A 72,089-nucleotide genomic window follows, 5' to 3' on the forward strand; every position below is an offset into this window, starting at 1 on the left:
TCCAAATCCTTCCCATTCCAATCCTGAGACCCTTCCTATAACATGAGATGTGATATCCAACTCCTTCCAATTCCAACCTGAGACACTTCCTATAGCATGAGAAGGGATATCCAACTCCTTCCCAATCCAATCCTGAGACCCTTCCGATAGCAGAGATGTGATATCTCAATGCTTATACCAAACCTGAGACCCTTCCTATGGCATGAGATGTGATATCCAACTCCTTGCCATTCAAATCCTGAGACCCTTCCTATAGCATGAGAAGGGATATCCAACTCCTTCCCAATCCAATCCTGAGACCCTTCCGATAGCAGAGACGTGATATTTCAATGCTTCTACCAAACCTGAGACCCTTCCTTTAGCATGAAATGTAATATCCAAATCCTTCACATTCCAATCCTGAGACCCTTCCTATAGCATGAGATGTGATAACTCAATACTTCTAATACCAAACCTGAGATCCTTCCTATAACATGAGATGTGATATCCAATTCCTTCCCATTCCAAACCTGAGACCCTTCCTATTGGATGAGATGTGATATCCAACTCCTTCCCATTCCAACCCTGAGACCCTTCCTATAGCATGAGATGTGATGTCTCAATGCTTCTAATACCAAACCTGAGATCATTCCTATAACATGAGATGTGATATCCAACTCCTTCCATTCCAATCCTGAGACCCGTCCTATAGCATGAGATGTGATATCTCAATGCTTATACCAAACCTGAGACCCTTCCTATAGCATGAGATGTGATATCCAACTACTTCCCATTCCAATCCTGAGACCCTTCCTATAGCATGAGATGTGATATCTCAATGCTTCTAATACCAAACCTGAGATCCTTCCTCTAACATGAAATGTGATATCCAACTCCTTCCCTTTCCAAACCTAAGAGCCTATCTATAGCATGAGATGTGATATCCAAGTCCTTCCCATTCCAACCCTTAGACCCTTCCTACAGCATGCAATATGATATCTCAATGATTCTAATAACAAACCTGAGACCCGTCCTATAACATGAGATGGGATATCCAACTCCTTCCCATTCCAATCCTGAGACACTTCCGATAGCAGAGATGTGATATCTCAATGCTTATACCAAACCTGAGACCCTTCCTATAACATGAGATGTGATATCCAAATCCTTCCCGTTCCAAACCTGAGACCCTTCCTTTAGCATGAGATGTGATATCCAGCTCCTTCCCATTCCAATCCTGAGACACTTCCGATAGCATGAGATGTGATATCTCAATGCTTCTAATATCAAAACTGAGACCCTCCCTATAGCATGATATGTGATATCTAAGTCCTTCCCATTCCAATCCTGAGACACTCCCTATCGCATGAGATGTGATATCCAACTCTTTCCCATTCCAATCCTGAGACCCTTCCTATAGCATGAGATATGATATCTCAATACTTCTAATACCAAACGTGAGATCCTTCCGATAACATGAGATGTGATATCCAAATCCTTCCCCTTCCAAACCTGAGACCCTCCCTTTAGCATGAGATGTGATATCCAACTCCTTCCCATTCCAATCCTTAGACCCTTCTGATAGCATGAGATGTGATATCTCAATGCTTCTAATACCAAACCTGAGATCCTTCCGATAGCATGAGATGTGATATCTCAATGCTTCTAATACCAAACCTGAGATCCTTCCTATAACATGAGATGTGATATCCAAATCCTTCCCCTTCCAAACCTGAGACCCTCCCTTTAGCATGAGATGTGATATCCAACTCCTTCCCATTCCATTCCTGAGACCCTTCTGATAGCATGAGATGTGATATCTCAATGCCTCTAATACCAAACCTGAGATCCTACCTCTAATATGAAATGTGATATCCAACTCTTTCCCCTTCCAAACCTGAGAGCCTTCCTATAGCATGAAATGTGATATCCAAGTCCTTCCCATTCCAATCCTGAGACCCTTCCTATAGCTTGAGATGTGATATCCAACTCCTTCCCATTCCAATTCTGAGACCCTTCCTATACTCTGAGACTTGATATCTCAATGCTTCTAATACCAAACCTGAGACCCGTAATATACCATGAGATGTGATATCCAAATCCTTCCCCTTCCAAACCTTAGACCCTTCCTTTATCATGAGATGTGATATCCAACTCCTTCCCATTCCAATCCTGAGACCCTTCCGATATCATGAGATGTGATATCTCAAAGCTTCTAATATCAATCTTGAGACCCTCCCTATAGCATGAGATGTGATATCCAAGTCCTTCCCATTCCAATCCTGAGGCCCTTCCTATAGCATGAGATGTGATATCTCAATGCTTCTAATACCAAACCTGAGACCCTTCCTATAACATGAGATGGGAATATCCAACTCCTTCCCATTCCAATCCTGAGACCCTTCCGATAGCAGAGATGTGATATCTCAATGCTTATACCAAACCTGAGACCCTTCCTATGGCATGAGATGTGATATCCAACTCCTTGCCATTCAAATCCTGAGACCCTTCCTATAGCATAAGAAGGGATATCCAACTCCTTCCCAATCCAATCCTGAGACCCTTCCGATAGCAGAGACGTGATATCTCAATGCTTCTACCAAACCTGAGACCCTTCCTTTAGCATGAGATGTGATATCCAAATCCTTCACATTCCAATCCTGAGACCCTTCCTATAGCATGAGATGTGATATCTCAATGCTTCTAATACCAAACCTGAGATCCTTCCTATAACATGAGATGTGATATCCAATTCCTTCCCATTCCAAACCTGAGACCCTTCCTATTGGATGAGATGTGATATCCAACTCCTTCCCATTCCAACCCTGAGACCCTTCCTATAGCATGAGATGTGATGTCTCAATGCTTCTAACACCAAACCTGAGATCCTTCCTATAACATGAGATGTGATATCTCAATGCTTATACCAAACCTGAGACCCTTCCTATAGCATGAGATGTGATATCCAACTACTTCCCATTCCAATCCTGAGACCCTTCCTATAGCATGAGATGTGATATCTCAATGCTTCTAATACCAAACCTGAGATCCTTCCTCTAACATGAAATGTGATATCCAACTCCTTCCCTTTCCAAACCTAAGAGCCTATCTATAGCATGAGATGTGATATCCAAGTCCTTCCCATTCCAATCCTTAGACCCTTCCTACAGCATGCAATATGATATCTCAATGATTCTAATAACAAACCTGAGACCCGTCCAATAGCATGAGATATGATATCCAAGTCCTTCCCATTCCAATCCTGAGACCCTTCCTATAACATGAAATGTGATATCCAACTCCTTCCCATTCCAACCTGAGACCCTTCCTATAGCATGAGATGGGATATCCAACTTCTTCCAAATCCAATACTGATACCCTTCCGATAGCATGAGATGTGATATCCCAATGCTTCTACCAAACCTGAGACCCATACTATGGCATGAGATGTGATATCAAACTCCTTCCCATTCCAATCCTGAGACCCTTCCTATAGCTTGAGGTGTGATATCCAAATTCTTCCCATTCCAATTCTGAGACCCTTCTTATACCATGAGACTTGATATCTCAATGCTTCTAATACCAAACCTGAGACCCGTCCTATAACATGAGATGTGATATCCAAATCCTTCCCCTTCCAAACCTTAGACCCTTCCTTTATCATGAGATGTGGTATCCAACTCCTTCCCATTCCAATCCTGAGACCCTTCCGATATCATGAGATTTGTTATCTCAATGCTTCTAATATCAAACTTGAGACCCTCCCTATAGCATGAGATGTGACATCCAACTCCTTCCCATTCCAATCCTGAGACCCTTCCTTTAGCATGAGATGTGATATCTCAATGCTTATACCAAATCTGAGACCCTTCCTATAGCATGAGATGTGATATCCAAATCCTTCCCATTCCAATCCTGAGACCCTTCCTATAGCATGAGATGTGATATCTCAATGCTTATACCAAACCTGAGAGCCTACCTATAGCATGAGATATGATATCCAAGTCCATCCCATTCTAAACCTTAGACCCTTCCTACAGCATGCAATTTGATATCTCAATGATTCTAATACCAAACCAGAGACTCTTACTATAACATGAGATGGGATATCCAACTCCTTCCCATTCCAATCCTGAGCCGCTTCCGATAGCAGAGATGTGATATCTCAATGCTTATACCAAACCTGAGACCCTTCCTATAACATGAGATGTGATATCCAACTCCTTCCCATTCCAAACCTGAGACACTAACTATAGCATATGTGATATCCAACTCCTTCCCATTCCAAACATGAGACCCTTCCTATAGCAAGAAAGTAATATCCAACTCCTTCCCAATCCAATCCTGAGACCCTTCCGATAGCAGAGATGTGATATCTCAATGCTTATACCAAACCTGAGACCCTTCCTATGGCATGAGATGTGATATCCAACTCCTTGCCATTCAAATCCTGAGACCCTTCCTATAGCATGAGAAGGGATATCCAACTCCTTCCCAATCCAATCCTGAGACCCTTCCGAAAGCAGAGACGTGATATCTCAATGCTTCTACCAAACCTGAGACCCTTCCTTTAGCATGAGATGTGATATCCAAATCCTTCACATTCCAATCCTGAGACCCTTCCTATAGCATGAGATGTGATATCTCAATGCTTCTAATACCAAACCTGAGATCCTTCCTATAACATGAGATGTGATATCCAATTCCTTCCCATTCCAAACCTGAGACCCTTCCTATTGGATGAGATGTGATATCCAACTCCTTCCCATTCCAACCCTGAGACCCTTCCTATAGCATGAGATGTGATGTCTCAATGCTTCTAATACCAAACCTGAGATCTTTCCTATAACATGAGATGTGATATCCAACTCCTTCCATTCCAATCCTGAGACCCGTCCTATAGCATGAGATGTGATATCTCAATGCTTATACCAAACCTGAGACCCTTCCTATAGCATGAGATGTGATATCCAACTACTTCCCATTCCAATCCTGAAACCCTTCCTATAGCATGAGATGTGATATCTCAATGCTTCTAATACCAAACCTGAGATCCTTCCTCTAACATGAAATGTGATATCCAACTCCTTCCCTTTCCAAACCTAAGAGCCTATCTATAGCATGAGATGTGATATCCAAGTCCTTCCCATTCCAACTCTTAGACCCTTCCTACAGCATGCAATATGATATCTCAATGATTATAATAACAAACCTGAGACCCGTCCTATAACATGAGATGGGATATCCAACTCCTTCCCATTCCAATCCTGAGACACTTCCGATAGCAGAGATGTGATATCTCAATGCTTATACCAAACCTGAGACCCTTCCTATAACATGAGATGTGATATCCAAATCCTTCCCGTTCCAAACCTGAGACCCTTCCTTTAGCATGAGATGTGATATCCAGCTCCTTCCCATTCCAATCCTGAGACACTTCCGATAGCATGAGATGTGATATCTCAATGGTTCTAATATCAAAACTGAGACCCTCCCTATAGCATGATATGTGATATCTAAGTCCTTCCCATTCCAATCCTGAGACACTCCCTATAGCATGAGATGTGATATCCAACTCTTTCCCATTCCAATCCTGAGACCCTTCCTATAGCATGAGATATGATATCTCAATACTTCTAATACCAAACGTGAGATCCTTCCGATAACATGAGATGTGATATCCAAATCCTTCCCCTTCCAAACCTGAGACCCTCCCTTTAGCATGAGATGTGATATCCAACTCCTTCCCATTCCAATCCTGAGACCCTTATGATAGCATGAGATGTGATATCTCAATGCTTCTAATACCAAACCTGAGATCCTTCCGATAGCATGAGATGTGATATCTCAATGCTTCTAATACCAAACCTGAGATCCTTCCAATAACATGAGATGTGATATCCAAATCCTTCCCCTTCCAAACCTGAGACCCTCCCTTTAGCATGAGATGTGATATCCAACTCCTTCCCATTCCATTCCTGAGACCCTTCTGATAGCATGAGATGTGATATCTCAATGCCTCTAATACCAAACCTGAGATCCTACCTCTAACATGAAATGTGATATCCAACTCTTTCCCCTTCCAAACCTGAGAGCCTTCCTATAGCATGAGATGTGATATCCAAGTCCTTCCCATTCCAATCCTGAGACCCTTCCTATAGCTTGAGATGTGATAACCAACTCCTTCCCATTCCAATTCTGAGACCCTTCCTATACTCTGAGACTTGATGTCTCAATGCTTCTAATACCAAACCTGAGACCCGTAATATAACATGAGATGTGATATCCAAATCCTTCCCCTTCCAAACCTTAGACCCTTCCTGTTAAGACGGATTTCTGAACTCTGTCCTGGTGGCGCAGAAGTTCAGAAGGCCAACCTAATTACTTGGTACAGGGTAACCTCTGGACGAGCCAGACCAATCAAGGTAGCGATCGCGGCGGTCAAGACTAGGTCTCAAGAGGGGTGAGGGTGACTGAAAGCCCGCAATGAGCACACAAAGCAAGAGTGCTTACAAACTACTCCAAACAGGTGTTATATCAAAAATATAAACACATTTATTTTAAGGCCTTTAAAACAACGACCGTAGCGAGAAAATCACAATATCACAATATTAAGCCAGCACATACCATATCAACACAATATATATACAAACACGACAGTCTCAAGCATTAGAGGCACGAAATGTGTAGTCCACCTGCAAGGGAAGGAAAACAGGCAGTGCGATAATGCTTTAGACTCAGTTCGCCTTCAGAGGCACCTAACTAGATGGAAGTCCGAGCCCTGCGAAGAGTGGAGCCTTGTGCTCAAAGTACCTGCCCACGCTGGTGCCAACGGGCAAAAGGAGAAGCTCTTCGGAGGAAGTCAGGCAGTTCGGGTTAGTGCACCACAGAAGAAGAACAGGTTCCGCGACTCAAGCGCAGCCTCCACAGCGAGCAGAAGCAGAGCGCGAGTACGGACAAAAGGGTGCTGTTTTTACACAGTGGGGAAAAGCAATGGGCTACTGCAGGAGGGCGACCAGATCCTAGCTAAACTACTCACCGGTCCCCGATACAAGCAGACCCAGGCTTCTCCACGTTAGTTTCAGCAGCTGGCAGGTTCAGAAGAGTCGGGAAATGCCTCGTAGTCGTGTAGAGCAAAAAGACGTCCCAATCGAAGAAAACTGCACAGTTTTGTCACCACCGCAGGGCAACGGAGCGGCCATGTGTATCCGAGCCAAATGTACACTCCTCCCTTCAGACCTGGGAACGCCAAGTGCACGAAGCGTGGGAGAGTGACAAGGACTCGGGATACAACACAACCTGGCGGCGGTTACAGAGCAGGACTCCCTTGTAAGCTGGTCAGTCAACTGGATGGCCCAGAGACACTTCCGAAGGCTTACTTGGCAGGAGATGATGAAGTCGCCGGGAATAGCTGTTCCTGCTATTCCAAAGGTCGAAGTACCAGTACAGGCCTTCTGGTTCGATCAAAGGAGGAAAGGGTTTCACAGGACGACAGCAGTGCAAAGGAGGAGTCCTTCAGCGGGTCACCAGCGATTCCTCGGTCCAGCCTCTTGGTTGCAGGATACTTGGCTCCTGTATTCCTTCGTTCATGAGAACTCAGGAGATCGACATGGTAGTGGTGTTTCCAGCCCCCTCTTATCCACGGTTCCTTTCGCGCCAAAACAGAGGGGAGCCAATGGGAGATCCGCTCATCAACACACATACCATACGTGGACCAATCACGGACCACGGTGGTCCCAGGCATTCACACTACCCTAGACTCTCTGGCACCCAGGATGTGTATTGGGACCAGACATCCCAGCCCACACCCTGGAGGCACACAAAAGACATGTAGAAGCCTGCGAAAGCATCCGTGTTTCGCGGGAAAGTACATGCCCAAATAAGGAAGGCCCCGGGTCGCTCGACCTGGGGAAGGTGAAGGGAGCAAGACGGTCAGTGGACAGGACAAAGGAGCCTCGTGGTCTGGCCATTTTGGGAGCTAGGCCACCATTTTGGGTTCAGCGCGAAAAATGCGCTCAGAACGGCAAAAGGAGCTCAAAATACACAAAACGATCGCTGCCACCATTCCAGTCCCTGAATGACTTGCACCGATCAAATACAATCCTAAACGAGTATCTAGGGCCTGTAGAAGGCTAGAGACCCAAGAGAGCTGTAATTTAGCTTACAGTGCCCTCTTGTGTCATGTTGCACTAAAGCCGCAACACGATAAAAGAAACTACGGGAAACAGCGTTCCCCGGTACTGACTGTCTTAAGGGCATGTCAGTTTCCCCATAAGAAAAGGAGCGAAAGCCCAGAGGAGTGCAGCAGAAGGCTGCACTTCTCTGGCAAAGTCAAGAACAAGGTGAAAAACAACAGCAAAAAGTTTAGGGGTTGCCACATGGAAGGAAAATTGCCTACAATTGCGAAATCTTTCCTAACACTTCCTTTATCATGAGATGTGATATCCAACTCCTTCCCATTCCAATCCTGAGACCCTTCCGATATCATGAGATGTGATATCTCAAAGCTTCTAATATCAAACTTGAGACCCTCCCTATAGCATGAGATGTGATATCCAAGTCCTTCCCATTCCAATCCTGAGACCCTTCCTATAGCATGAGATGTGATATCTCAATGCTTCTAATACCAAACCTGAGACCCTTCCTATAACATGAGATGGGAATATCCAACTCCTTCCCATTCCAATCCTGAGACCCGTCCTATAGCATGAGATGTGATATCTCAATGCTTATACCAAACCTGAGACCCTTCCTATAGCATGAGATGTGATATCCAACTACTTCCCATTCCAATCCTGAGACCCTTCCTATAGCATGAGATGTGATATCTCAATGCTTCTAATACCAAACCTGAGATCCTTCCTCTAACATGAAATGTGATATCCAACTCCTTCCCTTTCCAAACCTAAGAGCCTATCTATAGCATGAGATGTGATATCCAAGTCCTTCCCATTCCAATCCTTAGACCCTTCCTACAGCATGCAATATGATATCTCAATGATTCTAATAACAAACCTGAGACCCGTCCTATAGCATGAGATATGATATCCAAGTCCTTCCCATTCCAATCCTGAGACCCTTCCTATAACATGAAATGTGATATCCAACTCCTTCCTATTCCAACCTGAGACCCTTCCTATAGCATGAGATGGGATATCCAACTTCTTCCAAATCCAATACTGATACCCTTCCGATAGCATGAGATGTGATATCCCAATGCTTCTACCAAACCTGAGACCCATACTATGGCATGAGATGTGATATCAAACCCCTTCACATTCCAATCCTGAGACCCTTCCTATAGCTTGAGGTGTGATATCCAACTCCTTCCCATTCCAATTCTGAGACCCTTCTTATACCATGAGACTTGATATCTCAATGCTTCTAATACCAAACCTGAGACCCGTCCTATAACATGAGATGTGATATCCAAATCCTTCCCCTTCCAAACCTTAGACCCTTCCTTTATCATGAGATGTGGTATCCAACTCCTTCCCATTCCAATCCTGAGACCCTTCCGATATCATGAGATTTGTTATCTCAATGCTTCTAATATCAAACTTGAGACCCTCCCTATAGCATGAGATGTGACATCCAAGTCCTTCCCATTCCAATCCTGAGACCCTTCCTATAGCATGAGATGTGATATCTCTATGCTTCTAATACCAAACCTGAGACCCTTCCTATAACATGAGATGGGATATCCAACTCCTTCCCATTCCAATCCTGAGACCCTTCCGATAGCAGAGATGTGATATCTCAATGCTTATACCAAACCTGAGACCCTTCCTATGGCCTGAGATGTCATGTACAACTCCTTCCCATTCCAATCCTGAGACCCTTCCTTTAGCATGAGATGTGATATCTCAATGCTTATACCAAATCTGAGACCCTTCCTACAGCATGAGATGTGATATCCAAATCCTTCCCATTCCAATCCTGAGACCCTTCCTATAGCATGAGATGTGATATCTCAATGCTTATACCAAACCTGAGAGCCTACCTATAGCATGAGATGTGATATCCAAGTCCATCCCATTCCAATCCTTAGACCCTTCCTACAGCATGCGATGTGATATCTCAATGATTCTAATACCAAACCAGAGACTCTTACTATAACATGAGATGCGATATCCAACTCCTTCCTGTTCCAAACCTGAGACACTAACTATAGCATATGTGATATCCAACTCCTTCCCATTCCAAACATGAGACCCTTCCTATAGCAAGAAAGTAATATCCAACTCCTACCCATTCCAATCCTGAGACCCTTCCTATAGCAAGAGATGTGATATCCAAATCCTTCCCATTCCAATCCTGAGACCCTTCCTATAACATGAGATGTGATATCCAACTCCTTCCCATTCCAACCTGAGACACTTCCTATAGCATGAGAAGGGATATCCAACTCCTCTCAATCCAATCCTGAGACCCTTCCGATAGCAGAGATGTGATATCTCAATGCTTATACCAAACCTGAGACCCTTCCTATGGCATGAGATGTGATATCCAACTCCTTGCCATTCAAATCCTGAGACCCTTCCTATAGCATGAGAAGGGATATCCAACTCCTTCCCAATCCAATCCTGAGACCCTTCCGATAGCAGAGACGTGATATCTCAATGCTTCTACCAAACCTGAGACTCTTCCTTTAGCATGAGATGTGATATCCAAATCCTTCACATTCCAATCCTGAGACCCTTCCTATGGCATGAGATGTGATATCCAACTCCTTGCCATTCAAATCCTGAGACCCTTCCTATAGCATGAGAAGGGATATCCAACTCCTTCCCAATCCAATCCTGAGACCCTTCCGATAGCAGAGACGTGATATCTCAATGCTTCTACCAAACCTGAGACCCTCCCTTTAGCATGAGATGTGATATCCAACTCCTTCCCATTCCAATCCTGAGACCCTTCTGATAGCATGAGATGTGATATCTCAATGCTTCTAATACCAAACCTGAGATCCTTCCGATAGCATGAGATGTGATATCTCAATGCTTCTAATACCAAACCTGAGATCCTTCCTATAACATGAGATGTGATATCCAAATCCTTCCCCTTCCAAACCTGAGACCCTCCCTTTAGCATGAAATGTGATATCCAACTCCTTCCCATTCCATTCCTGAGACCCTTCTGATAGCATGAGATGTGATATCTCAATGCCTCTAATACCAAACCTGAGATCCTACCTCTAACATGAAATGTGATATCCAACTCTTTCCCCTTCCAAACCTGAGAGCCTTCCTATAGCATGAGATGTGATATCCAAGTCCTTCCCATTCCAATCCTGAGACCCTTCCTATAGCTTGAGATGTGATATCCAACTCCTTCCCATTCCAATTCTGAGACCCTTCCTATACTCTGAGACTTGATATCTCAATACTTCTAATACCAAACCTGAGACCCGTAATATAACATGAGATGTGATATCCAAATCCTTCCCCTTCCAAACCTTAGACCCTTCCTTTATCATGAGATGTGATATCCAACTCCTTCCCATTCCAATCCTGAGACCCTTCCGATATCATGACATGTGATATCTCAAAGCTTCTAATATCAAACTTGAGACCCTCCCTATAGCATGAGATGTGATATCCAAGCCCTTCCCATTCCAATCCTGAGACCCTTCCTATAGCATGAGATGTGATATCTCAATGCTTCTAATACCAAACCTGAGACCCTTCCTATAACATGAGATGGGAATATCCAACTCCTTCCCATTCCAATCCTGAGACCCTTCCGATAGGAGAGATGTGATATCTCAATGCTTATACCAAACCTGAGACCCTTCCTATGGCATGAGATGTGATATCCAACTCCTTGCCATTCAAATCCTGAGACCCTTCCTATAGCATGAGAAGGGATATCCAACTCCTTCCCAATCCAATCCTGAGACCCTTCCGATAGCAGAGACGTGATATCTCAATGCTTCTACCAAACCTGAGACCCTTCCTTTAGCATGAGATGTGATATCCAAATCCTTCACATTCCAATCCTGAGACCCTTCCTATAGCATGAGATGTGATATCTCAATGCTTCTAATACCAAACCTGAGATCCTTCCTATAACATGAGATGTGATATCCAATTCCTTCCCATTCCAAACCTGAGACCCTTCCTATTGGATGAGATGTGATATCCAACTCCTTCCCATTCCAACCCTGAGACCCTTCCTATAGCATGAGATGTGATGTCTCAATGCTTCTAATACCAAACCTGAGATCCTTCCTATAACATGAGATGTGATATCCAACTCCTTCCATTCCAATCCTGAGACCCGTCCTATAGCATGAGATGTGATATCTCAATGCTTATACCAAACCTGAGACCCTTCCTATAGCATGAGATGTGATATCCAACTGCTTCCCATTCCAATCCTGAGACCCTTCCTATAGCATGAGATGTGATATCTCAATGCTTCTAATACCAAACCTGAGATCCTTCCTCTAACATGAAATGTGATATCCAACTCCTTCCCTTTCCAAACCTAAGAGCCTATCTATAGCATGAGATGTGATATCCAAGTCCTTCCCATTCCAACCCTTAGACCCTTCCTACAGCATGCAATATGATATCTCAATGATTCTAATAACAAACCTGAGACCCGTCCTATAACATGAGATGGGATATCCAACTCCTTCCCATTCCAATCCTGAGACACTTCCGATAGCAGAGATGTGATATCTCAATGCTTATACCAAACCTGAGACCCTTCCTATAACATGAGATGTGATATCCAAATCCTTCCCGTTCCAAACCTGAGACCCTTCCTTTAGCATGAGATGTGATATCCAGCACCTTCCCATTCCAATCCTGAGACACTTCCGATAGCATGAGATGTGATATCTCAATGCTTCTAATATCAAAACTGAGACCTTCCCTATAGCATGATATGTGATATCTAAGTCCTTCCCATTCCAATCCTGAGACCCTCCCTATAGCATGAGATGTGATATCCAACTCCTTCCCATTCCAATCCTGAGACCCTTCCTATAGCATGAGATATGATATCTCAATACTTCTAATACCAAACGTGAGATCCTTCTGATAACATGAGATGTGATATCCAAATCCTTCCCCTTCCAAACCTGAGACCCTCCCTTTAGCATGAGATGTGATATCCAACTCCTTCCTATTCCAATCCTGAGACTCTTCTGATAGCATGAGATGTGATATCTCAATGCTTCTAATACCAAACCTGAGATCCTTCCGATAGCATGAGATGTGATATCTCAATGCTTCTAATACCAAACCTGAGATCCTTCCTATAACATGAGATGTGATATCCAAATCCTTCCCCTTCCAAACCTGAGACCCTCCCTTTAGCATGAGATGTGATATCCAACTCCTTCCCATTCCATTCCTGAGACCCTTCTGATAGCATGAAATGTGATATCTCAATGCCTCTAATACCAAACCTGAGATCCTACCTCTAACATGAAATGTGATATCCAACTCTTTCCCCTTCCAAACCTGAGAGCCTTCCTATAGCATGAGATGTGATATCCAAGTCCTTCCCATTCCAATCCTGAGACCCTTCCTAGAGCTTGAGATGTGATATCCAACTCCTTCCCATTCCAATTCTGAGACCCTTCCTATACTATGAGACTTGATATCTCAATGCTTCTAATACCAAACGTGAGACCCGTAATATAACATGAGATGTGATATCCAAATCCTTCCCCTTCCAAACCTTAGACCCTTCCTTTATCATGAGATGTGATATCCAACTCCTTCCCATTCCAATCCTGAGACCCTTCCGATATCATGAGATGTGATATCTCAAAGCTTCTAATATCAAACTTGAGACCCTCCCTATAGCATGAGATGTGATATCCAAGTCCTTCCCATTCCAATCCTGAGACCCTTCCTATAGCATGAGATGTGATATCTCAATGCTTCTAATACCAAACCTGAGACCCTTCCTATAACATGAGATGGGAATATCCAACTCCTTCCCATTCCAATCCTGAGACCCTTCCGATAGCAGAGATGTGATATCTCAATGCTTATCCAAACCTGAGATCCTTCCTATAACATGAGATGTGATATCCAACTCCTTCCCATTCCAACCTGAGACACTTCCTATAGCATGAGAAGGGATATCCAACTCCTTCCCAATCCAATCCTGAGACCCTTCCGATAGCAGAGATGTGATATCTCAATGCTTATACCAAACCTGAGACCCTTCCTATGGCATGAGATGTGATATCCAACTCCTTCCCAATCCAATCCTGAGACCCTTCCGATAGCAGAGACGTGATATCTCAATGCTTCTACCAAACCTGAGACCCTTCCTTTAGCATGAGATGTGATATCCAAATCCTTCACATTCCAAACCTGAGACCCTTCCTATAGCATGAGATGTGATATCTCAATGCTTCTAATACCAAACCTGAGATCCTTCCTATAACATGAGATGTGATATCCAATTCCTTCCCATTCCAATCCTGAGACCCGTCCTATAGCATGAGATGTGATATCTCAATGCTTATACCAAACCTGAGACCCTTCCTATAGCATGAGATGTGATATCCAACTGCTTCCCATTCCAATCCTGAGACCCTTCCTATAGCATGAGATGTGATATCTCAATGCTTCTAATACCAAACCTGAGATCCTTCCTCTAACATGAAATGTGATATCCAACTCCTTCCATTCCAATCCTGAGACCCGTCCTATAGCATGAGATGTGATATCTCAATGCTTATACCAAACCTGAGACCCTTCCTATAGCATGAGATGTGATATCCAACTGCTTCCAATTCCAACCCTGAGACCCTTCCTATAGCATGAGATGTGATGTCTCAATGCTTCTAATACCAAACCTGAGATCCTTCCTATAACATGAGATGTGATATCCAACTCCTTCCATTCCAATCCTGAGACCCGTCCTATAGCATGAGATGTGATATCTCAATGCTTATACCAAACCTGAGACCCTTCCTATAGCATGAGATGTGATATCCAACTGCTTCCCATTCCAATCCTGAGACCCTTCCTATAGCATGAGATGTGATATCTCAATGCTTCTAATACCAAACCTGAGATCCTTCCTCTAACATGAAATGTGATATCCAACTCCTTCCCTTTCCAAACCTAAGAGCCTATCTATAGCATGAGATGTGATATCCAAGTCCTTCCCATTCCAACCCTTAGACCCTTCCTACAGCATGCAATATGATATCTCAATGATTCTAATAACAAACCTGAGACCCGTCCTATAACATGAGATGGGATATCCAACTCCTTCCCATTCCAATCCTGAGGCACTTCCGATAGCAGAGATGTGATATCTCAATGCTTCTAATACCAAACCTGAGACCCTTCCTATAACATGAGATGTGATATCCAAATCCTTCCCCTTCCAAACCTGAGACCCTCCCTTTAGCATGAGATGTGATATCCAACTCCTTCCCATTCCATTCCTGAGACCCTTCTGATAGCATGAAATGTGATATCTCAATGCCTCTAATATCAAAACTGAGACCCTCCCTATAGCATGATATGTGATATCTAAGTCCTTCCCATTCCAATCCTGAGACCCTCCCTATAGCATGAGATGTGATATCCAACTCCTTCCCATTCCAATCCTGAGACCCTTCCTATAGCATGAGATATGATATCTCAATACTTCTAATACCAAACGTGAGATCCTTCCGATAACATGAGATGTGATATCCAAATCCTTCCCCTTCCAAACCTGAGACCCTCCCTTTAGCATGAGATGTGATATCCAACTCCTTCCTATTCCAATCCTGAGACTCTTCTGATAGCATGAGATGTGATATCTCAATGCTTCTAATACCAAACCTGAGATCCTTCCGATATCATGAGATGTGATATCTCAAAGCTTCTAATATCAAACTTGAGACCCTCCCTATAGCATGAGATGTGATATCCAAGTCCTTCCCATTCCAATCCTGAGACCCTTCCTATAGCATGAGATGTGATATCTCAATGCTTCTAATACCAAACCTGAGACCCTTCCTATAACATGAGATGAGAATATCCACCTCCTTCCCATTCCAATCCTGAGACCCTTCCGATAGCAGAGATGTGATATCTCAATGCTTATCCAAACCTGAGACCCTTCCTATAGCATGAGATGTGATATCCAACTGCTTCCCATTCCAATCCTGAGACCCTTCCTATAGCATGAGATGTGATATCTCAATGCTTCTAATACCAAACCTGAGATCCTTCCTCTAACATGAAATGTGATATCCAACTCCTTCCCTTTCCAAACCTAAGAGCCTATCTATAGCATGAGATGTGATATCCAAGTCCTTCCCATTCCAACCCTTAGACCCTTCCTACAGCATGCAATATGATATCTCAATGATTCTAATAACAAACCTGAGACCCGTCCTATAACATGAGATGGGATATCCAACTCCTTCCCATTCCAATCCTGAGACACTTCCGATAGCAGAGATGTGATATCTCAATGCTTATACCAAACCTGAGACCCTTCCTATAACATGAGATGTGATATTCAAATCCTTCCCGTTCCAAACCTGAGACCCTTCCTTTAGCATGAGATGTGATATCCAGCACCTTCCCATTCCAATCCTGAGACACTTCCGATAGCATGAGATGTGATATCTCAATGCTTCTAATATCAAAACTGAGACCCTCCCTATAGCATGATATGTGATATCTAAGTCCTTCCCATTCCAATCCTGAGACCCTCCCTATAGCATGAGATGTGATATCCAACTCCTTCCCATTCCAATCCTGAGACCCTTCCTATAGCATGAGATATGATATCTCAATACTTCTAATACCAAACGTGAGATCCTTCCGATAACATGAGATGTGATATCCAAATCCTTCCCCTTCCAAACCTGAGACCCTCCCTTTAGCATGAGATGTGATATCCAACTCCTTCCTATTCCAATCCTGAGACTCTTCTGATAGCATGAGATGTGATATCTCAATGCTTCTAATACCAAACCTGAGATCCTTCCGATAGCATGAGATGTGATATCTCAATGCTTCTAATACCAAACCTGAGATCCTTCCTATAACATGAGATGTGATATCCAAATCCTTCCCCTTCCAAACCTGAGACCCTCCCTTTAGCATGAGATGTGATATCCAACTCCTTCCCATTCCATTCCTGAGACCCTTCTGATAGCATGAAATGTGATATCTCAATGCCTCTAATACCAAACCTGAGATCCTACCTCTAACATGAAATGTGATATCCAACTCTTTCCCCTTCCAAACCTGAGAGCCTTCCTATAGCATGAGATGTGATATCCAAGTCCTTCCCATTCCAATCCTGAGACCCTTCCTAGAGCTTGAGATGTGATATCTCAATGCTTCTAATACCAAACGTGAGACCCGTAATATAACATGAGATGTGATATCCAAATCCTTCCCCTTCCAAACCTTAGACCCTTCCTTTATCATGAGATGTGATATCCAACTCCTTCCCATTCCAATCCTGAGACCCTTCCGATATCATGAGATGTGATATCTCAAAGCTTCTAATATCAAACTTGAGACCCTCCCTATAGCATGAGATGTGATATCCAAGTCTTTCCCATTCCAATCCTGAGACCCTTCCTATAGCATGAGATGTGATATCTCAATGCTTCTAATACCAAACCTGAGACCCTTCCTATAACATGAGATGGGAATATCCAACTCCTTCCCATTCCAATCCTGAGACCCTTCCGATAGCAGAGATGTGATATCTCAATGCTTATCCAAACCTGAGATCCTTCCTATAACATGAGATGTGATATCCAACTCCTTCCCATTCCAACCTGAGACACTTCCTATAGCATGAGAAGGGATATCCAACTCCTTCCCAATCCAATCCTGAGACCCTTCCGATAGCAGAGATGTGATATCTCAATGCTTATACCAAACCTGAGACCCTTCCTATGGCATGAGATGTGATATCCAACTCCTTCCCAATCCAATCCTGCGACTCTTCCGATAGCAGAGACGTGATATCTCAATGCTTCTACCAAACCTGAGACCCTTCCTTTAGCATGAGATGTGATATCCAAATCCTTCACATTCCAATCCTGAGACCCTTCCTATAGCATGAGATGTGATATCTCAATGCTTCTAATACCAAACCTGAGATCCTTCCTATAACATGAGATGTGATATCCAATTCCTTCCCATTCCAATCCTGAGACCCGTCCTATAGCATGAGATGTGATATCTCAATGCTTATACCAAACCTGAGACCCTTCCTATAGCATGAGATGTGATATCCAACTGCTTCCCATTCCAATCCTGAGACCCTTCCTATAGCATGAGATGTGATATCTCAATGCTTCTAATACCAAACCTGAGATCCTTCCTCTAACATGAAATGTGATATCCAACTCCTTCCATTCCAATCCTGAGACCCGTCCTATAGCATGAGATGTGATATCTCAATGCTTATACCAAACCTGAGACCCTTCCTATAGCATGAGATGTGATATCCAACTGCTTCCCATTCCAACCCTGAGACCCTTCCTATAGCATGAGATGTGACGTCTCAATGCTTCTAATACCAAACCTGAGATCCTTCCTATAACATGAGATGTGATATCCAACTCCTTCCATTCCAATCCTGAGACCCGTCCTATAGCATGAGATGTGATATCTCAATGCTTATACCAAACCTGAGACCCTTCCTATAGCATGAGATGTGATATCCAACTGCTTCCCATTCCAATCCTGAGACCCTTCCTATAGCATGAGATGTGATATCTCAATGCTTCTAATACAAAACCTGAGATCCTTCCTCTAACATGAAATGTGATATCCAACTCCTTCCCTTTCCAAACCTAAGAGCCTATGTATAGCATGAGATATGATATCCAAGTCCTTCCCATTCCAACCCTTAGACCCTTCCTACAGCATGCAATATGATATCTCAATGATTCTAATAACAAACCTGAGACCCGTCCTATAACATGAGATGGGATATCCAACTCCTTCCCATTCCAATCCTGAGACACTTCCGATAGCAGAGATGTGATATCTCAATGCTTCTAATACCAAACCTGAGACCCTTCCTATAACATGAGATGTGATATCCAAATCCTTCCCCTTCCAAACCTGAGACCCTCCCTTTAGCATGAGATGTGATATCCAACTCCTTCCCATTCCATTCCTGAGACCCTTCTGATAGCATGAAATGTGATATCTCAATGCCTCTAATACCAAACCTGAGATCCTACCTCTAACATGAAATGTGATATCCAACTCTTTCCCCTTCCAAACCCGAGAGCCTTCCTATAGCATGAGATGTGATATCCAAGTCCTTCCCATTCCAATCCTGAGACCCTTCCTATAGCTTGAGATGTGATATCCAACTCCTTCCCATTCCAATTCTGAGACCCTTCCTATACTATGAGACTTGATATCTCAATGCTTCTAATACCAAACGTGAGACCCGTAATATAACATGAGATGTGATATCCAAATCCTTCCCCTTCCAAACCTTAGACCCTTCCTTTATCATGAGATGTGATATCCAACTCCTTCCCATTCCAATCCTGAGACCCTTCCGATATCATGAGATGTGATATCTCAAAGCTTCTAATATCAAACTTGAGACCCTCCCTATAGCATGAGATGTGATATCCAAGTCCTTCCCATTCCAATCCTGAGACCCTTCCTATAGCATGAGATGTGATATCTCAATGCTTCTAATACCAAACCTGAGACCCTTCCTATAACATGAGATGAGAATATCCAACTCCTTCCCATTCCAATCCTGAGACCCTTCCGATAGCAGAGATGTGATATCTCAATGCTTATCCAAACCTGAGATCCTTCCTATAACATGAGATGTGATATCCAACTCCTTCCCATTCCAACCTGAGACACTTCCTATAGCATGAGAAGGGATATCCAACTCCTTCCCAATCCAATCCTGAGACCCTTCCGATAGCAGAGATGTGATATCTCAATGCTTATACCAAACCTGAGACCCTTCCTATGGCATGAGATGTGATATCCAACTCCTTCCCAATCCAATCCTGAGACCCTTCCGATAGCAGAGACGTGATATCTCAATGCTTCTACCAAACCTGAGACCCTTCCTTTAGCATGAGATGTGATATCCAAATCCTTCACATTCCAATCCTGAGACCCTTCCTATAGCATGAGATGTGATATCTCAATGCTTCTAATACCAAACCTGAGAGCCTTCCTATAACATGAGATGTGATATCCAATTCCTTCCCATTCCAAACCTGAGACCCTTCCTATTGGATGAGATGTGATATCCAACTCCTTCCCATTCCAACCCTGAGACCCTTCCTATAGCATGAGATGTGATGTCTCAATGCTTCTAATACCAAACATGAGATCCTTCCTATAACATGAGATGTGATATCCAACTCCTTCCATTCCAATCCTGAGACCCGTCCTATAGCATGAGATGTGATATCTCAATGCTTATACCAAACCTGAGACCCTTCCTATAGCATGAGATGTGATATCCAACTGCTTCCCATTCCAATCCTGAGACCCTTCCTATAGCATGAGATGTGATATCGCAATGCTTCTAATACCAAACCTGAGATCCTTCCTCTAACATGAAATGTGATATCCAACTCCTTCCCTTTCCAAACCTAAGAGCCTATCTATAGCATGAGATGTGATATCCAATTCCTTCCCATTCCAACCCTTAGACCCTTCCTACAGCATGCAATATGATATCTCAATGATTCTAATAAACCTGAGACCCGTCCTATAACATGAGATGGGATATCCAACTCCTTCCCATTCCAATCCTGAGACACTTTCGATAGCAGAGATGTGATATCTCAATGCTTATACCAAACCTGAGACCCTTCCTATAAAATGAGATGTGATATCCAAATCCTTCCCGTTCCAAACCTGAGACCCTTCCTTTAGCATGAGATGTGATATCCAGCACCTTCACATTCCAATCCTGAGACACTTCCGATAGCATGAGATGTGATATCTCAATGCTTCTAATATCAAAACTGAGACCCTCCCTATAGCATGATATGTGATATCTAAGTCCTTCCCATTCCAATCCTGAGACCCTCCCTATAGCATGAGATGTGATATCCAACTCCTTCCCATTCCAATCCTGAGAACCTTCCTATAGCATGAGATATGATATCTCAATACTTCTAATACCAAACGTGAGATCCTTCCGATAACATGAGATGTGATATCCAAATCCTTCCCCTTCCAAACCTGAGACCCTCCCTTTAGCATGAGATGTGATATCCAACTCCTTCCTATTCCAATCCTGAGACTCTTCTGATAGCATGAGATGTGATATCTCAATGCTTCTAATACCAAACCTGAGATCCTTCCGATAGCATGAGATGTGATATCTCAATGCTTCTAATACCAAACCTGAGATCCTTCCTATAACATGAGATTTGATATCCAAATCCTTCCCCTTCCAAACCTGAGACCCTCCCTTTAGCATGAGATGTGATATCCAACTCCTTCCCATTCCATTCCTGAGACCCTTCTGATAGCATGAAATGTGATATCTCAATGCCTCTAATACCAAACCTGAGATCCTACCTCTAACATGAAATGTGATATCCAACTCTTTCCCCTTCCAAACCTGAGAGCCTTCCTATAGCATGAGATGTGATATCCAAGTCCTTCCCATTCCAATCCTGAGACCCTTCCTATAGCTTGAGATGTGATATCCAACTCCTTCCCATTCCAATTCTGAGACCCTTCCTATACTATGAGACTTGATATCTCAATGCTTCTAATACCAAACGTGAGACCCGTAATATAACATGAGATGTGATATCCAAATCCTTCCCCTTCCAAACCTTAGACCCTTCCTTTATCATGAGATGTGATATCCAACTCCTTCCCATTCCAATCCTGAGACCCTTCCGATATCATGAGATGTGATATCTCAAAGCTTCTAATATCAAACTTGAGACCCTTCCTATAGCATGAGATGTGATATCTCAATGCTTCTAATACCAAACCTGAGACCCTTCCTATAACATGAGATGGGAATATCCAACTCCTTCCCATTCCAATCCTGAGACCCTTCCGATAGCAGAGATGTGATATCTCAATGCTTATCCAAACCTGAGATCCTTCCTATGACATGAGATGTGATATCCAACTCCTTCCCATTCCAACCTGAGACACTTCCTATAGCATGAGAAGGGATATCCAACTCCTTCCCAATCCAAACCTGAGACCCTTCCTATGGCATGAGATGTGATATCCAACTCCTTCCCAATCCAATCCTGAGACCCTTCCGATAGCAGAGACGTGATATCTCAATGCTTCTACCAAACCTGAGACCCTTCCTTTAGCATGAGATGTGATATCCAAATCCTTCACATTCCAATCCTGAGACCCTTCCTATAGCATGAGATGTGATATCTCAATGCTTCTAATACCAAACCTGAGATCCTTCCTATAACATGAGATGTGATATCCAATTCCTTCCCATTCCAAACCTGAGACCCTTCCTATTGGATGAGATGTGATATCCAACTCCTTCCCATTCCAACCCTGAGACCCTTCCTATAGCATGAGATGTGATGTCTCAATGCTTCTAATACCAAACCTGAGATCCTTCCTATAACATGAGATGTGATATCCAACTCCTTCCATTCCAATCCTGAGACCCGTCCTATAGCATGAGATGTGATATCTCAATGCTTATACCAAACCTGAGACCCTTCCTATAGCATGAGATGTGATATCCAACTGCTTCCCATTCCAATCCTGAGACCCTTCCTATAGCATGAGATGTGATATCTCAATGCTTCTAATACCAAACCTGAGATCCTTCCTCTAACATGAAATGTGATATCCAACTCCTTCCCTTTCCAAACCTAAGAGCCTATCTATAGCATGAGATGTGATATCCAAGTCCTTCCCATTCCAACCCTTAGACCCTTCCTACAGCATGCAATATGATATCTCAATGATTCTAATAACAAACCTGAGACCCGTCCTATAACATGAGATGGGATATCCAACTCCTTCCCATTCCAATCCTGAGACACTTCCGATAGCAGAGATGTGATATCTCAATGCTTATACCAAACCTGAGACCCTTCCTATAACATGAGATGTGATATCCAAATCCTTCCCGTTCCAAACCTGAGACCCTTCCTTTAGCATGAGATGTGATATCCAGCACCTTCCCATTCCAATCCTGAGACACTTCCGATAGCATGAGATGTGATATCTCAATGCTTCTAATATCAAAACTGAGACCCTCCCTATAGCATGATATGTGATATCTAAGTCCTTCCCATTCCAATCCTGAGACCCTCCCTATAGCATGAGAAGTGATATCCAACTCCTTCCCATTCCAATCCTGAGATCCTTCCTATAGCATGAGATGTGATATCCAACTCCTTCCTATTCCAATCCTGAGACTCTTCTGATAGCATGAGATGTGATATCTCAATGCTTCTAATACCAAACCTGAGATCCTTCCGATAGCATGAGATGTGATATCTCAATGCTTCTAATACCAAACCTGAGATCCTTCCGATAACATGAGATGTGATATCCAAATCCTTCCCCTTCCAAACCTGAGACCCTCCCTTTAGCATGAGATGTGATATCCAACTCCTTCCTATTCCAATCCTGAGACTCTTCTGATAGCATGAGATGTGATATCTCAATGCTTCTAATACCAAACCTGAGATCCTTCCGATAGCATGAGATGTGATATCTCAATGCTTCTAATACCAAACCTGAGATCCTTCCTATAACATGAGATGTGATATCCAAATCCTTCCCCTTCCAAACCTGAGACCCTCCCTTTAGCATGAGATGTGATATCCAACTCCTTCCCATTCCATTCCTGAGACCCTTCTGATAGCATGAAATGTGATATCTCAATGCCTCTAATACCAAACCTGAGATCCTACCTCTAACATGAAATGTGATATCCAACTCTTTCCCCTTCCAAACCCGAGAGCCTTCCTATAGCATGAGATGTGATATCCAAGTCCTTCCCATTCCAATCCTGAGACCCTTCCTATAGCTTGAGATGTGATATCCAACTCCTTCCCATTCCAATTCTGAGACCCTTCCTATACTATGAGACTTGATATCTCAATGCTTCTAATACCAAACGTGAGACCCGTAATATAACATGAGATGTGATATCCAAATCCTTCCCCTTCCAAACCTTAGACCCTTCCTTTATCATGAGATGTGATATCCAACTCCTTCCCATTCCAATCCTGAGACCCTTCCGATATCATGAGATGTGATATCTCAAAGCTTCTAATATCAAACTTGAGACCCTCCCTATAGCATGAGATGTGATATCCAAGTCCTTCCCATTCCAATCCTGAGACCCTTCCTATAGCATGAGATGTGATATCTCAATGCTTCTAATACCAAACCTGAGACCCTTCCTATAACATGAGATGAGAATATCCAACTCCTTCCCATTCCAATCCTGAGACCCTTCCGATAGCAGAGATGTGATATCTCAATGCTTATCCAAACCTGAGATCCTTCCTATAACATGAGATGTGATATCCAACTCCTTCCCATTCCAACCTGAGACACTTCCTATAGCATGAGAAGGGATATCCAACTCCTTCCCAATCCAATCCTGAGACCCTTCCGATAGCAGAGATGTGATATCTCAATGCTTATACCAAACCTGAGACCCTTCCTATGGCATGAGATGTGATATCCAACTCCTTCCCAATCCAATCCTGAGACCCTTCCGATAGCAGAGACGTGATATCTCAATGCTTCTACCAAACCTGAGACCCTTCCTTTAGCATGAGATGTGATATCCAAATCCTTCACATTCCAATCCTGAGACCCTTCCTATAGCATGAGATGTGATATCTCAATGCTTCTAATACCAAACCTGAGAGCCTTCCTATAACATGAGATGTGATATCCAATTCCTTCCCATTCCAAACCTGAGACCCTTCCTATTGGATGAGATGTGATATCCAACTCCTTCCCATTCCAACCCTGAGACCCTTCCTATAGCATGAGATGTGATGTCTCAATGCTTCTAATACCAAACATGAGATCCTTCCTATAACATGAGATGTGATATCCAACTCCTTCCATTCCAATCCTGAGACCCGTCCTATAGCATGAGATGTGATATCTCAATGCTTATACCAAACCTGAGACCCTTCCTATAGCATGAGATGTGATATCCAACTGCTTCCCATTCCAATCCTGAGACCCTTCCTATAGCATGAGATGTGATATCGCAATGCTTCTAATACCAAACCTGAGATCCTTCCTCTAACATGAAATGTGATATCCAACTCCTTCCCTTTCCAAACCTAAGAGCCTATCTATAGCATGAGATGTGATATCCAATTCCTTCCCATTCCAACCCTTAGACCCTTCCTACAGCATGCAATATGATATCTCAATGATTCTAATAAACCTGAGACCCGTCCTATAACATGAGATGGGATATCCAACTCCTTCCCATTCCAATCCTGAGACACTTTCGATAGCAGAGATGTGATATCTCAATGCTTATACCAAACCTGAGACCCTTCCTATAAAATGAGATGTGATATCCAAATCCTTCCCGTTCCAAACCTGAGACCCTTCCTTTAGCATGAGATGTGATATCCAGCACCTTCACATTCCAATCCTGAGACACTTCCGATAGCATGAGATGTGATATCTCAATGCTTCTAATATCAAAACTGAGACCCTCCCTATAGCATGATATGTGATATCTAAGTCCTTCCCATTCCAATCCTGAGACCCTCCCTATAGCATGAGATGTGATATCCAACTCCTTCCCATTCCAATCCTGAGAACCTTCCTATAGCATGAGATATGATATCTCAATACTTCTAATACCAAACGTGAGATCCTTCCGATAACATGAGATGTGATATCCAAATCCTTCCCCTTCCAAACCTGAGACCCTCCCTTTAGCATGAGATGTGATATCCAACTCCTTCCTATTCCAATCCTGAGACTCTTCTGATAGCATGAGATGTGATATCTCAATGCTTCTAATACCAAACCTGAGATCCTTCCGATAGCATGAGATGTGATATCTCAATGCTTCTAATACCAAACCTGAGATCCTTCCTATAACATGAGATTTGATATCCAAATCCTTCCCCTTCCAAACCTGAGACCCTCCCTTTAGCATGAGATGTGATATCCAACTCCTTCCCATTCCATTCCTGAGACCCTTCTGATAGCATGAAATGTGATATCTCAATGCCTCTAATACCAAACCTGAGATCCTACCTCTAACATGAAATGTGATATCCAACTCTTTCCCCTTCCAAACCTGAGAGCCTTCCTATAGCATGAGATGTGATATCCAAGTCCTTCCCATTCCAATCCTGAGACCCTTCCTATAGCTTGAGATGTGATATCCAACTCCTTCCCATTCCAATTCTGAGACCCTTCCTATACTATGAGACTTGATATCTCAATGCTTCTAATACCAAACGTGAGACCCGTAATATAACATGAGATGTGATATCCAAATCCTTCCCCTTCCAAACCTTAGACCCTTCCTTTATCATGAGATGTGATATCCAACTCCTTCCCATTCCAATCCTGAGACCCTTCCGATATCATGAGATGTGATATCTCAAAGCTTCTAATATCAAACTTGAGACCCTTCCTATAGCATGAGATGTGATATCTCAATGCTTCTAATACCAAACCTGAGACCCTTCCTATAACATGAGATGGGAATATCCAACTCCTTCCCATTCCAATCCTGAGACCCTTCCGATAGCAGAGATGTGATATCTCAATGCTTATCCAAACCTGAGATCCTTCCTATGACATGAGATGTGATATCCAACTCCTTCCCATTCCAACCTGAGACACTTCCTATAGCATGAGAAGGGATATCCAACTCCTTCCCAATCCAAACCTGAGACCCTTCCTATGGCATGAGATGTGATATCCAACTCCTTCCCAATCCAATCCTGAGACCCTTCCGATAGCAGAGACGTGATATCTCAATGCTTCTACCAAACCTGAGACCCTTCCTTTAGCATGAGATGTGATATCCAAATCCTTCACATTCCAATCCTGAGACCCTTCCTATAGCATGAGATGTGATATCTCAATGCTTCTAATACCAAACCTGAGATCCTTCCTATAACATGAGATGTGATATCCAATTCCTTCCCATTCCAAACCTGAGGCCCTTCCTATTGGATGAGATGTGATATCCAACTCCTTCCCATTCCAACCCTGAGACCCTTCCTATAGCATGAGATGTGATGTCTCAATGCTTCTAATACCAAACCTGAGATCCTTCCTATAACATGAGATGTGATATCCAACTCCTTCCATTCCAATCCTGAGACCCGTCCTATAGCATGAGATGTGATATCTCAATGCTTATACCAAACCTGAGACCCTTCCTATAGCATGAGATGTGATATCCAACTGCTTCCCATTCCAATCCTGAGACCCTTCCTATAGCATGAGATGTGATATCTCAATGCTTCTAATACCAAACCTGAGATCCTTCCTCTAACATGAAATGTGATATCCAACTCCTTCCCTTTCCAAACCTAAGAGCCTATCTATAGCATGAGATGTGATATCCAAGTCCTTCCCATTCCAACCCTTAGACCCTTCCTACAGCATGCAATATGATATCTCAATGATTCTAATAACAAACCTGAGACCCGTCCTATAACATGAGATGGGATATCCAACTCCTTCCCATTCCAATCCTGAGACACTTCCGATAGCAGAGATGTGATATCTCAATGCTTATACCAAACCTGAGACCCTTCCTATAACATGAGATGTGATATCCAAATCCTTCCCGTTCCAAACCTGAGACCCTTCCTTTAGCATGAGATGTGATATCCAGCACCTTCCCATTCCAATCCTGAGACACTTCCGATAGCATGAGATGTGATATCTCAATGCTTCTAATATCAAAACTGAGACCCTCCCTATAGCATGATATGTGATATCTAAGTCCTTCCCATTCCAATCCTGAGACCCTCCCTATAGCATGAGAAGTGATATCCAACTCCTTCCCATTCCAATCCTGAGATCCTTCCTATAGCATGAGATGTGATATCCAACTCCTTCCTATTCCAATCCTGAGACTCTTCTGATAGCATGAGATGTGATATCTCAATGCTTCTAATACCAAACCTGAGATCCTTCCGATAGCATGAGATGTGATATCTCAATGCTTCTAATACCAAACCTGAGATCCTTCCGATAACATGAGATGTGATATCCAAATCCTTCCCCTTCCAAACCTGAGACCCTCCCTTTAGCATGAGATGTGATATCCAACTCCTTCCTATTCCAATCCTGAGACTCTTCTGATAGCATGAGATGTGATATCTCAATGCTTCTAATACCAAACCTGAGATCCTTCCGATAGCATGAGATGTGATATCTCAATGCTTCTAATACCAAACCTGAGATCCTTCCTATAACATGAGATGTGATATCCAAATCCTTCCCCTTCCAAACCTGAGACCCTCCCTTTAGCATGAGATGTGATATCCAACTCCTTCCCATTCCATTCCTGAGACCCTTCTGATAGCATGAAATGTGATATCTCAATGCCTCTAATACCAAACCTGAGATCCTTCCTATAACATGAGATGTGATATCCAAATCCTTCCCCTTTCAAACCTGAGAGCCTTCCTATAGCATGAGATGTGATATCCAAGTCCTTCCCATTCCAATCCTGAGACCCTTCCTATAGCTTGAGATGTGATATCCAACTCCTTCCCATTCCAATTCTGAGACCCTTCCTATACTATGAGACTTGATATCTCAATGCTTCTAATACCAAACGTGAGACCCGTAATATAACATGAGATGTGATATCCAAATCCTTCCCCTTCCAAACCTTAGACCCTTCCTTTATCATGAGATGTGATATCCAACTCCTTCCCATTCCAATCCTGAGACCCTTCCGATATCATGACATGTGATATCTCAAAGCTTCTAATATCAAACTTGAGACCCTCCCTATAGCATGAGATGTGATATCCAAGTCCTTCCCATTCCAATCCTGAGACCCTTCCTATAGCATGAGATGTGATATCTCAATGCTTCTAATACCAAACCTGAGACCCTTCCTATAACATGAGATGGGAATATCCAACTCCTTCCCATTCCAATCCTGAGACCCTTCCGATAGCAGAGATGTGATATCTCAATGCTTATCCAAACCTGAGATCCTTCCTATAACATGAGATGTGATATCCAACTCCTTCCCATTCCAATCCTGAGACACTTCCTATAGCATGAGATGTGATATCTCACTGCTTATACCAAACCTGAGACCCTTCCCATAGCATGAGAGGTGATATCCAACTCCTTCCCATTCCAATCCTCAGACCCTTCCTATAGCATGAGATGTGATATCTCAATGCTTCTAATATCAAACTTGAGACCCTACCTATAGCATGAGATGTGATATCCAAGTCCTTCCCATTCCAATCCTGAGACACTTCCTATAGCATGAGATGTGATATCCAACTCCTTCCCATTCCAATCCTGAGATCCTTCCGATAGCATGAGATGTGATATCTCAATGCTTCTAATACCAAACCTGAGATCCTTCCTATAACATGAGATGTGATATCCAAATCCTTCCCCTTCCAAACCTGAGACCCTCCCTTTAGCATGAGATGTGATATCGTACTCCTTCCCATTCCCTTCCTGAGACCCTTCCGATAGCATGAGATGTGATATCTCAATGCCTCTAATACCAAACCTGAGATCCTACCTCTAACATGAAATGTGATATCCAACTCTTTCCCCTTCCAAACCTGAGAGCCTTCCTATAGCATGAGATGTGATATCCAAGTCCTTCCCATTCCAATCCTGAGACCCTTCCTATAGCTTGAGATGTGATATCCAACTCCTTCCCATTCCAATTCTGAGACCCTTCCTATACTCTGAGACTTGATATCTCAATGCTTCTAATACCAAACCTGAGACCCGTAATATAACATGAGATGTGATATCCAAATCCTTCCCCTTCCAAACCTTAGACCCTTCCTTTATCATGAGATGTGATATCCAACTCCTTCCCATTCCAATCCTGAGACCCTTCCGATATCATGAGATGTGATATCGCAAAGCTTCTAATATCAAACTTGAGACCCTTCCTATAACATGAGATGGGAATATCCAACTCCTTCCCATTCCAATCCTGAGACCCTTCCGATAGCAGAGATGTGATATCTCAATGCTTATACCAAACCTGAGACCCTTCCTATGGCATGAGATGTGATATCCAACTCCTTGCAATTCAAATCCTGAGACCCTTCCTATAGCATGAGAAGGGAAATCCAACTCCTTCCCAATCCAATCCTGAGACCCTTCCAATAGCAGAGACGTGATATCTCAATGCTTCTACCAGACCTGAGACCCTTCCTATAGCATGAGATGTGATATCCAACTCCTTCCCATTCCAATCCTGAGACCCTTCCTATAGCATGAGATGTGATATCTCAATGCTTCTAATACCAAACCTGAGATCCTTCCTATAACATGAGATGTGATATCCAATTCCTTCCCATTCCAAACCTGAGACCCTTCCTATTGGATGAGTTGTGATATCCAACTCCTTCCCATTCCAACCCTGAGACCCTTCCTATAGCATGAGATGTGATGTCTCAATGCTTCTAATACCAAACTTGAGATCCTTCCTATAACATGAGATGTGATATCCAACTCCTTCCATTCCAATCCTGAGACCCGTCCTATAGCATGAGATGTGATATCTCAATGCTTATACCAAACCTGAGACCCTTCCTATAGCATGAGATGTGATATCCAACTACTTCCCATTCCAATCCTGAGACCCTTCCTATAGCATGAGATGTGATATCTCAATGCTTCTAATACCAAACCTGAGATCCTTCCTCTAACATGAAATGTGATATCCAACTCCTTCCCTTTCCAAACCTAAGAGCCTATCTATAGCTTGAGATGTGATATCCAGGTCCTTCCCATTCCAATCCTTAGACCCTTCCTACAGCATGCAATTTGATATCTCAATGATTCTAATAACAAACCTGAGACACGTCCTATAGCATGAGATATAATATCCAAGTCCTTCCCATTCCAATCCTGAGACCCTTCCTATAACATGAAATGTGATATCCAACTCCTTCCCATTCCAACCTGAGACCCTTCCGATAGCATGAGATGTGATATCCCAATGCTTCTACCAAACCTGAGACCCATACTATGGCATGAGATGTGATATCAAACTCCTTCCCATTCCAATCCTGAGACCCTTCCTATAGCTTGAGGTGTGATATCCAACTCCTTCCCATTCCAATTCTGAGACCCTTCTTATACCATGAGACTTGATATCTCAAGGCTTCTAATACCAAACCTGAGACCCGTCCTATAACATGAGATGTGATATCCAAATCCTTCCCCTTCCAAACCTTAGACCCTTCCTTTATCATGAGATGTGATATCCAACTCCTTCCCATTCCAATCCTGAGACCCTTCCGATATCATGAGATTTGTTATCTCAATGCTTCTAATATCAAACTTGAGAACCTCCCTATAGCTTGAGATGTGACATCCAAGTCCTTCCCATTCCAATCCTGAGACCCTTCCTATAGCATGAGATGTGATATCTCTATGCTTCTAATACCAAACCTGAGACCCTTCCTATAACATGAGATGGGATATCCAACTCCTTCCCATTCCAATCCTGAGACCTTTCCGATAGCAGAGATGTGATATCTCAATGCTTATAACAAACCTGAGAACCTTCCTATGGCCTGAGATTTCATATACAACTCCTTCCTATTCCAATCCTGAGACCCTTCCTTTAGCATGAGATGTGATATCTCAATGCTTATACCAAATCTGAGACCCTTCCTATAGCATGAGATGTGATATCCAATTCCTTCCCATTCCAATCCTGAGACCCTTCCTATAGCATGAGATGTGATATCTCAATGCTTATACCAAACCTGAGAGCCTACCTATAGCATGAGATGTTATATCCAAGTCCATCCCATTCCAATCCTTAGACCCTTCCTACAGCATGCAATGTGATATCTCAATGATTCTAATAACAAACCAGAGACTCTTCCTATAACATGAGATGGGATATCCAACTCCTTCCCATTCCAATCCTGAGCCGCTTCCGATAGCAAGAGATGTGATATCCAAATCCTTCCCATTCCAATCCTGAGACCCTTCCTATAACATGAGATGTGATATCCAACTCCTTCCCATTCCAAACATTAGACCCTTCCTATAGCAAGAAAGTAATATCCAACTCCTACCCATTCCAATCCTGAGACCCTTCCTATAGCAAGAGATGTGATATCCAAATCCTTCCCATTCCAATCCTGAGACCCTTCCTATAACATGAGATGTGATATCCAACTCCTTCCCATTCCAACCTGAGACACTTCCTATAGCATGAGAAGGGATATCCAACTCCTTCCCAATCCAATCCTGAGACCCTTCCGATAGCAGAGATGTGATATCTCAATGCTTATACCAAACCTGAGACCCTTCCTATGGCATGAGATGTGATATCCAACTCCTTGCCATTCAAATCCTGAGACCCTTCCTATAGCATGAGAAGGGATATCCAACTCCTTCCCAATCCAATCCTGAGACCCTTCCGATAGCAGAGACGTGATATCTCAATGCTTCTACCAAACCTGAGACCCTTCCTTTAGCATGAGATGTGATATCCAAATCCTTCACATTCCAATCCTGAGACCCTTCCTATAGCATGAGATGTGATATCTCAATGCTTCTAATACCAAACCTGAGATCCTTCCTATAACATGAGATGTGATATCCAATTCCTTCCCATTCCAAACCTGAGACCCTTCCTATTGGATGAGATGTGATATCCAACTCTTTCCCATTCCAACCCTGAGACCCTTCCTATAGCATGAGATGTGATGTCTCAATGCTTCTAATACCAAATCTGAGATCCTTCCTATAACATGAGATGTGATATCCAACTCCTTCCATTCCAATCCTGAGAACCGTCCTATAGCATGAGATTTGATATCTCAATGCTTATACCAAACCTGAGACCCTTCCTATAGCATGAGATGTGATATCGAACTGCTTCCCATTCCAATCCTGAGACCCTTCCTATAGCATGAGATGTGATATCTCAATGCTTCTAATACCAAACCTGAGATCCTTCCTCTAACATGAAATGTGATATCCAACTCCTTCCCATTCCAATCCTGAGACACTTCCTACAGCATGCAATATGATATCTCAATGATTCTAATAACAAACCTGAGACCCGTCCTATAACATGAGATGGGATATCCAACTCCTTCCCATTCCAATCCTGAGACACTTCCGATAGCAGAGATGTGATATCTCAATGCTTATACCAAACCTGAGACCCTTCCTATAACATGAGATGTGATATCCAAATCCTTCCCGTTCCAAACCTCAGACCCTTCCTTTAGCATGAGATGTGATATCCAGCTCCTTCCCATTCCAATCCTGAGACACTTCCGATAGCATGAGATGTGATATCTCAATGCTTCTAATATCAAAACTGAGACCCTCCCTATAGCATGATATGTGATATCTAAGTCCTTCCCATTCCAATCCTGAGACCCTCCCTATAGCATGAGATGTGATATCCAACTCCTTCCCATTCCAATCCTGAGACCCTTCCTATAGCATGAGATATGATATCTCAATACTTCTAATACCAAACATGAGATCCTTCCGATAACATGAGATGTGATATCCAAATCCTTCCCCTTCCAAACCTGAGACCCTCCCTTTAGCATGAGATGTGATATCCAACTCCTTCCTATTCCAATCCTGAGACTCTTCTGATAGCATGAGATGTGATATCTCAATGCTTCTAATACCAAACCTGAGATCCTTCCGATAGCATGAGATGTGATATCTCAATGCTTCTAATACCAAACCTGAGATCCTTCCTATAACATGAGATGTGATATCCAAATCCTTCCCCTTCCAAACCTGAGACCCTCCCTTTAGCATGAGATGTGATATCCAACTCCTTCCCATTCCATTCCTGAGACCCTTCTGATAGCATGAGATGTGATATCTCAATGCCTCTAATACCAAACCTGAGATCCTACCTCTAACATGAAATGTGATATCCAACTCTTTCCCCTTCCAAACCTGAGAGCCTTCCTATAGCATGAGATGTGATATCCAAGTCCTTCCCATTCCAATCCTGAGACCCTTCCTATAGCTTGAGATGTGATATTCAACTCCTTCCCATTCCAATTCTGAGACCCTTCCTATACTATGAGACTTGATATCTCAATGCTTCTAATACCAAACCTGAGACCCGTAATATAACATGAGATGTGATATCCAAATCCTTCCCCTTACAAACCTTAGACCCTTCCTTTATCATGAGACGTGATATCCAACTCCTTCCCATTCCAATCCTGAGACCCTTCCGATATCATGAGATGTGATATCTCAAAGCTTCTAATATCAAACTTGAGACCCTCCCTATAGCATGAGATGTGATATCCAAGTCCTTCCCATTCCAATCCTGAGACCCTTCCTATAGCATGAGATGTGATATCTCAATGCTTCTAATACCAAACCTGAGACCCTTCCTATAACATGAGATGGGAATATCCAACTCCTTCCCATTCCAATCCTGAGACCCTTCCGATAGCAGAGATGTGATATCTCAATGCTTATACCAAACCTGAGATCCTTCCTATAACATGAGATGTGATATCCAACTCCTTCCCATTCCAATCCTGAGACACTTCCTACAGCATGAGATGTGATATCTCACTGCTTATACCAAACCTGAGACCCTTCCCATAGCATGAGATGTGATATCCAACTCCTTCCCATTCCAATCCTCAGACCCTTCCTATAGCATGAGATGTGATATCTCAATGCTTCTAATATCAAACTTGAGACCCTACCTATAGCATGAGATGTGATATCCAAGTCCTTCCCATTCCAATCCTGAGACACTTCCTATAGCATGAGATGTGATATCTCAATGCTTCTAATACCAAACCTGAGACTCTTCCTATAACATGAGATGGGATATCCAACTCCTTCCCATTCCAATCCTGAGACACTTCCGATAGCAGAGATGTGATATCTCAATGTTTATACCAAACCTGAGACCCTTCCTATAACATGAGATGTGATATCCAACTCCTTCCCGTTCCAAACCTGAGACCCTTCCTTTAGCATGAGATGTGATATCCAGCTCCTTCCCATTCCAATCCTGAGACACTTCCGATAGCATGAGATGTGATATCTCAATGCTTCTAATATCAAAACTGAGACCCTCCCTATAGCATGATATGTGATATCTAAGTCCTTCCCATTCCAACCCTGAGACCCTTCCTATAGCATGAGATGTGATATCTCAATGCTTCTACCAAACCTGAGACCCTTCCTTTAGCATGAGATGTGATATCCAACTCCTTCCCATTCCAATCCTGAGACCCTTTCTATAGCATGAGATGTGATATCTCAATACTTCTAATACCAAACCTGAGATCCTTCCGATAACATGAGATGTGATATCTCAATACTTCTAATACCAAACCTGAGATCCATCCTATAACATGAGATGTGATATCCAAATCCTTCCCCTTCCAAACCTGAGACCCTCCCTTTAGCATGAGATGTGATATCCAACTCCTTCCCATTCCAATCCTGAGACCCTTCTGATAGCATAAGATATGATATCTCAATGCTTCTATACCAAACCTGAGATCCTTCCGATAGCATGAGATGTGATATCTCAATACTTCTAATACCAAACCTGAGATCCTTCCTATAACATGAGATGTGATATCCAAATCCTTATCTTCCAAACCTGAGACCCTCCCTTTAGCATGAGATGTGATATCCAACTCCTTCCCATTCCAATCCTGAGACTCTTCTGATAGCATAAGATATGATATCTCAATGCTTCTATACCAAACCTGAGATCCTTCTGAGAGCATGAGATGTGATATCTCAATACTTCTAATACCAAACCTGAGATCCTACCTCTAACATGTAATGTGATATCCAACTCTTTCCCCTTGCAAACCTGAGAGCCTTCCTATAGCATGAGATGTGATATCCAAGTCCTTCCCATTCCAATCCTGAGACACTTCCTATAACATGAGATGTGATATCCAACTCCTTCCCATTCCAACCTGAGACCCTTCCTATAGCATGAGATGGGATATCCAACTCCTTCCAAATCCAATCCCGATACCCTTCCGATAGCATGAGATGTGATATCCCAATGCTTCTACCAAACCTGAGACCCATACTATGGCATGAGATGTGATATCAAACTCCTTCCCATTCTAATCCTGAGACCCTTCCTATAGCTTGAGATGTGATATCCAACTCCTTCCAATTCTGAGACCCTTCCTATACCATGAGACTTGATATCTCAATGCTTCTAATACCAAACCTGAGACCCGTCCTATAACATGAGATGTGATATCCAAATCCTTCCCCTTCCAAACCTTAGACCCTTCCTTTATCATGAGATGTGATATCCAACTCCTTCCCATTCCAATCTTGAGACCCTTCCGATATCATGAAATGTGATATCTCAATGCTTCTAATATCAAACTTGAGACCCTCCCTATAGCATGAGATGTGATATCCAAGTCCTTCCCATTCCAATCCTGAGACCCTTCCTATAGCATGAGATGGGATATCTCAATGCTTCTAATACCAAACCTGAGACCCTTCCTATAACATGAGATGGGAATATCCAACTCCTTCCCATTCCAATCCTGAGACCCTTCCGATAGCAGAGATGTGATATCTCAATGCTTATACCAAACCTGAGATCCTTCCTATAACATGAGATGTGATATCCAACTCCTTCCCATTCCAATCCTGAGACACTTCCTATAGCATGAGATGTGATATCTCACTGCTTATACCAAACCTGAGACCCTTCCCATAACATGAGATGTGATATCCAACTCCTTCCCATTCCAATCCTCAGACCCTTCCTATAGCATGAGATGTGATATCTCAATGCTTCTAATATCAAACTTGAGACCCTACCGATAGCATGAGATGTGATATCCAAGTCCTTCCCATTCCAATCCTGAGACACTTCCTATAGCATGAGATGTGATATCTCAATGCTTCTAATACCAAACCTGAGACTCTTCCTATAACATGAGATGGGATATCCAACTCCTTCCCATTCCAATCCTGAGACCCTTTTGATAGCAGAGATGTGATATCTCAATGTTTATACCAAACCTGAGACCCTTCCTACGGCATGAGAAGTCATATTCAACTCCTTCCCATTCCAATCCTGAGACCCTTCCTAAAGCATGAGATGTGATATCCAACTCCTTCCCATTCCAATCCTGAGACCCTTCCTATAGCATGAGATGTGATGTCTCAATGCTTCTAATACCAAACCTGAGATCCTTCCTATAACATGAGATGTGATATCCAACTCCTTCCATTCCAATCCTGAGACCCTTCCTATAGCATGAGATGTGATATCTCAATGCTTATACCAAACCTGAGACCCTTCCTATAGCATGAGATGTGATATCCAACTCCTTCCCATTCCAATCCTGAGACCCTTCCTATAGCCTGAGATGTGATATCTCAATGCCTCTAATACCAAACCTGAGATCCTTCCTCTAACATGAAATGTGATATCCAACTCCTTCACTTTCCAAACCTGAGACCCGTCCTATAACATGAGATGGGATATCCAACTCCTTCCCATTCCAATCCTGAGACACTTCCGATAGCAGAGATTTGATATCTCAATGTTTATACCAAACCTGAGACCCTTCCTATAACATGAGATGTGATATCCAAGTCCTTCCCGTTCCAAACCTGAGACCCTTCCTTTAGCATGAGATGTGATATCCAGCTCCTTCCCATTCCAATCCTGAGACACTTCCGATAGCATGAGATGTGATATCTCAATGCTTCTAATATCAAAACTGAGAATCTCCCTATAGCATGATATGTGATATCTAAGTCCTTCCCATTCCAATCCTGAGACCCTTCCTATAGCATGAGATGTGATATCCAACTTCTTCCCATTCCAATCCTGAGACCCTTCCTATAGCATGAGATGTGATATCTCAATATTTCTAATACCAAACCTGAGATCCTTCCGATAACATGAGATGTGATATCTCAATACTTCTAATACCAAACCTGAGATCCATCCTATAACATGAGATGTGATATCCAAATCCTTCCCCTTCCAAACCTGAGACCCTCCCTTTAGCATGAGATGTGATATCCAACTCCTTCCCATTCCAATCCTGAGACCCTTCTGATAGCATAAGATATGATATCTCAATGCTTCTATACCAAACCTGAGATCCTTGTGATAGCATGAGATGTGATATCTCAATACTTCTAATACCAAACCTGAGATCCTTCCTATAACATGAGATGTGATATCCAAATCCTTATCTTCCAAACCTGAGACCCTCCCTTTAGCATGAGATGTGATATCCAACTCCTTCCCATTCCAATCCTGAGACTCTTCTGATAGCATAAGATATGATATCTCAATGCTTCTATACCAAACCTGAGATCCTTCTGATAGCATGAGATGTGATATCTCAATACTTCTAATACCAAACCTGAGATCCTACCTCTAACATGAAATGTGATATCCAACTCTTTTCCCTTGCAAACCTGAGAGCCTTCCCATAGCATGAAATGTGATATCCAACTCCTTCACTTTCCAAACCTGAGACCCGTCCTATAACATGAGATGGGATATCCAACTCCTTCCCATTCCAATCCTGAGACACTTCCGATAGCAGAGATTTGATATCTCAATGTTTATACCAAACCTGAGACCCTTCCTATAACATGAGATGTGATATCCAAGTCCTTCCCGTTCCAAACCTGAGACCCTTCCTTTAGCATGAGATGTGATATCCAGCTCCTTCCCATTCCAATCCTGAGACACTTCCGATAGCATGAGATGTGATATCTCAATGCTTCTAATATCAAAACTGAGAATCTCCCTATAGCATGATATGTGATATCTAAGTCCTTCCCATTCCAATCCTGAGACCCTTCCTATAGCATGAGATGTGATATCCAACTTCTTCCCATTCCAATCCTGAGACCCTTCCTATAGCATGAGATGTGATATCTCAATATTTCTAATACCAAACCTGAGATCCTTCCGATAACATGAGATGTGATATCTCAATACTTCTAATACCAAACCTGAGATCCATCCTATAACATGAGATGTGATATCCAAATCCTTCCCCTTCCAAACCTGAGACCCTCCCTTTAGCATGAGATGTGATATCCAACTCCTTCCCATTCCAATCCTGAGACCCTTCTGATAGCATAAGATATGATATCTCAATGCTTCTATACCAAACCTGAGATCCTTGCGATAGCATGAGATGTGATATCTCAATACTTCTAATACCAAACCTGAGATCCTTCCTATAACATGAGATGTGATATCCAAATCCTTATCTTCCAAACCTGAGACCCTAACTTTAGCATGAGATGTGATATCCAACTCCTTCCCATTCCAATCCTGAGACTCTTCTGATAGCATAAGATATGATATCTCAATGCTTCTATACCAAACCTGAGATCCTTCTGATAGCATGAGATGTGATATCTCAATACTTCTAATACCAAACCTGAGATCCTACCTCTAACATGAAATGTGATATCCAACTCTTTTCCCTTGCAAACCTGAGAGCCTTCCCATAGCATGAGATGTGATATCCAAGTCCTTCCCATTCCAATCCTGAGACCCTTCCAATAACATGAGATGTGATATCAAACTCCTTCCCATTCTAACCTGAGACCCTTCCTATAGCATGAGATGGGATATCCAACTCCTTCCAAATCCAATCCCGATACCCTTCCGATAGCATGAGATGTGATATCCCAATGCTTCTACCAAACCTGAGACCCTTCCTTTAGCATGAGATGTGATATCCAACTCCTTCCCATTCCAATCCTGAGACCCTTCCTATAGCATGAGATGTGATATCTCAATATTTCTAATACCAAACCTGAGATCCTTCCGATAACATGAGATGTGATATCTCAATACTTCTAATACCAAACCTGAGATCCATCCTATAACATGAGATGTGATATCCAAATCCTTCCCCTTCCAAACCTGAGACCCTCCCTTTAGCATCAGATGTGATATCCAACTCCTTCCCATTCCAATCCTGAGACCCTTCTGATAGCAAAAGATATGATATCTCAATGCTTCTATACCAAACCTGAGATCCTTGCGATAGCATGAGATGTGATATCTCAATACTTCTAATACCAAACCTGAGATCCTTCCTATAACATGAGATGTGATATCCAAATCCTTATCTTCCAAACCTGAGACCCTCCCTTTAGCATGAGATGTGATATCCAACTCCTTCCCATTCCAATCCTGAGACTCTTCTGATAGCATAAGATATGATATCTCAATACTTCTATACCAAACCTGAGATCCTTCTGATAGCATGAGATGTGATATCTCAATACTTCTAATACCAAACCTGAGATCCTACCTCTAACATGAAATGTGATATCCAACTCTTTCCCCTTGCAAACCTGAGAGCCTTCCTATAGCATGAGATGTGATATCCAAGTCCTTCCCATTCCAATCCTGAGACCCTTCCTATAACATGAGATGTGATATCCAACTCCTTCCCATTCTAACCTGAGACCCTTCCTATAGCATGAGATGGGATATCCAACTCCTTCCAAATCCAATCCCGATACCCTTCCGATAGCATGAGATGTGATATCCCAATGCTTCTACCAAACCTGAGACCCATACTATGGCATGAGATGTGATATCAAACTCCTTCCCATTCTAATCCTGAGACCCTTCCTATAGCTTGAGATGTGATATCCAACTCCTTCCCATTCCAATTCTGAGACCCTTCCTATACCATGAGACTTGATATCTCAATGCTTCTAATACCAAACCTGAGACCCGTCCTATAACATGAGATGTGATATCCAAATCCTTCCCCTTCCAAACCTTAGACCCTTCCTTTATCATGAGATGTGATATTCAACTCCTTCCCATTCCAATCTTGAGACCCTTCCGATATCATGAAATGTGATATCTCAATGCTTCTAATATCAAACTTGAGACCCTCCCTATAGCATGAGATGTGATATCCAAGTCCTTCCCATTCCAATCCTGAGACCCTTCCTATAGCATGAGATGGGATATCTCAATGCTTCTAATACCAAACCTGAGACCCTTCCTATAACATGAGATGGGAATATCCAACTCCTTCCCATTCCAATCCTGAGACCCTTCCGATAGCAGAGATGTGATATCTCAATGCTTATACCAAACCTGAGATCCTTCCTATAACATGAGATGTGATATCCAACTCCTTCCCATTCCAATCCTGAGACACTTCCTATAGCATGAGATGTGATATCTCACTGCTTATACCAAACCTGAGACCCTTCCCATAACATGAGATGTGATATCCAACTCCTTCCCATTCCAATCCTCAGACCCTTCCTATAGCATGAGATGTGATATCTCAATGCTTCTAATATCAAACTTGAGACCCTACCGATAGCATGAGATGTGATATCCAAGTCCTTCCCATTCCAATCCTGAGACACTTCCTATAGCATGAGATGTGATATCTCAATGCTTCTAATACCAAACCTGAGACTCTTCCTATAACATGAGATGGGATATCCAACTCCTTCCCATTCCAATCCTGAGACCCTTTTGATAGCAGAGATGTGATATCTCAATGTTTATACCAAACCTGAGACCCTTCATACGGCATGAGATGTCATATTCAACTCCTTCCCATTCCAATCCTGAGACCCTTCCTAAAGCATGAGATGTGATATCCAACTCCTTCCCATTCCAATCCTGAGACCCTTCCTATAGCATGAGATGTGATGTCTCAATGCTTCTAATACCAAACCTGAGATCCTTCCTATAACATGAGATGTGATATCCAACTCCTTCCATTCCAATCCTGAGACCCTTCCTATAGCATGAGATGTGATATCTCAATGCTTATACCAAACCTGAGACCCTTCCTATAGCATGAGATGTGATATCCAACTCCTTCCCATTCCAATCCTGAGACCCTTCCTATAGCCTGAGATGTGATATCTCAATGCCTCTAATACCAAACCTGAGATCCTTCCTCTAACATGAAATGTGATATCCAACTCCTTCACTTTCCAAACCTGAGACCCGTCCTATAACATGAGATGGGATATCCAACTCCTTCCCATTCCAATCCTGAGACACTTCCGATAGCAGAGATTTGATATCTCAATGTTTATACCAAACCTGAGACCCTTCCTATAACATGAGATGTGATATCCAAGTCCTTCCCGTTCCAAACCTGAGACCCTTCCTTTAGCATGAGATGTGATATCCAGCTCCTTCCCATTCCAATCCTGAGACACTTCCGATAGCATGAGATGTGATATCTCAATGCTTCTAATATCAAAACTGAGAATCTCCCTATAGCATGATATGTGATATCTAAGTCCTTCCCATTCCAATCCTGAGACCCTTCCTATAGCATGAGATGTGATATCCAACTTCTTCCCATTCCAATCCTGAGACCCTTCCTATAGCATGAGATGTGATATCTCAATATTTCTAATACCAAACCTGAGATCCTTCCGATAACATGAGATGTGATATCTCAATACTTCTAATACCAAACCTGAGATCCATCCTATAACATGAGATGTGATATCCAAATCCTTCCCCTTCCAAACCTGAGACCCTCCCTTTAGCATGAGATGTGATATCCAACTCCTTCCCATTCCAATCCTGAGACCCTTCTGATAGCATAAGATATGATATCTCAATGCTTCTATACCAAACCTGAGATCCTTGCGATAGCATGAGATGTGATATCTCAATACTTCTAATACCAAACCTGAGATCCTTCCTATAACATGAGATGTGATATCCAAATCCTTATCTTCCAAACCTGAGACCCTCCCTTTAGCATGAGATGTGATATCCAACTCCTTCCCATTCCAATCCTGAGACTCTTCTGATAGCATAAGATATGATATCTCAATGCTTCTATACCAAACCTGAGATCCTTCTGATAGCATGAGATGTGATATCTCAATACTTCTAATACCAAACCTGAGATCCTACCTCTAACATGAAATGTGATATCCAACTCTTTTCCCTTGCAAACCTGAGAGCCTTCCCATAGCATGAAATGTGATATCCAACTCCTTCACTTTCCAAACCTGAGACCCGTCCTATAACATGAGATGGGATATCCAACTCCTTCCCATTCCAATCCTGAGACACTTCCGATAGCAGAGATTTGATATCTCAATGTTTATACCAAACCTGAGACCCTTCCTATAACATGAGATGTGATATCCAAGTCCTTCCCGTTCCAAACCTGAGACCCTTCCTTTAGCATGAGATGTGATATCCAGCTCCTTCCCATTCCAATCCTGAGATACTTCCGATAGCATGAGATGTGATATCTCAATGCTTCTAATATCAAAACTGAGAATCTCCCTATAGCATGATATGTGATATCTAAGTCCTTCCCATTCCAATCCTGAGACCCTTCCTATAGCATGAGATGTGATATCCAACTTCTTCCCATTCCAATCCTGAGACCCTTCCTATAGCATGAGATGTGATATCTCAATATTTCTAATACCAAACCTGAGATCCTTCCGATAACATGAGATGTGATATCTCAATACTTCTAATACCAAACCTGAGATCCATCCTATAACATGAGATGTGATATCCAAATCCTTCCCCTTCCAAACCTGAGACCCTCCCTTTAGCATGAGATGTGATATCCAACTCCTTCCCATTCCAATCCTGAGACCCTTCTGATAGCATAAGATATGATATCTCAATGCTTCTATACCAAACCTGAGATCCTTGCGATAGCATGAGATGTGATATCTCAATACTTCTAATACCAAACCTGAGATCCTTCCTATAACATGAGATGTGATATCCAAATCCTTATCTTCCAAACCTGAGACCCTCCCTTTAGCATGAGATGTGATATCCAACTCCTTCCCATTCCAATCCTGAGACTCTTCTGATAGCATAAGATATGATATCTCAATGCTTCTATACCAAACCTGAGATCCTTCTGATAGCATGAGATGTGATATCTCAATACTTCTAATACCAAACCTGAGATCCTACCTCTAACATGAAATGTGATATCCAACTCTTTTCCCTTGCAAACCTGAGAGCCTTCCCATAGCATGAGATGTGATATCCAAGTCCTTCCCATTCCAATCCTGAGACCCTTCCTATAACATGAGATGTGATATCCAACTCCTTCCCATTATAACCTGAGACCCTTCCTATAGCATGAGATGGGATATCCAACTCCTTCCAAATCCAATCCCGATACCCTTCCGATAGCATGAGATGTGATATCCCAATGCTTCTACCAAACCTGAGACCCTTCCTTTAGCATGAGATGTGATATCCAACTCCTTCCCATTCCAATCCTGAGACCCTTCCTATAGCATGAGATGTGATATCTCAATATTTCTAATACCAAACCTGAGATCCTTCCGATAACATGAGATGTGATATCTCAATACTTCTAATACCAAACCTGAGATCCATCCTATAACATGAGATGTGATATCCAAATCCTTCCCCTTCCAAACCTGAGACCCTCCCTTTAGCATCAGATGTGATATCCAACTCCTTCCCATTCCAATCCTGAGACCCTTCTGATAGCATAAGATATGATATCTCAATGCTTCTATACCAAACCTGAGATCCTTGCGATAGCATGAGATGTGATATCTCAATACTTCTAATACCAAACCTGAGATCCTTCCTATAACATGAGATGTGATATCCAAATCCTTATCTTCCAAACCTGAGACCCTCCCTTTAGCATGAGATGTGATATCCAACTCCTTCCCATTCCAATCCTGAGACTCTTCTGATAGCATAAGATATGATATCTCAATGCTTCTATACCAAACCTGAGATCCTTCTGATAGCATGAGATGTGATATCTCAATACTTCTAATACCAAACCTGAGATCCTACCTCTAACATGAAATGTGATATCCAACTCTTTCCCCTTGCAAACCTGAGAGCCTTCCTATAGCATGAGATGTGATATCCAAGTCCTTCCCATTCCAATCCTGAGACCCTTCCTATAACATGAGATGTGATATCCAACTCCTTCCCATTCTAACCTGAGACCCTTCCTATAGCATGAGATGGGATATCCAACTCCTTCCAAATCCAATCCCGATACCCTTCCGATAGCATGAGATGTGATATCCCAACGCTTCTACCAAACCTGAGACCCATACTATGGCATGAGATGTGATATCAAACTCCTTCCCATTCTAATCCTGAGACCCTTCCTATAGCTTGAGATGTGATATCCAACTCCTTCACATTCCAATTCTGAGACCCTTCCTATAGCATGAGTTGTGATATCTCAATGCTTCTAATACCAAACCTGAGACCCTTCCTATAACATGACATGGGAATATCCAACTCCTTCCCATTCCAATCCTGAGACCCTTCTGATAGCAGAGATGTGATATCTCAATGCTTATACCAAACCTGAGATCCTTCCTATAACATGAGATGTGATATCCAACTCCTTCCCATTCCAATCCTGAGACACTTCCTATAGCATGAGATGTGATATCTCACTGCTTATACCAAACCTGAGACCCTTCCTATAGCATGCGATGTGATATCCAACTCCTTCCCATTCCAATCCTGAGACCCTTCTTATAGCATGAGATGTGATATCTCAATGCTTCTAATATTAACTTGAGACCCTCCCTATAGCATGAGATGTGATACCCAAGTCCTTCCCATTCCAATCCTGAGACACTTCCTATAGCATGAGATGTGATATCTCAATGCTTCTAATACCAAACCTGAGACTCTTCCTATAACATGAGATGGGATATCCAACTCCTTCCCATTCCAATCCTGAGACCCTTTCGATAGCAGAGATGTGATATCTCAATGTTTATACCAAACCTGAGACCCTCCCTACGGCATGAGATGTCATATACAACTCCTTCCCATTCCAATCCTGAGACCCTTCCTATAGCATGAGATGTGATATCCAACTCCTTCCCATTCCAATCCTGAGACCCTTCCTATAGCATGAGATGTGATGTCTCAATGCTTCTAATACCAAACCTGAGATCCTTCCTATAACATGAGATGTGATATCCAACTCCTTCCATTCCAATCCTGAGACCCTTCCTACAGCATGAGATATGATATCTCAATGCTTATAACAAAACCTGAGACCCTTCCTATAGCATGAGATGTGATATCCAACTCCTATCCATTTCAATCCTGAGACCCTTCCTATAGCCTGAGATGTGATATCTCAATGCCTCTAATACCAAACCTGAGATCCTTCCTCTAACATGAAATGTGATATCCAACTCCTTCACTTTCCAAACCTGAGAGCCTATCTATAGCATGAGATGTGATATCCAAGTCCTTCCCATTCCAATCCTTAGACCCTTCCTACAGCATGCAATATGATATCTCAATGATTTTAATAAAAAACCTGAGACCCGTCCTATAACATGAGATGGGATATCCAACTCCTTCCCATTCCAATCCTGAGACACTTCCGATAGCAGAGATGTGATATCTCAATGTTTATACCAAACCTGAGACCCTTCCTATAACATGAGATGTGATATCCAACTCCTTCCCGTTCCAATCCTGAGACCCTTCCTTTAGCATGAGATGTGATATCCAGCTCCTTCCCATTCCAATCCTGAGACACTTCCGATAGCATGAGATGTGATATCTCAATGCTTCTAATATCAAAACTGAGACCCTCCCTATAGCATATGTGATATCTAAGTCCTTCCCATTCCAATCCTGAGACCCTTCCTATAGCATGAGATGTGATATCTCAATGCTTATCCTTGATTCCTGTAGTAAATTGATTTCCTTTGCAGGCCGACTCCTGTCACAAATGCCTTGTCTGCATGCATTCTCTCCTGGCCATTCTCTCACCGTGGCTATTTGCCTACCCCCTTCCTCTCTCAGTGGATGGACTTCTCCATCCTAGCCTCCTTCCACTCAACTCCGCTTACTTGGAGAATTCAACATGAACCTGTATGCTTCCTGACCTGGACTTTTACGAGATCTGCAACTCTTCATGTCGCTGGCCCTACACACTGCAGGGAATACTCAGGATTTTCTGATCTCAGACCTCCCCCTCTGTAACCCTCTCAACAATCCTCTCCCGTGGTGATCAAGTTCTCATCTCCAAAGAAGGCTAACAGCCAGCTTTTCCTCCTCAGAGGAGTTCTCCCTTTCTGTCCCTGCTCCCTGCACCGTTTCGCGTTGCAAACACTCGCTTCCCTGCTCTCTGGTTTAGACGCTTTTCCTTCTCAGAGGCCTTCTTCCTTTCTGCCCTTTTCGCGTTGCAAGTACTCGCTTCCCAGCTCTCTGGTTTAGACGCGTGTTCCCTGCCTTCTCTCCTCTTCCCGCTGCCTTCAAATCAAAAAATGAGCTCCAAAAGATACACAGTGCTCAGAATGCTCTATAACACCCATTATTCAACATATAGCCGTAACCCGCTAGACGTATTGAAACATGCTGTAAACTAGCAAAAACAGCTAGAAAATGTACTTTCCTCGCGTTTTTGTAAATGCTAATTCTGATGGGTTCCCATGTATGTACTGTCCATGCGTTTGTTGTCGAATCCTGAAGTTTTTAACCACTGTTCTCCCATACAAGGGGGGGGGTCAACGTCTACTGCTGTTCACAGGCTGAATGTATACGGCTGAAACCTTCAAGGCATTATCAGCTTTCCTGACTGTTTTGGAACGTGTATTTGCCATCTGTTAATGCAGTCGCCCTGTGTTCATTGTCCCTTCTACTTTACAGGCTGCACTCCCCTGGTGATCACATTCTCCTCTCCAGAGCAGGCTGACTACCAGCTGCTCCTCCTCATAGGCGTTCATCCTTTCTGTCCCTGCTCCCTGCACCGTTTCGCGTTGCATGTACTCGCTTCCCAGCTCTCTAGTTTAGATGCGTGTTCCCTGCCTTCTCTCCTCTTCCTACAGCCTTCCAATGAGCTCCACAAGATACAGTGTTCAGAATGCTTTATAACACCCATTATTCAACATATAGCTGTAACCCGCTAGACGTATTGAAACATGCTAAAAACGAGCAGAAACAGCTAGAAAATGTACTTTCCTCGCGTTTTGGTAAATGCGAATTCTGGTGGATTCCCATTTTGTACTCTGTTCGTGCGTTTGTTCAGTCGAATCCTGGTCTTTTGAACCACTCTTCTCCCATACAAGGGAGGGTCAAAATGTGTTGTTCACAGGCTGAATTTATACTGCTGAAATGCTCGCTTCCCTGCTCTCTGGTTTAGACGCGTGTACCCTGTATCCTTCCCATTCCAATCCTGAGACCCTTCTTATAGCATGAGATGTGATATCTCAATGCTTATACCAAACCTGAGACCCTTCCTATAGCATGAGATGTGATATCCAACTCCTTCCCATTCCAATCCTGAGACCCTTCCTATAGCATGAGATGTGATATCTCAATGCCTCTAATACCAAACCTGAGATCCTTCCTCTAACATGAAATGTGATATCCAACTCCTTCCCATTCCATACCTGAGAGCCTACCTATAGCATGAGATGTGATATCCAAGTCCTTCCCATTCCAATCCTTAGACCCTTCCTATAGCATGCAATATGATATCTCAATGATTCTAATAACAAACCTGAGACCCGTCCTATAACATGAGATGGGATATCCAACTCCTTCCCATTCCAATCCTGAGACACTTCCGATAGCAGAGATGTGATATCTCAATGCTTATACCAAACCTGAGACCCTTCCTATAACATGAGATGTGATATCCAACTCCTTCCCATTCCAAACCTGAGACCCTTCCTATAGCATATGTGATATCCAACTCCTTCCAATTCCAAACATGAGACCCTTCCCATAGCAAGAATGTAATATCCAACTCCTTCCCATTCCAATCCTGAGACCATTCCTATAGCATGAGATGTGATATCTCAATGCTTCTAATACCAAACCTGAGATCCTTCCTATGACATGAGATGTGATATCCAATTCCTTCCCATTCCAAACCTGAGACCCTTCCTACAGCATGCGATGTGATATCTCAATGCTTCTAATACCAAACCTGAGACCAGTCCTATAACATGAGATGGGATATCCAACTCCTTCCCGTTCCAATCCTGAGACACTTCCGATTGCAGAGATGTGATATCTCAATGCTTATACCAAACCTGAGACTCTTCCTATAACATGAGATGTGATATCCAACTCCTTCCCGTTCCAAACCTGAGACCCTTCCTATAGCATGAGATGTGATATCCAACTCCTTCCCATTCCAATCCTGAGACCCTTTCGATAGCATGAGATGTGATATCTCAATGCCTCTAATACCAAACCTGAGATCCTTCCTATAACATGTGATGTGATATTCAATTCCTTCCCCTTCCAAACCTGAGACCCTCCTTTTAGCATGAGATGTGATATCCAACTCCTTCCCATTCCAATCCTGAGACCCTTATGATAGCATGAGATGTGATATCTCAATGCCTCTAATACCAAACCTGAGATACTTCCGATAGCATGAGATGTGATATCTCAATGCTTCTAATACCAAACCTGAGATCCTTCCTATAACATGAGATGTGATATCCAACTCCTTCCCATTCCAATCCTGAGACCCTTCTGATAGCATGAGATGTGATATCTCAATGCCTCTAATACCAAACCTGAGATCCTACCTCTAGCATGAAATGTGATATCCAACTCCTTCCCTTTCCAAACCTGAGAGCCTACCTATAGCATGAGATGTGATATCCAAGTCCTTCCCATTCCAATCCTTAGACCCTTCCTATAGCATGCAATATGATATCTCAATGATTCTAATAACAAACCTGAGACCCGTCCTATAACATGAGATGGGATATCCAACTCCTTCCCATTCCAATCCTGAGACACTTCCGATAGAAGAGATGTGATATCTCAATGCTTATACCAAACCTGAGACCCTTCCTATCACATGAGATGTGATATCCAACTCCTTCCAATTCCAAACATGAGACCCTTCCCATAGCAAGAATGTAATATCCAACTCCTTCCCATTCCAATGTTGAGACCATTCCTATAGCATGAGATGTGATATCTCAATGCTTCTAATACCAAACCTGAGATCCTTCCTATGACATGAGATGTGATATCCAATTCCTTCCCCTTCCAAACCTGAGACCCTCCCTTTAGCATGAGATGTGATATCCAACTCCTTCCCATTCCAATCCCGATACCCTTCCTATAGCATGAGATGTGATATCCAACTCCTTCCCATTCCAACCTGAGACACTTCCTATAGCATGAGAAGGGATATCCAACTCCTTCCCAATCCAATCCTGAGACCCTTCCGATAGCAGAGATGTGATATCTCAATGCTTATACCAAACCTGAGACCCTTCCTATGGCATGAGATGTGATATCCAACTCCTTCCCATTCCATTCCTGAGACCCTTCTGATAGCATGAAATGTGATATCTCAATGCCTCTAATACCAAACCTGAGATCCTACCTCTAACATGAAATGTGATATCCAACTCTTTCCCTTTCCAAACCTAAGAGCCTTCCTATAGCATGAGATGTGATATCCAAGTCCTTCCCATTCCAATCCTGAGACCCTTCCTATAGCATGAGATGTGATATCTCAATGCTTCTAATACCAAACCTGAGATCCTTCCTCTAACATGAAATGTGATATCCAACTCCTTCCCATTCCAATCCTGAGACCCTTTTGATAGCATGAGATGTGATATCTCAATGCCTCTAATACCAAACCTGAGATCCTACCTCTAAAATGAAATGTGATATCCAACTCCCTCCCTTTCCAAACCTGAGACCCTGCCTATAGCATGAGATGTGATATCCAAGTCCTTCCCATTCCAATCCTGAGACCCTTCCTATAGCATGAGGTGTGATATCTCAATGTCTCGTCGTCGTGTTGAGTCTGCAGCAGCAGAGTTGAGTAAAAGACGTCCCAAACGAAGGAACCCGCACAGTTTGTTACCACAGCAGGGCAATGGAGCGGCGGTGTGTATCTGAGCCAAATGTACACTACTCACTTCAGACCTGGGAACGCCAAGTGTACGAATCATGTGAGAGTGACAAGGACTCGATATACTACACAACCTGGCGGCAGTTACAGAGCAAGACTCCTGTGTAGGCTGGTCAGTCTGCTGGATGGCCCAGAGACGCTTCCGAAGGCTTACTAGCAGAGATGGTGAAGATGCCGAGAATAGCTGTCCCCGCTATTCCAAGGGTCGAATTACCAGTACAGGCCTTCTGGTTCGATCAAAGGTGAAAAGGGTTTCACAATGCGACAGCAATGCAGAGGAGCAGTCCTTCAGCGGGTCACCAGCGATTCCTCGGTTCAGCCTCTTGGTTGCAGGATACTTGGCTCCTGTATTCCTTCGTTCGTGAGAACTCAGGAGATCGACATGGTAGTGGTGTTTCCAGCCCCCTCTTATCCACGGTTCCCTTCGCGCCAAAATGGAGGGGACCCAATGGGAGATCCGCTCATCAACACTCACACCATTCGTGGACCTATCACGGACCACGGTGGTCCCAGGCATTCACACCACACTAGACTCTCTGGCACCCAGGATGTGTATTGGGACCAGACATCCCAGCCCACATCCTGGAGGCACACACAAGACATGTAGAAGCCCGCGAAAGCATCTGTGTTTCGCGGGAAAGTACATGCCCAAATAAGGAAGGCCCCAGGTCGGCTCGACCTGGGGAAGGTGAAGGGAGCAAGATGGTCAGCGGACAGGACAAAGGAGCCTCGTGGTCTGGCCATTTTGGGCTCTAGGCCACCATTTTGGGTTAAGCGCGAGAAACGCGCTTAGAACGCCAAAAGGAGCTCAAAACACAATAAACGATCGCTGCCACCATTCCCGTCCGCGAATCACTTGCACCGATCAGTTACAATCCTGGAAGAGTATCTAGGGCCTGTAGAAGGCTAGAGACCCAAGAGAGCAGTAACTTATCTTACAGTGCCCTCTTGTGTCATGTTGCACGAAAGCCGCAACATGATAAAAGAAACTACGGAAACGAGCGTTTCCTGGTACTGACTGTCTTAAGGGCATGACAGTTTCCCCGTAAGAAAGGAGCGAAAGCCCAGAGGAGTGCGGCAGAAGGCTGCACTTCTCTGGCAAAGTCGAGAACAAGGTGAAAAACAACAGCAAAAAGTTTAGGGGTTGCCACATGGAAGGAAAATTACCTACAATTACGAAATCTTTCCTAACACTCGCCCCTCCCAGACTATGGACAGGGGGAACTAATCCACCCCTGGATGAGTCTCTTGTTCAGGTCGGTTAAACATTCTGCACAACCCATCAGCATTGCTATGTTGTACACCTGGCCTATGCTCAATAGTGAAGTCGAAGCCTTGTAGACTTATGGACCACCTAAGCAACTTTGGATTCTCCCCCTTCATGTTTATTAGCCACTTTAAGGGCTTATGGTCAGTTTGCACAGTGACGTGGGTCCCATAGAGGTAGGGCCTCAGCTTCCTTAGGGCCCACACAACAGAGAAACATTCTTTCTCTACCGTGGACCATCTGAGCTCTCTGTCCTTAAACTGGCGACTAATAAAACCAATAGGGTGTTCCTTACCCTTCTCATCTACTTGCGATAGTACAGCTCCTATCCCAGTGTCAGAGGCGTCCGTCTGCACGATAAAAGGTCTTTGATAATCAGGGGCCCTGAGGACAGGGGCCTGGCACAAGGAGTCTTTTAAGCCATTGAAGGCCTTCTCACACTCGTCGGTCCAAGTTACCTTCTTGGGTTTCTTCAGAGTTGTGAGGGCAGTCAGAGGGGCAGCTATGGTGCCATAGTCTGCCACAAAATTGCGGTAATACCCCGTGAGTCCTAAGAAGGCTCTTACTTGGGTTTGTGTAGTGGGGGTAGGCCAGTCTTGTACTGCTTGTACTTTACTGGGTACAGGCTGTATCCTCCCTCCACCTACTTCATGTCCAAGGTAAAACACTGAGCCTTGTCCAATCTGGCATTTACTAGCCTTTATGGTCAAGTGTGCTTTCTGAAGAGCCTGGAGCACAATCCCGAGGTGTTTCACATGGTTTTCCCAGGTGGCACTGAAAACTGCTATATCGTCCAGATATGCAAGACAGAATTCGTCCAACCCATTCAAAACATGATGCACAAGCCTCTGGAAAGTGGCAGGTGCATTCTTCAACCCGAACGGCATTACCCGGAATTGGTAAAGGCCGTCTGGAGTAGAAAACGCTGTATTCTCCTTGGCATGTTCTGCTAAAGCTATTTGCCAATAGCCAGCAGTGAGGTCAAACGTGCTGAGGTACTTGGAGGCACCCAAAGTATCCACCAGCTCATCTGTTCGAGGCAAGGGGTGTGCATCTGTCTTGGTGACAGCATTCAGAGCCCTGTAATCCACGCAGAACCTCAATTCAGAAGTGCCTGCCTTTGGAACAAAAACCACAGGGCTGGACCAAGGACTACTAGAGGGTTCAATCACCCCAAGGTCTAACATCTTGTTGACCTCGGTCTTAATATAAGACCGTACTTTGTCTGACATCCTGTATCCCCTACTTTTGGTAGGTACACTGTCTCCTGTGTCTATGTTATGTTTGCACCAAGGTGTCAAACCAGGCGACTGTGAAAACAGGGGGGAAAACTGCCTAAGCAAACTTTTCACCTCAGCATGCTGATCAGAAGTCAGGTGAGGGGCCCCTCGGACACCCTCAAAGGAGCTATCTGAAGGACCGCTTTGGAACAGGTCGGGGAGAGGTTCAGACTCCTCTTCCTCAACATCTGAAGCCAGTAACGTGCTGCGATTTCGACTCTTGGGACGAAAGCCTTCAGCCTATTCACGTGAAACACTTTTGGAGCCTGTCCAGGCCTTCCAAGGTCCACTAAATAGTTAACCTCACCCAGGGGCTCCACCACTGTGTAAGGGCCTGACCATTTGTCCTGTAAAGCTCAAGGCCTTATGGGATTCATGATCAGGACTTGCTGACCAGGTGTAAAGTTGATGAGGGAAGCTTTCTGGTCGTACCAATGTTTCACCAGTGCTTGTCCTGCCTTCAATTTATCACTAGCCAAGCCCATCAGAAGTACCATCCGTTTTCTGAGCCCTAGCACATAATCAACTACGTTGGTAGTAACAGGGGGAGTGGGCATCTCCCATCCCTCTTTGACTATGGCTAAGGGTCCCCGTACAGGATGACCAAACAGAAGTTTGAAGGGGCTGAAGCCAACACCCTCCTGTGGTAACTCTCGGTAGGCAAACAGTAAGCATGGTAAAAGAAAATCCCATTGTCTTCTCTGAAGCTTCTCCAGAGCCCCAATCATGCTTTTTAACGTTCTGTTGAAACGTTCCACCAGACCATTGGTCTGGGGGTGGTATGCAGAAGAGAACTTGTAGGTGACCCCACATTCTTTCCACATAGCCTGCATATACTTCGACATAAAGTTGCTGCCACGATCTGACACAACTTCTTTAGGGAAGCCAACCCTAGTAAATATGCCAAGTAAAGCTTTTTCAACTGACTTGGCAGTTACAGTTTTCAATGGGATGGCCTCAGGATATCTGGTTGCATGGTCGACCAGCACCACGATAAACCTATTGCCCGAGGATGTTTGTGGGTCAAGGGGACCAACGATGTCGATCCCTACCCTTTCAAATGGTACCCCCACAACTGGGAGCGGTACCAACGGAGCTTGGATTGTCGAGCCAACCTTACCAGATAACTGGCAGGAGGCACAACTCCTGCAGTGACTTTCTACTTGCACCCCCATCTTGGGCCAGTAGAAGTGCATCGATAACCTTTGCTTGCTCCTCTTAATACCAAGGTGACCAGCAAGGAGCACTTCATGCGCCAACTGCAGGAGGAAGGGCCTAACAGCAAGGGGAACCACCAACCTCCTATGGTCTCCTTCTGTAGACTCTGTGGGCTCACTATACAGGAGTCCACCTTCCCAATAAATCCTATGCGTCCCAGGAGGTTCACCCTCAAGCTGGGAGCAGGCCTGTCTCCTTAGGCCTTCCAGAGATGGGCACTCACGTTGGCCTTTACTGAATTCGTCCCTATCAGGACCTCCTTCAACTAACAAGTCTTTTACTTCAGGATGGTCGTTGGGGTCAAATACTTCAGGCATCGCCACCTCCTCGTCAGGCCCGGGCGATTGACCAACTTCCTCCACCGCAGTGGTAGGCGAGCTCGGGGGAATATTCTCTTTCCCTCGTCTTGACTTGTTGACTCCTTTCGCCTTGGGTTTCCCCTTCGGCTGGGGCGGCGTATTGGTCTTGGCCAATGCTGCCCGTGCTTGAGACCGTGTGTAGGGTCTTTCGGCAGTGTCTCCTACGAGCCCTAAAGCTCTGAGATCATTACCTAACAAGACCTTTCCCGGGACGTTTCTCTGAATGCTCACTGGAATCCTGACTGCTGTACCGTTTAAAGTAAGATTTACAGGTATTACTGGGAACATACGGAGTGGGCCGTCAGCCAACTTAGTGGGCATCAGAGTAGCTCTGGCAACTTCCTCTGAGTCTACCAAGGTAGAATCCACTACAGTTCGACTGCACCCACTATCCCTAAGAGCTGGAGTATCTACTCCATTGACCAGCACACTGTCTTTAAAGTAGTGCTTGGTATTATCTGTAATCCTAGCATAAGCCTCTGCGACTTTAGGCTCCCAGGAACCCAGGGAAACTAAAACTACCTCAGCCTCTATCCCGCTGGGAAATGAGTCTGAGGAGAAGGATGATCCTGTAATCTCTTCTTCCTCGTAGGAGGAGAAGGCCAGATTAGCGGAGTGGACCCCCAAAGGTCAAACCTTACACCGGGGATCCCCCTTCACGTGGTCAGTTGCTCCACAAGCAAAACAAGATCCATTGGGTCTGTTTACATAGGGAGGCTTATTGTAACCAGAGTTCTGTTTCGGAGGCTGACCTTCACTACCCTGTGAGTTCTCTTGTGTCTTACCCTTATTTTTCTTTTTGTGGCCCTTTTGAGAAGAAGATTTATCAGATTCTTCACCCTCCTTATCTTTGGACTTTTTCCCTTCCTCCTGCTTACCAGGATGAGTTTTGTCCTTATGGGACACTCGATGTGACACCCATAAGTCTGCTGCAATGCCAGCTTCTTAGGATCTATCTCCTTCGAATCGGCCAAATGCTGCTTAAGCTCCGGGGAAGAAGATGCAAAAATGTGTTCCAGCATGACAAGATTTATCATGCCTTCGAAGGTAGAAACCTTATAACCTTCGACCCAGCCAGTTAAGTTTTTCAAGGATTCAGTGACATAAGATACCCAAGTACCACCTTCCTTTTTCTTATACTCTATGAATCGTTTCAAATATTGGGCCGGAGTCTTCTCAAACTTTAAAATGAGAGTTTGCTTTAACATTGCGAAATCAGCTTGCTCAGCCTTCGACATTTCCATAATGGCACTACAGCCAGAATGGGGCAGTCTGCTGAGTAACCAGGCAATCTTATCAGCATTGTCAACTTGTTGAACTTCACATGCATACTCAAACGCATTCATCCAGTCCATAATGTCATTCCTTTCCTCATACACAATGACCAGATCTTTCGGAAACCGTGGATGAGAGGAGGCCCCAGACCCATGTCCAGGACCCTTGGACCCATTTGCAACCTGAAGCTTGGCCAGTTCCAACGGGTGATCCCTGTCTTTCTGTTTTTCTGACTGTTCGATTTTTAGTTTGGCTATGCTGAATTCAAGCTCCTTCTGCCTAAACCGCAGCTCTTGCTTCTTGAATTCAAGCATAGCCTCCCCATCAACACTGGCAGAGGAAACATTAGACATCTCATCCTCCGTCCTCGTGGTCGCGGTGGATCAGTGCAGCGGCAGAACCGTCGGTTTTACCAGTGAGAGCAGCCCCACCTCCTTCCGCACTGTCCTCAGAAGTTATAGCGTCAAGCTGCGCTTCTTGCCACGCCACGATTCTTTGGATCATATCCAATTTCGTGCCTTGAGAGGAAACACCTCTCTCCGCACACATTTTTTTCAATGTTTCTGATTTGGAAGCATTTAAAGTTAACAAGGTATTTGTTTCCATACTGTTAGATAGGACTATGGCCTTTTTAAAGTTATACTACAACAATTCACTACATGTCCTGGTAGGAATAACTTGAAATGCCTTAGTTCGTGCGCAACACTGGATACCTTCAGTCGTATCCCACCGCTGTACACCAATTTGTTAAGACGGATTTCTGAACTCTGTCCTGGTGGCGCAGAAGTTCAGAAGGCCAACCTAATTACTTGGAACTGGGTAACCTCTGGACAAGCCAGACCAATCAAGGTAGCGATCGCGGCGGTCAAGACTAGGTCTCAAGAGGGATGAGGGTGACTGAAAGCCTGCAATGAGCACACTGTAACGCTCACCTGATTCTCGCAGAGGCGCCGGTCTTGACTGGGCGACTACCGTATCTTCAAAGGTGATGTGCAGCACCCGGTTGGCTCTTTGGGCTGGACCTCTGTGCACTGTATGCCTGACGTGTAGAGTAAGATGTCTGCAGATAGAAAATATGGGGGTTAATGAACTGGGGTTATTGGGGTGTCCCTATCTCTTTCCTCTTCTCCTCTCCTGTAGACCCCCAAAGGTTAACGCTCTCACCTTAGGTAAGTGAATGCCGAGCTCTCCATCTGCCTCGGGGCAGGGTGCTGTAACCAGTTTCCTCACTGGATAGGTAGCGCAGGCCTCTTGACTTCAGAGGACTGCTGTCCGTCGTTTACTGCACGAACGGTAAGTTTCGAGTAACTCAAATGTCTTTAAAGTCTTTAATAATGATGTCTCTTGTTTTGCAGGGTTCCGGCGATGGCGGATGACGGGCTGAAGTGAGTTGAAGATGGAGCCCGTGTGAGGAATAGAAGCGCCTGGAAGCACGTAAGTAAGCGCTTGTTGCCAGCTTCACGATGCGCTCTAACTGTCTTTTTATTTTGCAGGTACAAGTTCGGTGCGGCTGCAGGGTGCCGGAATACCCACTGGGTTAGATGTGGAAAGGAGTATTGGCACGTGAGTATTAAAGTTCCCCAATGTATTTAAACGCACCTTGTTTTATCTTTCAGATGCGGGATGCAGCGCCGACGGCCTCAGGAGCGTGTGAAGAGTTGGTAAGCTTTTGTCTTTCAGATGCCGGAATGCAGTGTGAAGACCTCCGGAACGCACGAAGAGTAGGTAAGCCTTTGCCTTTCAGATGCCGGAATACTAACCTGTTCTTTCTTGTCTTTATAGGTGTTGCTGAAGACTGGATTCAGGATGGTAAGCCTTTTCCTTTCAGATGCCGGAATGCTAACCTGTTCTTTCTTGTCTTTATAGGTGTTGCTGAAGACTGGAGTCAGGATGGTAAGCCTTTTTCCTTAGGCCCAGGACCGGATGCAGAAGACACGATGAGCGTTCTGCTGCAGAGGGTGCAGAATAACGCAAAGCAAGATTCATCCACCGGGTGTGGTTTAAATAGCCTCCTGTAGTGCTTAGGTGTCTCCTTCCACAGCCACGCCTAGGTAAGAAAAGAGTTCCTGGTAAGAAAAGAGTTCCTGCCTTCCAGAAGAGTTCCAGTGTTCTGAATCTAGGGAGTGGCTCCAGCCCCACCCAACAGGAAAAGTAGTTCCAAACAGAAGAGGATCAGAGGCTCAACTGGCAGGCAAGTAAGCAGCATGGTCTGCTGCAGGTAAGTCCACCCAAGCATTATGAGCCCGGCGCTTCCAGCGCTGGGACTGGGCATATTTATGAGCCTGGTGCCACTGGCGCCAGGACTGGGTCCAAAAGGTCCCAATTGGGACTGGTTGGCACTCGGAACCTGGGTTATGGATCTGCTTCCAAGGGAGTTGGGAAAACCCTGACCTTTTGGAAGCAGAGATCATGACACACACAAAGCAAGGACACTTACAAACTACTCCAAACAGGTGCTATATTAAAAATATATACACATTTATTCCAAGGCCTTTAAAACAATGACCGTAGCGAGAAATCACAATACAACTCTAGTAAACCAACACATACCATACCAATACAATATATATACAAATACAAACAAGTCTCAAGCGTTAGATGCACGAAATGTGTAGTCCACCTAAAAGGGAAGGAAAACAGGCAGTGCGAAATAATGCTTAGACCCAGTCCGCCTTCAGAGGCACCTAACTAAAAGGAGGTCCGAGCCCTACGAAGAGTGTAGCCTTGTGCTCAAAAGTACCTGCACACGCTGGTGCCAACGGGCAAAAGGGGAGTCTCTTCGAGGGAGATCAGGCAGTTCAGTTTAGTGCACAAACGAAGAACAACAGTGTTCCGCGACTCAAGCGCAGCCTCCATTGTGGGCAGAAGCAGAGCGCGAGTACGGAAAGGCGTGCTGTTTTGACACAGCGGGGAAAAGCTATGGGCTCCTGCAGGAGGGCGACCAGTTCCTAGCTATGCTACTCACCGGACCCCGATGCAAGCAGACCCAGGCTTCTCTGCGTCAGTTTCAGTCGCTGGCAGGTTCAGAAGAGCAGGGGACGTCTCGTCGTCGTGTTGAGTCTGCAGCAGCAGAGTTGAGTAAAAGACGTCCCAAACGAAGGAAGCCGCACAGTTTGTTACCACAGCAGGGCAACGGAGCGGCCGTGTGTATCTGAGCCAAATGTACACTACTCACTTCAGACCTGGGAACGCCAAGTGTACGAATCGTGTGAGAGTGACAAGGACTCGATATACTACACAACCTGGTGGCGGTTACAGAGCAAGACTCCTGTGTAGGCTGGTCAGTCTGCTGGATGGCCCAGAGACGCTTCCGAAGACTTACTAGCAGGAGATGGTGAAGATGCCGAGAATAGCTGTCCCCGCTATTCCAAGGGTCGAAGTACTAGTACAGGCCTTCTGGTTCGATCAAAGGTGAAAAGGGTTTCACAAGGCGACAGCAGTGCAGAGGAGCAGTCCTTCAGCGGGTCACCAGCGATTCCTCGGTTCAGCCTCTTGGTTGCAGGATACTTGGCTCCTGTATTCCTTCGTTCGTGAGAACTCAGGAGATCGACATGGTAGTGGTGTTTCCAGCCCCCTCTTATCCACGGTTCCCTTCGCGCCAAAACGGTGGGGACCCAATGGGAGATCCGCTCATCAACACTCACACCACTCGTGGACCTATCACGGACCACGGTGGTCCCAGGCATTCACACGGGACCAGACATCCCAGCCCACATACTGGAGGCACACACAAGACATGTAGAAGCCCGCGAAAGCATCCGTGTTTCGCGGGAAAGTACATGCCCAAATAAGGAAGGCCCCGGGTCGGCTCGACCTGGGGAAGGTGAAGGGAGCAAGACGGTCAGCGGACAGGACAAAGGAGCCTCGTGGTCTGGCCATTTTGGGAGCCAGGCCACCATTTTGGGTTAAGTGCGAGAAACGTGCTTAGAACGCCAAAAGGAGCTCAAAACACAAGAAACGATCGCTGCCACCATTCCCGTCCGTGAATCACTTGCACCGATCAGTTACAATCCTGAAAGAGTATCTAGGGCCTGTAGAAGGCTAGAATCCCAAGAGAGCAGCAACTTAGCTTACAGTGCCCTCTTGTGTCATGTTGCACGAAAGCCGCAACATGATAAAAGAAGCTACGGAAAACAGCGTTTCCCGGTACTGACTGTCTTAAGGGCATGTCAGTTTCCCCGTAAGAAAGGAGCGAAAGCCCGGAGGAGTGCGGCAGAAGGCTGCACTTCTCTGGCAAAGTCGAGAACAAGGTGAAAAACAACAGCAAAAATTTTAGGGGTTGCCACATGGAAGGAACATTACCTACAATTATTAAATCTTTCCTAACAGATATCACATCTCATGTTATAGGAAGAGTCTCAGGTTTGGTATAAGCATTGAGATATCACATCTCTGCAATCGGAAGTGTCTCAGGATTGGGATGGGAAGGAGTTGGATATCCCATCTCATGTTATAGGAAGGATCTCAGGTTTGGTATTAGAAGCATTGAGATATCAAGTCTCAGAGTATAGGAAGGGTCTCAGAATTGGATTGGGAAGGAGTTGGATATCCCTTCTCATGCTATAGGAAGGTTCTCAGGTTGGAATGGGAAGGAGTTGGATATCACATCTCATGCTATAGGAAGGGTATCGGGATTGGAATGGGAAGGAGTTGGATATCCCATCTCATGCTATCAGAAGAGTCTCAGGATTGGAATAGGAAGGAGTTGGATATCACATCTCATGCTAAAGGGAGGGTCTCAGGTTTGGAAGGGGAAGGAATTGAATATCACATTTCATGTTATAGGAAGGATCTCAGGTTTGGTATTAGAGGCATTGAGATATCACATCTCATGCTATCAGAAGGGTCTCAGGATTGGAATGGGAAGGAGTTGGATATCACATCTCATGTTATAGGAAGGATCTCAGGTTTGGTATTAGAAGCATTGAGATATCACATCTCATGCTATCGGAAGTATCTCAGGTTTGGTATTAGAGGCATTGAGATATCACATCTCATGCTATCATAAGGGTCTCAGGATTGGAATGGGAAGGAGTTGGATATCACATCTCATGCTAAAGGGAGGGTCTCAGGTTTGGAAGGGGAAGGAATTGAATATCACATCACATGTTATAGGAAGGATCTCAGGTTTAGTATTAGAGGCATTGAGATATCACATCTCATGCTATCGGAAGGGTCTCAGGATTGGAATGGGAAGGAGTTGGATATCACATCTCATGCTATAGGAAGGGTCTCAGGTTTGGAACGGGAAGGAGTTGTATATCACATCTCATGTTATAGGAAGAGTCTCAGGTTTGGTATAAGCATTGAGATATCACATCTCTGCAATCGGAAGTGTCTCAGGATTGGAACGGGAAGGAGTTGGATATCCCATCTCATGTTATAGGACTGGTCTCAGGTTTGGTATTAGAAGCATTGAGATATCACATCGCATGCTGTAGGAAGGGTCTCAGGTTTGGAATGGGAAGGAATTGGATATCACATCTCATGTCATAGGAAGGATCTCAGGTTTGGTATTAGAAGCATTGAGATATCACATCTCATGCTATAGGAATGGTCTCAGGATTGGAATGGGAAGGAGTTGGATATTACATTCTTGCTATGGGAAGGGTCTCATGTTTGGAATTGGAATGAGTTGTATATCACATCTCATGTTATAGGAAGGGTCTCAGGTTTGGTATAAGCATTGAGATATCACATCTCTGCTGTCGGAAGTGTCTCAGGATTGGAATGGGAAGGAGTTGGATATCCCATCTCATGTTATAGGACGGGTCTCAGGTTTGTTATTAGAATCATTGAGATATCATATTGCATGCTATAGGAAGGGTCTAAGGATTGGAATGGGAAGGACTTGGATATCACATCTCATGCTATAGGTAGGCTCTCAGGTTTGGAAAGGGAAGGAGTTGGATATCACATTTCATTCTAGAGGTAGGATCTCAGGTTTGGTATTAGAGGCATTGAGATATCACATCTCATGCTATCAGAAGGGTCTCAGGATTGGAATGGGAAGGAGTTGGATATCACATCTCATGTTATAGGAAGGATCTCAGGTTTGGTATTAGAAGCATTGAGATATCACATCTCATGCTATCGGAAGTATCTCAGGTTTGGTATTAGAGGCATTGAGATATCACATCTCATGCTATCATAAGGGTCTCAGGATTGGAATGGGAAGGAGTTGGATATCACATCTCATGCTAAAGGGAGGGTCTCAGGTTTGGAAGGGGAAGGAATTGAATATCACATCACATGTTATAGGAAGGATCTCAGGTTTGGTATTAGAGGCATTGAGATATCACATCTCATGCTATCTGAAGGGTCTCAGGATTGGAATGGGAAGGAGTTGGATATCACATCTCATGCTATAGGAAGGGTCTCAGGTTTGGAACGGGAAGGAGTTGGATATCCCATCTCATGTTATAGGACTGGTCTCAGGTTTGGTATTAGAAGCATTGAGATATCACATCGCATGCTGTAGGAAGGGTCTCAGGTTTGGAATGGGAAGGAATTGGATATCACATCTCATGGCATAGGAAGGATCTCAGGTTTGGTATTAGAAGCATTGAGATATCACATCTCATGCTATAGGAATGGTCTCAGGATTGGAATGGGAAGGAGTTGGATATTACATTCTTGCTATGGGAAGGGTCTCATGTTTGGAATTGGAAGGAGTTGGATATCACATATGCTATAGGAAGGGTCTCAGGTTTGGAATGGGAAGGAGTTGGATATCACATCTCATGTTATAGTAAGGGTCTCAGGTTTGGTATAAGCATTGAGATATCACATCTCTGCTATCGGAAGTGTCTCAGGATTGGAATGGGAAGGAGTTGGATATCCCATCTCATGTTATAGGACGGGTCTCAGGTTTGTTATTAGAATCATTGAGATATCATATTGCATGCTATAGGAAGGGTCTAAGGATTGGAATGGGAAGGACTTGGATATCACATCTCATGCTATAGGTAGGCTCTCAGGTTTGGAAAGGGAAGGAGTTGGATATCACATTTCATGTTAGAGGAAGGATCTCAGGTTTGGTATTAGAGGCATTGAGATATCACATCTCATGCTATAGGAAGGGTCTCAGGATTGGAATGGGAAGGAGTTGGATATCACATCTCATGCTATAGGAAGGGTCTCAGGTTTGGTATAAGCATTGAGATATCACATCTCATGCTATAGGAAGGGTCTCAGGATTGGAATGGGAAGGATATGTATATGACATCTCATGACATAAGAAGGGTCTCAGGTTTGGTATAAGCATTGAGATATCACATCTCTGCTTTTGGAAGGGTCTCAGGATTGGAATGGGAAGGATATGGATATCCCATCTCATGTTATAGGAGGAGTCTCAGGTTTGGTATTAGAAGCATTGAGATATCACATCTCATGCTATAGGAAGTGTCTCAGGATTGGAATGGGAAGGAATTGGATATCACATGTCATGCTATAGGGATGGTCTCAAGTTTGATATTAGAAGCATTGAGATATCACATCTCATGCTATAGGAAGGGTCTCAGGATTGGAATGGAAGGAGTTGGATATCACATCTCATGTTATAGGAAGGATCTCAGGTTTGGTATTAGAAGCATTGAGACATCACATCTCATGCTATAGGAAGGGACTCAGGATTGTAATGGGAAGGAGTTGGATATCACATCTCATGCTATATGAAGGGTCTCAGGTTTGGTATAAGCATTGAGATATCACATCTCATGCTATGGGAAGGGTCTCAGGATTGGAATGGGAAGGAGTTGTATATGACATCTCATGCCGTAGGAAGGGTCTCAGGTTTGGTATAAGCATTGAGATATCACATCTCTGCTATTGGAAGGGTCTCAGGATTGGAATGGGAAGGAGTTGGATATCCCATCTCATGTTATAGGACGGGTCTCAGGTTTGTTATTAGAATCATTGAGATATCATATTGCATGCTATAGGAAGGGTCTCAGGATTGGAATGGGAAGGACTTGGATATCACATCTCATGCTATAGGAAGGGTCTCAGGTTTGGTATAAGCATTGAGATATCACATCTCATGCTATAGGAAGGGTCTCAGGATTGGAATGGGAAGGATATGTATATGACATCTCATGCCATAGGAAGGGTCTCAGGTTTGGTATAAGCATTGAGATATCACATCTCTGCTTTTGGAAGGGTCTCAGGATTGGAATGGGAAGGAGTTGGATATCCCATCTCATGTTATAGGAAGAGTCTCAGGTTTGGTATTAGATTCATTGAGATATCATATTGCATGCTATAGGAAGGGTCTAAGGATTGGAATGGGAAAGACTTGGATATCACATCTCATGCTATAGGAAGGGTCTCAGGTTTGGTATAAGCATTGAGATATCACATCTCATGCTATAGGAAGGGTCTTAGGATTGGAATGGGAAGGATATGTATATGACATCTCATGCCATAGGAAGGGTCTCAGGTTTGGTATAAGCATTGAGATATCACATCTCTGCTTTTGGAAGGGTCTCAGGATTGGAATGGGAAGGAGTTGGATATCCCATCTCATGTTATAGGAAGAGTCTCAGGTTTGGTATTAGAAGCATTGAGATATCACATCTCATGCTATAGGAAGTGTCTCAGGATTGGAATGGGAAGGACTTGGATATCACATCTCATGCTATAGGGAGGGTCTCAAGTTTGATATTAGAAGCATTGAGATATCACATCTCATGCTATAGGAAGGGTCTCAGGATTGGAATGGAAGGAGTTGGATATCACATCTCATGTTATAGGAAGGATCTCAGGTTTGGTATTAAAAGCATTGAGACATCACATCTCATGCTATAGGAAGGGTCTCAGGATTGTAATGGGAAGGAGTTGGATTTCACATCTCATGCTATATGAAGGGTCTCAGGTTTGGTATAAGCATTGAGATATCACATCTCATGCTATAGGAAGGGTCTCAGGATTGGAATGGGAAGGAGTTGGATATCACATCTCATGCTATAGGAAGGGTCTCAGGTTTGGTATAAGCAGTGAGATATCACATCTCTACTATCGGAAGGGTCTCAGGATTGGAATGGGAAGGAGTTGGATATCCCATCTCATGTTATAGGAAGAGTCTCAGGTTTGGTATTAGAAGCATTGAGATATCTCATCTCATGCTATAGGAAGGGTCTCAGGATTGGAATGGGAAGGAGTTGGATATCACATCTCATGCTATAGGAAGGGTCTCAGGTTTGGTATAAGCAGTGAGATATCACATCTCTACTATCGGAAGGGTCTCAGGATTGGAATGGGAAGGAGTTGGATATCCCATCTCATGTTATAGGAAGAGTCTCAGGTTTGGTATTAGAAGCATTGAGATATCTCATCTCATGCTATAGGAAGGGTCTCAGGATTGGAATGGGAAGGAGTTGGATATCACATCTCATGCTATAGGAAGAGTCTCAGGTTTGGTATAAGCAGTGAGATATCACATCTCTGCTTTTGGAAGGGTCTCAGGATTGGAATGGGAAGGAGTTGGATATCACATCTCATGTTATAGTAAGGGTCTCAGGTTTGGTATAAGCATTGAGATATCACATCTCTGCTATCGGAAGTGTCTCAGGATTGGAATGGGAAGGAGTTGGATATCCCATCTCATGTTATAGGACGGGTCTCAGGTTTGTTATTAGAATCATTGAGATATCATATTGCATGCTATAGGAAGGGTCTAAGGATTGGAATGGGAAGGACTTGGATATCACATCTCATGCTATAGGTAGGCTCTCAGGTTTGGAAAGGGAAGGAGTTGGATATCACATTTCATGTTAGAGGAAGGATCTCAGGTTTGGTATTAGAGTCATTGAGATATCACATCTCATGCTATAGGAAGGGTCTCAGGATTGGAATGGGAAGGAGTTGGATATCACATCTCATGCTATAGGAAGGGTCTCAGGTTTGGTATAAGCATTGAGATATCACATCTCATGCTATAGGAAGGGTCTCAGGATTGAAATGGGAAGGATATGTATATGACATCTCATGACATAAGAAGGGTCTCAGGTTTGGTATAAGCATTGAGATATCACATCTCTGCTTTTGGAAGGGTCTCAGGATTGGAATGGGAAGGATATGGATATCCCATCTCATGTTATAGGAGGAGTCTCAGGTTTGGTATTAGAAGCATTGAGATATCACATCTCATGCTATAGGAAGTGTCTCAGGATTGGAATGGGAAGGAATTGGATATCACATCTCATGCTATAGGGAGGGTCTCAAGTTTGATATTAGAAGCATTGAGATATCACATCTCATGCTATAGGAAGGGTCTCAGGATTGGAATGGAAGGAGTTGGATATCACATCTCATGTTATAGGAAGGATCTCAGGTTTGGTATTAGAAGCATTGAGACATCACATCTCATGCTATAGGAAGGGACTCAGGATTGTAATGGGAAGGAGTTGGATATCACATCTCATGCTATATGAAGGGTCTCAGGTTTGGTATAAGCATTGAGATATTACATCTCATGCTATGGGAAGGGTCTCAGGATTGGAATGGGAAGGAGTTGTATATGACATCTCATGCCGTAGGAAGGGTCTCAGGTTTGGTATAAGCATTGAGATATCACATCTCTGCTATTGGAAGGGTCTCAGGATTGGAATGGGAAGGAGCTGGATATCCCATCTCATGTTATAGGACGGGTCTCAGGTTTGTTATTAGAATCATTGAGATATCATATTGCATGCTATAGGAAGGGTCTCAGGATTGGAATGGGAAGGACTTGGATATCACATCTCATGCTATAGGAAGGGTCTCAGGTTTGGTATAAGCATTGAGATATCACATCTCATGCTATAGGAAGGGTCTCAGGATTGGAATGGGAAGGATATGTATATGACATCTCATGCCATAGGAAGGGTCTCAGGTTTGGTATAAGCATTGAGATATCACATCTCTGCTTTTGGAAGGGTCTCAGGATTGGAATGGGAAGGAGTTGGATATCCCATCTCATGTTATAGGAAGAGTCTCAGGTTTGGTATTAGATTCATTGAGATATCATATTGCATGCTATAGGAAGGGTCTAAGGATTGGAATGGGAAGGACTTGGATATCACATCTCATGCTATAGGAAGGGTCTCAGGTTTGGTATAAGCATTGAGATATCACATCTCATGCTATAGGAAGGGTCTTAGGATTGGAATGGGAAGGATATGTATATGACATCTCATGCCATAGGAAGGGTCTCAGGTTTGGTATAAGCATTGAGATATCACATCTCTGCTTTTGGAAGGGTCTCAGGATTGGAATGGGAAGGAGTTGGATATCCCATCTCATGTTATAGGAAGAGTCTCAGGTTTGGTATTAGAAGCATTGAGATATCACATCTCATGCTATAGGAAGTGTCTCAGGATTGGAATGGGAAGGACTTGGATATCACATCTCATGCTATAGGGAGGGTCTCAAGTTTGATATTAGAAGCATTGAGATATCACATCTCATGCTATAGGAAGGGTCTCAGGATTGGAATGGAAGGAGTTGGATATCACATCTCATGTTATAGGAAGGATCTCAGGTTTGGTATTAGAAGCATTGAGACATCACATCTCATGCTATAGGAAGGGACTCAGGATTGTAATGGGAAGGAGTTGGATATCACATCTCATGCTATATGAAGGGTCTCAGGTTTGGTATAAGCATTGAGATATCACATCTCATGCTATGGGAAGGGTCTCAGGATTGGAATGGGAAGGAGTTGTATATGACATATCATGCCGTAGGAAGGGTCTCAGGTTTGGTATAAGCATTGAGATATCACATCTCTGCTATTGGAAGGGTCTCAGGATTGGAATGGGAAGGAGTTGGATATCCCATCTCATGTTATAGGACGGGTCTCAGGTTTGTTATTAGAATCATTGAGATATCATATTGCATGCTATAGGAAGGGTCTCAGGATTGGAATGGGAAGGACTTGGATATCACATCTCATGCTATAGGAAGGGTCTCAGGTTTGGTATAAGCATTGAGATATCACATCTCATGCTATAGGAAGGGTCTCAGGATTGGAATGGGAAGGATATGTATATGACATCTCATGCCATAGGAAGGGTCTCAAGTTTGGTATAAGCATTGAGATATCACATCTCTGCTTTTGGAAGGGTCTCAGGATTGGAATGGGAAGGAGTTGGATATCCCATCTCATGTTATAGGAAGAGTCTCAGGTTTGGTATTAGAAGCATTGAGATATCACATCTCATGCTATAGGAAGTGTCTCAGGATTGGAATGGGAAGGACTTGGATATCACATCTCATGCTATAGGGAGGGTCTCAAGTTTGATATTAGAAGCATTGAGATATCACATCTCATGCTATAGGAAGGGTCTCAGGATTGGAATGGAAGGAGTTGGATATCACATCTCATGTTATAGGAAGGATCTCAGGTTTGGTATTAGAAGCATTGAGACATCACATCTCATGCTATAGGAAGGGACTCAGGATTGTAATGGGAAGGAGTTGGATATCACATCTCATGCTATATGAAGGGTCTCAGGTTTGGTATAAGCATTGAGATATCACATCTCATGCTATGGGAAGGGTCTCAGGATTGGAATGGGAAGGACTTGGATATCACATCTCATGCTATAGGAAGGGTCTCAGGTTTGGTATAAGCATTGAGATATCACATCTCATGCTATAGGAAGGGTCTTAGGATTGTAATGGGAAGGATATGTATATGACATCTCATGCCATAGGAAGGGTCTCAGGTTTGGTATAAGCATTGAGATATCACATCTCTGCTTTTGGAAGGGTCTCAGGATTGGAATGGGAAGGAGTTGGATATCCCATCTCATGTTATAGGAAGAGTCTCAGGTTTGGTATTAGAAGCATTGAGATATCACATCTCATGCTATAGGAAGTGTCTCAGGATTGGAATGGGAAGGACTTGGATATCACATCTCATGCTATAGGGAGGGTCTCAAGTTTGATATTAGAAGCATTGAGATATCACATCTCATGCTATAGGAAGGGTCTCAGGATTGGAATGGAAGGAGTTGGATATCACATCTCATGTTATAGGAAGGATCTCAGGTTTGGTATTAGAAGCATTGAGACATCACATCTCATGCTATAGGAAGGGTCTCAGGTTTGGTATAAGCATTGAGATATCACATCTCATGCTATGGGAAGGGTCTCAGGATTGGAATGGGAAGGAGTTGTATATGACATCTCATGTTATAGGAAGGATCTCAGGTTTGGTATTAAAAGCATTGAGACATCACATCTCATGCTATAGGAAGGGTCTCAGGATTGTAATGGGAAGGAGTTGGATTTCACATCTCATGCTATATGAAGGGTCTCAGGTTTGGTATAAGCATTGGGATATCACATCTCATGCTATAGGAAGGGTCTCAGAATTGGAATGGGAAGGATATGTATATGACATCTCATGACATAAGAAGGGTCTCAGGTTTGGTATAAGCATTGAGATATCACATCTCTGCTTTTGGAAGGGTCTCAGGATTGGAATGGGAAGGATATGGATATCCCATCTCATGTTATAGGAGGAGTCTCAGGTTTGGTATTAGAAGCATTGAGATATCACATCTCATGCTATAGGAAGTGTCTCAGGATTGGAATGGGAAGGAATTGGATATCACATCTCATGCTATAGGGAGGGTCTCAAGTTTGATATTAGAAGCATTGAGATATCACATCTCATGCTATAGGAAGGGTCTCAGGATTGGAATGGAAGGAGTTGGATATCACATCTCATGTTATAGGAAGGATCTCAGGTTTGGTATTAGAAGCATTGAGACATCACATCTCATGCTATAGGAAGGGACTCAGGATTGTAATGGGAAGGAGTTGGATATCACATCTCATGCTGTATGAAGGGTCTCAGGTTTGGTATAAGCATTGAGATATCACATCTCATGCTATGGGAAGGGTCTCAGGATTGGAATGGGAAGGAGTTGTATATGACATCTCATGCCGTAGGAAGGGTCTCAGGTTTGATATAAGCATTGAGATATCACATCTCTGCTATTGGAAGGGTCTCAGGATTGGAATGGGAAGGAGTTGGATATCCCATCTCATGTTATAGGACGGGTCTCAGGTTTGTTATTAGAATCATTGAGATATCATATTGCATGCTATAGGAAGGGTCTCAGGATTGGAATGGGAAGGACTTGGATATCACATCTCATGCTATAGGAAGGGTCTCAGGTTTGGTATAAGCATTGAGATATCACATCTCATGCTATAGGAAGGGTCTTAGGATTGGAATGGGAAGGATATGTATATGACATCTCATGCCATAGGAAGGGTCTCAGGTTTGGTATAAGCATTGAGATATCACATCTCTGCTTTTGGAAGGGTCTCAGGATTGGAATGGGAAGGAGTTGGATATCCCATCTCATGTTATAGGAAGAGTCTCAGGTTTGGTATTAGAAGCATTGAGATATCACATCTCATGCTATAGGAAGTGTCTCAGGATTGGAATGGGAAGGACTTGGATATCACATCTCATGCTATAGGGAGGGTCTCAAGTTTGATATTAGAAGCATTGAGATATCACATCTCATGCTATAGGAAGGGTCTCAGGATTGGAATAGAAGGAGTTGGATATCACATCTCATGTTATAGGAAGGATCTCAGGTTTGGTATTAAAAGCATTGAGACATCACATCTCATGCTATAGGAAGGGTCTCAGGATTGTAATGGGAAGGAGTTGGATTTCACATCTCATGCTATATGAAGGGTCTCAGGTTTGGTATAAGCATTGAAATATCACATCTCATGCTATAGGAAGGGTCTCAGGATTGGAATGGGAAGGAGTTGGATATCACATCTCATGCTATAGGAAGGGTCTCAGGTTTGGTATAAGCAGTGAGATATCACATCTCTACTATCGGAAGGGTCTCAGGATTGAAATGGGAAGGAGTTGGATTTCACATCTCATGCTATATGAAGGGTCTCAGGTTTGGTATAAGCATTGAAATATCACATCTCATGTTATAGGAAGGGTCTCAGGATTGGAATGGGAAGGACTTGGATATCACATCTCATGCTATAGGGAGGGTCTCAAGTTTGATATTAGAAGCATTGAGATATCACATCTCATGATATCGGAAGGGTCTCAGGATTGGAATGGGAAGGAGTTGGATATCACATCTCATGATAAAGGAAGGGTCTAAGGTTTGGAAGGGGAAGGATTTGGATATCACATCTCATGTTATAGGACGGGTCTCAGGTTTGGTTTTAGAAGCATTGAGATATCAAGTCTCATGGTATAGGAAGGGTCTCAGAATTGGAATGGGAAGGAGTTGGACATCACATCTCAAGCTATAGGAAGGGTCTCAGGATTGGAATGGGAAGGAGTTTGATATCACATCTCATGCCATAGTATGGGTCTCAGGTTTGGTAGAAGCATTGGGATATCACATCTCATGCTATCGGAAGGGTATCAGGATTGGAATGGGAAGGAGTTGGATATCCCATCTCATGTTATAGGACGGGTCTCAGGTTTGTTATTAGAATCATTGAGATATCATATTGCATGCTGTAGGAAGGGTCTAAGGATTGGAATGGGAAGGACTTGGATATCACATCTCAAG

Source organism: Ambystoma mexicanum, chromosome 12, assembly GCF_040938575.1.
Source record: "Ambystoma mexicanum isolate Mex_15411 chromosome 12, UKY_AmexF1_1, whole genome shotgun sequence".
NCBI classification, from domain to species: domain Eukaryota; kingdom Metazoa; phylum Chordata; class Amphibia; order Caudata; family Ambystomatidae; genus Ambystoma; species Ambystoma mexicanum.